Source organism: Lathyrus oleraceus, chromosome 2 (assembly GCF_024323335.1).
Source record: "Lathyrus oleraceus cultivar Zhongwan6 chromosome 2, CAAS_Psat_ZW6_1.0, whole genome shotgun sequence".
NCBI classification, from domain to species: Eukaryota; Viridiplantae; Streptophyta; class Magnoliopsida; order Fabales; family Fabaceae; genus Lathyrus; species Lathyrus oleraceus.
In genome coordinates this window covers 172,995,031-173,067,119 of record NC_066580.1, presented here as the reverse complement: position 1 = coordinate 173,067,119, position 72,089 = coordinate 172,995,031, and the positions used below count along the sequence as shown (strand labels likewise).

The 72,089-nt window shown below is 36.0% G+C and overlaps 2 protein-coding genes and 1 pseudogene across 2 annotated transcripts; 2 read left to right on the top strand and 1 right to left on the bottom strand.

The window, feature by feature from the left end:
- The first annotated feature begins 29,577 nt into the window (after positions 1-29,577).
- LOC127122481 (uncharacterized) lies at positions 29,578-31,779 on the top strand. Its single transcript, XM_051052806.1, has 3 exons — positions 29,578-30,190; positions 30,365-30,850; positions 31,160-31,779. The coding sequence occupies exons 1-3, from the start codon at positions 29,578-29,580 to the stop codon at positions 31,777-31,779; spliced, it is 1,719 nt and encodes a 572-aa protein (XP_050908763.1).
- A 5,231-nt stretch (positions 31,780-37,010) lies between these two features.
- Positions 37,011-37,764, bottom strand: LOC127122480 (uncharacterized). The gene is made up of 4 exons (XM_051052805.1): positions 37,594-37,764; positions 37,474-37,497; positions 37,373-37,375; positions 37,011-37,205 (listed from the first exon to the last, which is right to left on the bottom strand). The coding sequence occupies exons 1-4, from the start codon at positions 37,762-37,764 to the stop codon at positions 37,011-37,013; spliced, it is 393 nt and encodes a 130-aa protein (XP_050908762.1).
- An 8,570-nt stretch (positions 37,765-46,334) lies between these two features.
- Positions 46,335-46,880, top strand: LOC127118711 (gibberellin-regulated protein 12-like; annotated as a pseudogene).
- The last annotated feature ends 25,209 nt before the right edge of the window (positions 46,881-72,089 follow it).

The window sequence follows — 72,089 nt, the reverse complement described above, 5'->3', positions numbered from 1 at the left end:
TCCAAACGTACACTTGTTTGGGTTCAGCCTCAGTTTGAACTTGACCAACCTGTCAAATAACTTCTGCAAATTTACCAGGTGCTCCTCTTCTGTCTGCGACTTCGCAATCATATCATCCACATACACTTCAATCTCTTTATGCATCATGTCATGAAAGAGAGTCGTCATCGCCCTCTGATAGGTAGCACCGGCATTCTTCAGCCCAAACGGCATCACCTTATAGCAGAACGTGCCCCAAGGTGTAATGAATGTCGTCTTTTCCATGTCCTCTGGCGCCATCTTAATCTGATTATAGCCCGAGAAACCATCCATGAAAGAGAATACCGAGGATTGAGCCGTGTTATCAACCAATACATCAATGTGAGGTAATGGGAAATCATCTTTCGGACTCGCCCTGTTCAAATCCCGGTAATCGACACACATCCTGACTTTGCCATCCTTCTTCGGCACCGGAACGATGTTGGCTACCCACGGCGGGTATGTTGTTACTGACAAGAACCCAGCATCGAACTGCTTCTGAACCTCTTCCTTGATCTTCACTGCCATATCAGGACTCGTTCTACGAAGCTTCTGCTTGACCGAAGGACAATCATCTCTGAGAGGTAGTCTGTGAACCACAATATCAGTATTCAGCCCAGGCATATCTTGATAAGACCAGGCAAATATCTCCATGTACTCTCTCAGCATCTCAATCAACCTGCTCTTGACCTCAGGTTTCAAAGCAGCCCCAATTTTGATCTCCCTTCTGGCGTCCTCAGTACCAAGATTCACAATCTCCAATTCCTCCTGATGAGGTTGGATGACCCTTTCCTCCTGCTTCAACAATCTAGCCAATTCTTTCGGGAGTTCACTGTCTTCATCACTCTCCTCTTCGGCTTGGTAGATGGGATTGTCGAAATCATACTGAGCCATAACAGATTTGTTCATAGCGGATGCCATAAGATCATTTCTGCATGTTGATGCTTTATTTTAGAAAAAGAGTTCAAGAAAGTCACAAAAACAAAAACATTGCCATTTTTATTTTATTTTTTTTGAAAAATGAAAAACAAAATAGAAAGACAGGGATCACAAAATTGTTTGCAAAACGTCCTTTATTAATGATAAACAATGAAAACATGTGGCCCTACAATGAACCACTACGTCTTGGGCAGAACGTAGGGTTTTGTGCAGAATGAAAAAACAAAAGAAAATTACTCTGTCTGAAGAGTAACTTGGACCATATCCTCGGCAGTCCAGTTGCTGATCACTTCCCCTGGCGCACTCGGGCGGACCCAGCAGTCGAGATCACAATCGCTGTCGACATCTTCACCCTCAGTAGCAAAGACATCACCATGATTCATCAGCCCAGCGCTGGTGAAGGTACTTGGACCTGCTGCCCCCTGCTCTGCTCGGAGAGGCTCATAACCGATGCCAAACTTATCTTCTTTGACAGGCAAGTCCACCATCTTGCCCCAGCCCTCAGCTCTACCAGAGTCCACAACCTCCTTAGCTTGCTTGTAAGAAGTGATCGAAGCACCTGGCTTCTTCTGCTCAGCGTAGGCCACCTTCTCAATAGCCACCGTCTCGAACGCCTGGCACAGAGTTTCGTGGATCTCGCCATCCACCTCGACATATTTAAATGAGGACAAATGACTCACCAAGATGTCCTCTTCACCGCACACGGTCACAATCTGACCGTTCCAGACATATTTGAGCTTCTGGTGGAGAGTCGATGAGACTGCTCCTGCTGCATGGATCCATGGACGTCCCAGAAGACAACTGTAAGCAGGCTGGATGTCCATGACATAGAAGACAATGTCAAACTCCTCCGGACCTATCCTTATAGGCAGAGTGATTTCACCAAAGACAGAACGCTTGGATCCATCAAAAGCACGAACAACTAGGTCACTCGGCGTCAGCACAACCCCTTCAACCGATATCTTCTTCAGGATTTGCTTCGGCAGCACGTTCAGCAAAGATCCGGTGTCCACCAAGACATGAGATAGTACAGCCCCCTTGCATTCCATGGTGATGTGCAAGGCTTTGTTGTGATTCCGCCCTTCAGGCGTTAAATCAAGATCTGTGAACCCCACGCCGTGTCGGGTAGTCACATTAGCAATTACACCTTCAAGTTGATTGACCGAAATCTCCTGAGGTACATACGCCATATTTAACATCTTCAGCAAGGCGTCTCTATGTGCCTCAGAGCACAACAGCAGGGAAAGGATAGAGATTTTGGAGGGAGTTTGATTGAGCTGATCTACAATCTTGTAGTCACTCTTCTTTATTATCCTCATGAATTCCTCCACGTCCTTTTCAAACGAGCCACCAGGCACATTTGTTTGAGCAGGAACGTCATCAACAACGGCCTGTTTGCCCTTAGCTTTAACAGATGCCTCAGTATTGGCATCCCTCAATTGTTGAGGCGCAAACAGCCTACCGCTACGGGTAAAGCCTCCGGGTCCACCCACATTGTCCACAGCAGGACTCGCAACGACCGGAGCTTTACTAGCAGGTGCATAAATTGTCACGGGCGCTTGATTCGAAGGCTTGACCCTGTTCTCAGCTCTCCTGTTGCTTCGATAGGCATTATCATACCTCCAAGGCACAGCATTATTGTCCACGGCCCTTCTAACCGGAGCGACGATTGTTGTTGGAGTGTTGGCAGCAACTGGTGCGGATATGGTAACCGGATTACTACTGGTTGTAGGCGCACGCCCTTCAGATGGCTTGAAAAAGATGGTGACAGTAGACACTGCCCCATGATCTCTGTCATCGGCCCTACCAAACTGAACATGGCCCTGATCCATCAAACCCTGGATACCAACCCTCAGTAGATCACAACCGTTCTCGGCCTCCGCACAGCCCACACAGTCTCTGTCACAGCCCGGATGAACACCACTATTCAGCAGACGGTCTTTAACTACCAGCAAAGAAGTCTGAATCTCTTCAACACTGATCACCAAATCCTCGGATTCAGCCCCTTCAATATAATTTACCCTATGAGCACCATGCGCGGGCATAGGGTTGTTCACAACATTCGGCACAGGGGAGAAATTGATCGTCTTAGAATCGATCAGATCTTGGACTTTATGCTGGAAAGCCCGACATTTCTCGATATTATGTCCTGGTGCTCCAGAATGGAAATCGCACCGAACATTTGCATCGTACCCAGGTGGCAAAACGGTTGGTGGAGCCATGGTTCTCAACTCCACGAAACCCAATCTGAGCAACTCAGGTAGAAGCTCAGCATATGACATAGGTAGCGGGTCAAACCTTCTATCCGGTTGCAGCCTCTGCCTCGGCTGATACGGACGTTGTTGCTGTTGTTGTTGTTGTCTTGGTTGTTGAGGAGGTGGACGTTGTTGCGGTGCAGGGATGGTCACTGCAGCAACCTGTCTATATTGATGCTGATTTCTGTTCGGCCCCCGGCGATGCTGAACAGCACTGGTTTCACCTTCTCTACGGCGAGGTGCCCCAGAGAAAGGTTTCTTTGATGAAGAGGAACCCGCATCATTGATCTTCCCGGCCTTGATCAAGCTCTCGGTTCTTTCACCGCAGATTACAACATCAGAGAAGCTTCCGAATGGGCAACTCCCCATTCGGTCCATGAACACTCCCTGCAGTGTGCCAATGAACATATCAGTCAACTCCCTCTCCAGCATAGGGGGTTGAACTCTGGCAGCAAGCTCACGCCACCTCTGGGCGTATTCTTTGAAGCTTTCATTATTCTTCTGGCACAGACTCTGCAGCTGAGTCCGGCTCGGTGCCATGTCCATGTTGTGTTTGTATTGTCTGAGAAAAGCTCTCCCAGATCCCTCCAGCATCGGATAGAGTCTCGTTTGAGTTCCATGTACCAATCTAAAGATGCCCCAGATAGGCTATCTTGAAAGAAGTACATCCACATCTTCTCGTCATCTGTATATGCCGAGATCTTCCGATAATAAGCCTGCACGTGGGTGCGAGGGCAAGAAGTACCGTTGTACTTGTCAAAGGTGGGCGCTTTGAATTTGTGGGGAATCCTCAGACCTTCCACTAACCCCATATTCGTGACATCGAACCCCAGAGAGTTCTGGCATTCCATCGCCCTTATCTTTTCAGCCAGGGCATCGACCTTACGATCCCTATCTTCATTTCTAGCAACATCACCATCGTCTTCTCCCATCATTGTGAACATGTCCTCTTGTCTATCAACAAAAGGAGCTGGATGACGCGCCGGAGCCCTGGTAGCTCTGGCATTAACCTCTGCAGCAAGAGGCTGACCATCAACCCTTATACCCCTGAGTTCTTCTCCCGTGGCGTAACCATAACCAGGAGCAGCAGCGACGTTGGCATTTTCGAAACCAGGTGGAGCAACAGGTGAACCATGGTTAGACGCCTGAATAACCGTTTCCTGTCTCTGAACCAGAGCACGGAGCTCCTCCTGACCCTGAGCAACCCCTTGCATCATTGTCAAAAATTGGGCCATGTTCGCCCTCATCTCAGCCATCTCAGCCTGAACCTGATCCATGCTTCTTCGCTGATTGAGTCTTGTAGAATACCGGTGAGGTCGCTGATCAGCTATCCTGCCTGACACAGGAACCAGAGTGAGAAGTCCGAACCAGAACACCTGTTATGCAACATGTTATGATTATGATGTTAATGCATATGATGCACATGATAATGATCATTTCTCAGGCCTTCAAAGAGTCTGATTCATCTTCGAAAAAAGCAATCTGCAGCAACGGCACAGTATACCAGAGCAATGAGTACCGAGTGAAACCAACAATTTCATCTGTAAATGAGCACCTGGATCTATCAGTGAACAGACTCCGGAATGTACCTGGGAAATGATATGCATGCAGAGATCATTTTTTTTTTTTTTTTCAAATTTTTTATTGATTCTTTTTTTTTGTTGATTGCGTTTCTTTTGAAAAATAAACATGCTATGATGCACATGATGCAGACACGACTGGCAAGCTGTGCATCTCTGAACACAGGATCGAAGCTTCGGCTCGAACTCTGATCACAATCATCTGAAACCCAAAGTCAACTGGTCAACTGTCATCTGAGCCCAATCTGAGGAACCGAGTCACCAACGGAGCAACCTTAAATTCAGCCCAGGGGTTCGAAATAAACGGAACCCTCTGATAAATATCTCGGCCCGGGGAATCCTGAAATAAACGGATCCCCACTGATAAATCACGGACAGCACTCCGGCGTCTCGGCAATAACTGACCATAAATCCGACTTATAAACAGGACTCTGAATCACAGATCAAAAAGTCACCATCTGAACATGCATCTGAAAGAATCACCCTCCCCTCACAGGTAAATTCTAAACAGGTCATCCTAAGGCGGATAATAGTCTCGACAATCGAGCAGAGATACTCAATGGGTTTGCCCTTTCGGGTGTGCCATTGCAGCTCTCCTGAGATCGTCTAAACCAAAGATCCGGGAAATGATCGGTCACCAGAGTCAATAGTTCAGATGAAGTAACTCAACCAAAGTGGAGTACCCCACAGAGGAAAGCACTATCAAATGAACCTCGTCTGGCTCGTGGTATGTCACGTTGCAACAATATGCTGATCCAGCAAATGAGGAACATGAGACCACACTAGTCCTAGGTGTATACTCGGGCCTGGGTTTTAGCCCCACTCAGAACACCCACCCCAAACAGAGGAACCACCTGCACAGAGAACAACTCAATGATAGTATGATGCATGCAAACATAAATGCAAATAATAAATGCAAACAATAAATGAAATGAATGCAATAAACAACAGCAGATAGCAACCAAAGCCCTAACCTAGAGAGCGCTAGGAGAGACTCGCTTAGGGAAGAAGGACCAGCACAGGTCAACTTCTCTAGTATCCCCAGCAGAGTCGCCAGCTGTCGCATTACGCGAAAAAACCGGCGGGAAAAGAAAGAAACAACAGAGCCGCCACCGTGCGTTATTTATCCCAAAAGAGGGAAAGGAAACGCTCGAAGTAAACCTGGAAAAGACATGGTCTCGCGACCAAAGAGAATGGGATCGGGAGTCGGTTATGCGGAGGGAAGGTATTAGCACCCCTACGCATCCGTCGTACTCGACGGGATCCACGCACTAAAGGAAGGGAAAAAGGTTGCTAAAACACTGCTCACACAATCATCTACACAGGCTGAAAGAGACACAAGAAACAAACAAGACTGACTCGGCAGGATATCGCATCCTGGGCCTACTTAGTCTATCAAGCATAGACATCAGAGTCGAAGTAGTTCGGACTGGGGAAACGACACATGCTCGCTAGGATGTCGCATCCTATGCATACGTATCTCCTTTGGACGAAGGAGAATCAGAGCATCCGTAGCTCGGCTAACACGCACACAAACAAACACGGGAAAAGGCAAACGTGGAGCCTGAACGCCAATCACTGGACTTACATCAGCATCCGAACCAAAACACACGCCAAAAAGGCAAACGAGGAGCCTGAATGCCAATCACTGGACTTACATCAGCATCCGAACCAAAAACACGCACTGGAACCCGAACGCCACTAGATGGACTTACATCAGCTTCCAAGCACACAACAACACAAAACGAAGACACAGGCAGAAGAAAGGTCTCGATTGCAACTAGGGCAAGAGAAAGGGGAGGTCTCAATCGCAACGAGGGCGAGAGAAAAGCATTAGTGTTAGTTGTTAGTCAAACTCGACAAGACATCGCATCTCGTGCCTACGTATCTCATCTGGACATGAGAATCAGAGTTGCCGTAGTTCGGCTAAACTATTCCTGTTGGTTTGTGTTTTTTAAGTGGACAACGTCACTACACAATCTACCTGATGCTCGACCTTTGGAGACTTACTCACCTGTAGTAGAAGGAGTTGACGTATCCTTAAGAGAGGATAATGTTTGTTTGTGTTTTAGGAAAGCTCAAGCAAGAAAGGAAGTCCTATACGAAGGAACCGTGCTACCTTAATTGTCATGCAAACGAGACTACACGGAGTCTAGCAAACCTAGGGGATACAATCACACCACACAAACATATACAGCATGAAATAAACACACCAACAAGGGGCTCAAACATCAGGGCTAGGCTTTAGTCGAGGGGTCATATCAACCTCAACAAACAAGCCTCTGTATCGGGGTCAGGTTAGCTCTTAACCTTGCCATTGAGGGGCTAAGGTGAAGCTAGATGAAAGGTGATGAGGGGTGTGCCTCATTGCTTCTATCTCAAGTCAGAGAGATCATCAGACAAGGGAGCGTGGGTCCAGAATGGGGGGACCCTTCTACGCTCAGGACATAGACTCGACTGTACAATGTACAAGATCTTGGGCTTGGATCTCAACGCTACAACCATGTAATGGGAGCAAGGAGAAGACTCACAGAATAGTGGGGGATAGATTGCTTATCCCTACCTTCCACCAATTGCCTCAAATGAGGACTTTCCCTGCTTAGGACAAATATAAACATACACAAGCATTGCCTCTTAAGGAGGACTTCAGACAGTTTGCCCGGCCCGGTAACAGCCGGGTCTCCAGACTACATGAAGAAGAAAGTTCTATACCTCAATGCCAATTGCTTATAAGCAAAGCAATGCAAGTTCTTAAGAGAACTGAGCAACTAAGTGTACCTGTGCAAAAGTCAAACAGAATCAGCATCCCATTCATAATCAGACAACAATATAATGATCAATTAACAATCAACCAATGATGTGCATAGCACAAGTCCATGTGGACCAACATCCTACAAAACAGCCACATTAGTTTACAAGTATCAAGCAAAACATCCCAAATGTGAGACAATTTCCTTAATCCTTAACTTCTTAACCTGAAAAGCCACAATCACATTCAAATGTAAGTAACATGACCACTAGGACTAGCCTAGGGTCCAAAAGAAGGAAAAATCCTAAAACAGCAACCAATTCATGATCAAAGTCAAACTATTTCAATAACAAAGGGATCCCAATTGGTCCCATATCCAAACTATGTACACATTTTATTCTATACACCATGTAAGACAAAAGAAGCAAATGTAAACCACATATGAGCAACCAGCAAGATCACATCACAAAAAATATCAAAACAGCATGGAAAATTCCACAAAAATTATATCCTAAACAGAGGACATTCAACAAGCTACATGTCAATTTTTAAGCCATTTGGACTAGTGGAACTATGGGAATTAATTCAACATGTCTAAGCATGCAAAAACACAACCAAATGAAGCTACAAAATATACATTAACTTCAATTCAATGGTAAACAGTGACATTACATGGGAAATTAGTAGGACCAAAGCCAAATGAAAGCTACACATGTCAGGAACTATTCTACCAAATTTCATGGTCATATCATTCATCATGCTCATTCTATGCACAAAATAAGGCAAACTAGTTCAAAGGAAGCCCTAAGCCTACAAACAGAATTATTGCATTCAAATCCACATCAACACAATCCCAAAAATTCTCAAACAATTTACATATAAACAGGACCTAATCTAGGTATGGCACACCAAATTTCAGCTTAATTGGGCAAATGGAACCATGTCAATGAAAATCAACAAAAACAGGCACAATTATAGGCTCCAAATCACAACCTCAACACGTGCTTCCACTTTAAAAATTCATAATTCAATGAAAACAAAAAAGAAATGGATGAGACCAAAACAGGGAGGTCCTATCATGTGTCTACTACAAGCATATCAAATTTCATGAATTTCCAATACACTATGAGCATTTTACAATGATTCTACCAACCTAGGTCATATGAGCATGTACAAATGAACATCAGAAAAGAAGAATCATGATCAATTCGAAAACACAAGGAAAAATTCCCCAAAAATTACCAGGGGATCCTAACATGTTAATGATCAACCATACCAAATTTCACACAATTCTAACAAGGATAAGTCATGCTAAAAAATCCATCAAATTGGCATCAAGAGGTGTGACACCAATTGTCACACCTAAGTTTGAAAAATTGTAACTCAATGATCAAGTATCATAAATTCAAGATATTTACATGGAAAAAAACCTCAGCCAGTCAAGATTCAACACAAAAATTTTCAGCTATTTATCATACAAAATGAGGATTTCATGATCAAATCATTCAAAGGTATCAAATTATGTACATGTGGAATAAACCCTAGGTCAAAAGCAAAAAAAGTCCAAGCACAACTTTGACCAATAGGTCAAAAATCATCTACAGTCAAAGGCAAAGTCAACAAAATTATTTTTGCATTTTTGTGATTTTTCTATAATTTTCTATGATTTTTTTGAACATGTTATGTATTTTTTTAAGATTTTTGATGAATTAATTGGAATTAATTAAATTAAATTATAAATGGCAAAACAGTAATTAAAGGCGGGGGCGGGAAACGCCTAAATTGAATTTTCAAACCAGTTTTCAGATCAAACGCGTACTTTCATCATCTTCTCAACACAAATTTCCAGAAAATTCAACAATGGCTCAAGAACACGAAATTCACGAATCCTAACCAAAACTAACAAACTTATAGTCGTTGGAACCGTTGCAACCTGTAGAGCATGAATCCTAACTCCAATTAACCTAAAACTTCCTAAATCTCAAGAATCGTTGAACTTAGGGTTCTAGATCTAAACTTCGAGTTAAGATTTCTAAGCCTACGATTGATCATTTTCGATTCCGAAACCAGCACGATGCTCTACGCAACAAGGCCTACACCACGCACACAACAATTCAATGAAACGGACGAATCGAATTCGGGACGAACCTGCTATGGCAGCGGTGTAATCGATGGAAATGGCGCGCGATTTGCATAAACAGTAATAGTACCAGCTATAGGAACGATGATGTGATGCTCAGTTTCAATTGCTTCCACTCCTATTGTCCACAATTCCAATTTGCCATGGATGAGGTGAGGTTGGACAGTCACGATTTTGTGATCTTTGCAATCCAAATGCCACAAACAGTTGTTGTTGATGATGCTATGAATCCAATGCACCTAAAATCGTGCGAATTGGTGAAGGAATGAAAGAGATTTGGTCAATTTTGCAATGATGAGTTCTTGGTGATTCTTGGAGAAGATTTGTGATTTTGATCTGAAAATTTTGTGAATGGAAGATTCTGTTATGTTTATGCAATAATTAGGCTTTTATATGGTAGCTTTAATCATGATTAACAAGCCCTTAATCCAAATTGGCATTGTTAAGCTAATATGCAATTTTCCTCAATTTGGCCAAAAATGCCCTTTTCTTATAACAGTCCAAATTGCAGCTCAAATATGGTTTCAACATGTCCAAAATACCACTTGTAATGTGTAGAAACAATTCCCACCTCAATTGGATGCCTATTGTGCAATTTCACCATTTGATGGAAAAAGTCCAATTTGTACACTTTCATTTTTCGAGCCAAAACTCAAATTATGAGGCCTAGCCATGAAATGAGGATTCAAACACACTCCAAATGTCATTCCTGAGGTGTTACAAAAGGTCCCATTCCAAAATTCCAAATATTTTGACACTTGGACGATTTTGCCCCTGGTCCAATTCAGTTGTCCAGTTGAAAAGTGACTTTTTGCCTTGGCCATTTTTGGAAAAATCTAATGATGCACCCTTGAAATACATGTCAAATGGAGTTTGTGCATATAAAGAACTTGCAATTTGGACAAACCATGTGGTAGTTATGGCCTCCTGATTACGGGTCTTTTCTGAAATTCACTGAGCCATATTTTGCAAACCACACATTGGATTTTCAAGTTCTTGGACTTTTTGGAATGGTGAGAACAAGATCTTCAACTTCCATGTTGGACAAAATTCCATTTGAAGCTTGTATGATGAAGTTATTCTGAGGAGAAAAAGTTTCCATTTTGGGCAGCTGAAATTACAGGTCATCTGCTATTTTTGGAAACTTTCTGTCTGAGCTCAATTCCTTCAACCTTGGTCTTTGAAATGCCAAATGAAGTTTATATAGACATGAATGAGGCCTTTCAAAGCATTTCCCACCTTCCAATCCATAAAATCGGGCACAGTTGACCACAGTTGACCACAGTTGACTTTCTAGGGTTTCTGGTTGACTGAACAATGACTGGTGACTTCTGAGCATCCAATCTTTGGCCAAACCACTTCAAAATGATCCTTGGACCATATGAGCTTGAAAAATCAACCCTGGGGCTTTGTCTCAATGCAAATGGCACTTGCTTGCTTGATTGATTGATGCTCCTGATCAGTTAGTCCTGATTCATCAACTGAGCTTGCACTTGGGCACATGGACAATGCAATGTTATGCAGTGGACATTGTTAATGCTATGACCTAATATGCAATGAATATTCACAATGGTAGGGTGCAAATTTGAGGTGCTACAATCATCTTTCGGACTAGCTTTATTCAAGTCTCTATAGTCCACACACATTCGGACTTTTCCATCTTTCTTAGGCACGGGCACAATATTGGCCACCCATTGAGGATATGTAGAAGTCACCAGAAACCCCGCATCAATTTTCTTCTGAACTTCCTCCTTGATCTTCACCGCCATATCAGGATGCGTTCTTCTGAGCTTCTGCTTCACAGGCACGCACTCAGGCTTCAAAGGCAGGAAATGTTGCACAATATCTGTATCTAGACCAGGCATGTCTTCATATGACCAGGCAAAGACATCAACATATTCTCGTAGCAACTCGATCAGTCCCTTCTTCACGGATTCTTCCAGGAGTGCCCCAATCTTCACTTCTCGCACACAGTCTTCTGACCCCAAGTTGACTGTTTCCAGATTCTCAAGATGCGGCTGAATGATCTTCTCTTCATGCTCAAGTAGACAGGTAATCTCGTCAGGAATCTCTTCAACGTCATCTTCTTCCGCCTCAAATACAGGGAATTCAAAGTTGGGAGATGGTGTGGGATCATTATGTTCAATGGGTTTATCAACCTGCATAATGGTTTTGGATACGAAAAGATTTTAGAATTCAAACAAAGTAAATCATTATGCAGATGAAAAGATTGATTTTATTCTTATTTTTAGGGTTTTATGTGATCACCATTTTCATGCAAAAAAGCAAAAAGGGAAAATAATTGGAAAAACAAACATTTAACATGAATTTATTGAATGAAAATATCATTGTATTTATGTGCCAACAATGTCATCACTTCTCCTTTTGGCATGGGAGAAGGGTTTTTAAACACAATGATCATTACTTTGACTTATGGATAACTGTCGGAATATCCACAGCGATCCAATTATTGCAAGTCCCTCCAGGGATGATGAAATTGCCAGAATCCTCTTCGTCTTCTTCCAGAATGGCGGCAACCTCTTCATCTTGACCAGCATGGACGAAACCTCCACTTTTGAACAGCCCTTGCTTGTTGAAGACCCCAGAAGAATAGCCTATGCCAGTCTGGGATTTATTGTCTTCCAACTCAATCATTTGCCCCAAACCAGCAGTTGCGCCATGTTCAATGGACAACTTTGCATCTTTATAGGAAGCAAATGAATGAGTTTCCTTCTTAATAGGTTCAGCAATGGATAAAGCTTGGAAGGGAGTTCCGACTTCATCTACAGCATCTATATAAGAGAAGGAAGACAAATGGCTAACCATGAGAGCCTTTTCTCCCCCTACCACTACCAATTTCTTATTCTTCATAAACTTTAATTTCTGGTGTAGGGTGGATGTCACGGCGCCAGCCTCGTGAATCCATGGTCTGCCTAGGAGACAGCTATACGATGGGTGAATGTCCATAACCTGGAAGGTAATCTGGAAATCACTTGGTCCGATTTTAACTGGGAGATCAACCTCACCAATCACAGTTTTGCGAGACCCATCGAAAGCCTTCACAACTACTCCACTCTGCCTCATGGGAGGCCCCTGATATGATAACTCCGCAAGAGTGGATTTTGGCAATACATTCAATGATGACCCAGTGTCCACCAGCACATTGGACATGGCGTCATCTTTGCAACTTATAGATATGTGTAATGCCAAGTTGTGGTCTTTTCCCTTCTCAGGGAGATCAGCATCACAAAAACTTAAGTTGTTACAAGCGGTGATGTTTGCAACAATACTGTCAAATTGCTCTATCGTGACGTCGTGATCTACGTACGCCACATCCAACACCTTATGCAAAGCTTCTCGATGTGGTTCTGAATTCGTCAACAATGATAAAACAGAGATTTTGGATGGCGTTTGTAGAAGCTGATCTACCACGTTGTACTCACTTCTCTTGATGAGCCTCATCATCTCATCACAGTCTTCTTTTGCATTGCCACTCGGGCCAGCAGAAGCAGGAGTTCTCAACGTAGAGGTGGGTTTAACAGCAAGTGCCAGATTCGGAGTGCTCACAGCATTCCCAATTGGGCTTTCAGCATAATCAGCATTGTCGTTTCTTCGAGCGTCGGCCTGCGGTTTCAACGGGGCCGAAAAAACACGCCCGTTGTGGGTCAAGCCACTAACGTTAGCAATATTAACAACATATGAAGAGGGCAGGGGCACCTCTTTCCCATTTTCCACTGCTACAGCATTATAGCGATATGGGACGACCTTCTCAGAAGAGTATGGTATAGGGCCGGCCAGCTTAATAGTTAGAGCAGGAGAAATCTTCTGCTTGCTACCATCATACTTGATGACAACAGGCTCAGGTATCCGGAATACCGGAGAAATTACGTTGACTTCGACAGCATCTTCATCAACATTTCTGTTTTGAAGGATCTCAATGACTCCCTCATCTAGCATTTCCTAAACATCCTTGCGCACCTGACGACAACCTCTCTAATTGACAAAACAGACTTGACATCTATCGTGATTGTGTTCATAATGGCTATAATCACACAGCAAACGATGCATCTCAACCAGCGATTGTCGAATATGACTGACGTATTTGACCTTGTACTTTCCAGGACAGCCCTGGACCATATTGACAGATTTCCCATGCTCGGGCAATGGGTTCTTCTTCACATTCGGACCTACGTCCTCGAAAAACAAAATCCCGCTTCTTACAAGGTCTTGCACCTTGGTCTTCAAGGGGTAACAATTCTCCACGTCATGTCCGGGAGCACAGGAATGATATACACAGTGAAGCTCAGGCTTGTACCACCACTAGGGGTTAGCAGGTACAGCGGGAGGGTCTCGTGGAGTGATTAACTTTCTATCAATCAACGACGGATAGAGTTCAGCATAAGTTATCGGAATTGGACCAAAGGTGACCCTCTTCCTCTCATAGTTGGTGCTGGCATTGTTATTATTGTGAGGTTGGTAGGCCTGTTGTTGTGGACGCTGCTGTTGTTGCTGATGTTGCTGAGACTGTTGTTGTTGATAATGTTGAGCTTCTCTGAAAACAGGTGCTATGTGAGCCACCTGATGCTGGTTGTTAACGGGGCGGGCAATCTTCCTCTTCACAGAGGGTCTTCTCTTGATATGGGAAGACACGACATGTGCCTCTCCCTCCTTCTTCTTCGCAAAGCTTCCATATCTCTTTGCTGAAGAGCCTTCATCTCTAGTTAAACGTCCTTCACGGACCCCCTCTTCCAGCCTCATTCCCATATTCACCATCTCGGTGAAGTTTGAAGGAGCACTAGCTATCATCTTCTCATAGTAAAATGAACTCAAGGTCTTCAAAAAGATCTTGGTCATCTCTTTCTCCTCAAGGGGTGGCACTATCTGAGCTTCCAACTCGCGCCACCTCTGGGCGTATTCTTTGAAGGTCTCTTTATCTTTCTGGGACATTGCTCTCAGCTGGTCCCTATCAGGAGCCATATCCACATTGTATTTATATTGCTTGATGAAGGCCTCGCCAAGATCGTTGAAAGAGCGGATGTTCAAACTTTCCAGACCCATGTACCACCGGAGAGCGGCACCGGACAGACTGTCCTGGAAATAGTGGATGAGCAATTGGTCATTGTCAGTTTGCGTTGACATCTTGCGAGCATACATCACAAGATGGCTGAGAGGGCATGCGTTTCCCTTATACTTCTCAAAGTCAGGCACTTTGAATTTAATAGGGATCTTCACGTTGGGCACAAGGCACAACTCAGCAGCACTTTTACCAAAGAGGTCCTTCCCCTCAAAGTTTTCAGTTCCTTGCGAAGCTCAAGGAATTGATCTTTCATATCATCCATCTTCTCATAAACATCTGGACCTTCAGATGGTTCAGAATGGTAGATGGTATCTTCAACCCTTGGTAATGTGTGCACAACGGGAGGTGGCACTGAAAGGACCGGGCTAGATGCCGGCAAAGAAGAAAGAGTAAGAGCAAAACCTTCTGGCATAAAATTGGCGGGCATTCCCCACGGGAACCCGGCCGGCATGGATGGCGCAAAGTGGGTTGTTGCAGCAGGCACAGTAGAAGTTACGATCTCATAAATGACCGTCCTCTAGGGAGGAGTTGAGGGTGTTGGAGAAGACTGGCTCTGGGCATCCATGAATGACTCCATCAGGGCAGTCAATCTGGCTACTTCTTCCTCCAGCTCGCGGTTCTCTTGTTCCAAATAATCCATCAGTCTTGAAGAGTTGGCTCTGGTGTAGTACCGGTGAGTCAGCATGTCTTCAAAATAAATGAAGAACACAGAGTTAGACCATAGGACAAGAAGCCTGGAACAAAACCTGCTTATGCACATGATGCATGCAATGTTTGTGCATATGATTTATTTTTATTTATCAGAGGAACTTTTTAGAGTTCTATTTGCAAATATTTAGAAATATTAAACATTTGTCACATATGGAAATATAATATCAATAATATTTGGAAATACTTTTACATCAAAGAAGTACAACATGGGTAACCAAATATAATACAAGAGAGAAGGAAAATGATCATCCTATGGATCCTTAGAAACAATCATCTAAAGCTCGAGAGACTGGAAGATAAGATGCACGAAGCCTCTTCACCTCCTCCTCATAGGCTGCCTCCATATCTGCCTTCTCCTTGGCGAGTCGATCGTACTTCCTTTTCCAAAATTTGGAAGACTGAGGAAGCAGAGAAGTCCACGCATCATTAGGATAATCAATAACCTGATGCTCGAGGAACTCTATCAAAGCATCCTTCTCCTTAATCTGCTGAAGCAACTCTTCTCTTTCACGGATCCAAGCACGTGAACGGTCTTCATCTCTCAACTCCTCTACTCCTTGGTCAGGGAGGGTTGAAGGCCCAACCACAACCAAAGGCGTAGGTCTCGGATACTCGTAAGGCATAAGGTATTCGGCAACTCTCCTTCTAACCCAAGAAGTATAAGGTTCCAAAGCATTACAATTCTTCGGTCCCAACTCCTTCCTTCCTTTCCTATGGATCTTGCGCCAAGCGCGGACCATCCTACCTTTCAAGCCTTGGGGATCTTTACCCTCCTGAAAGAACACACCCTCTAACAGAATGTTATTGGGTTTATCCTTTAGGGGGAACCCAAGCTGACGGCGTGCCAAGATAGGGTTGTAGTTAGTCCCACCACATGTACCAAGAAGAGGCACATTGGAGAATTCACCACAAGAGTCAATAATCTGCACACCATCATACACACGGTTGTACCAAAAGATATCATCATTAGTGAGAGACATAAGTCCCGTGGACCACCGTAGACATCCTTTGTTTTCCTTGAAGGCGACCGTTTGCGGAAAGTGAGAAATAAACCACTTGTACAACAGAGGAAAACAACACACAATGGTACCACCACCATTTGCATTCCTCATATGCAAATAAAAGTAAGTATCACCCAACAGAGTCGGCACGGGATTAAGAGTAGAGAAAATCCTAATAGCGTTCACATCCACAAACTTGTCGATGTTGGGGAACAATACCAACCTATAGATGAGAAGTACAAATATGGCCTCAAAGGCATCCTCACTCATGGCCTTCCCATACATAATAGCTTGAGCAATGAGGAACTCAAAAGGGAGACCTTGAATTCCACCTTTGGTAGTCATATGAGCACCAACCAGAGATTCATCTATATGCAACATGTCAGCTATCTCTTGAGAAGTAGGAATACTCTCTAAGCCACTGAATGGCAACTGGTCTAGAATAGGTATACCCACAAGATAGGCATACTCCTCAAGTGTAGGCAAAAGCTGGAAATCCGGAAAAGTGAAGCAACGGTACAAGGGATCATAAAACTGCACCAATACACTCATCAATCCTTCGTCCATTTGAGTAGTCAGAAGAGAAAGAAGCTTCCCAAAACGAGCTTTGAAACCCAAGGGATCTAGTACATAGGATGTCAAATTTCTTAGCTCTTTCAAGTCGGGCTGTCTGAAACTATACTTCTTTGTATTCCTTCTTTGTCTTTCCATGTCTGAAAATTTGCAAATAGACCTCTTTACGTTCCTTGAAAATTTCCTTATTATTGATGATATGGATGCAAATGGGTGCATGAATTCATGAATGCAACAATCACACTCAAGGATCAAGCAAAGCACACCAAACAAAGGTCATGGGATGAATCATGTCATCCTTAATATCAATCATCCATTTTGGTGGATTATGGTTTACACCTTATCGACACCCAAGTTCCATTTATATTAAGGATGCATGAACGGATCAACCATGAATCAAGGGTTTGTTGAAACTCACGAGCATGGAGTCTCGGTTAAGAACCACCCAAAGGGAGTGTACTAGGGTTTAACCTACCAAACATGTTCTACAAGAGGTTCCCATAGTCATCATCCCATCTTTCGGATATTATCGGAGAAACGACTACTCGTATTCCAAAAATATTCTCAAGAGAGACCCTTATGAGTGTAGTATCGCGTAACAATCGTATCAAATCATACACTTGAACGACTTTCGCACTACATCCTAAGAATAGGCCAAGATGGGCTTGGTAAACTAAGGTCCTTGGCTTCTAAGGTCTATATTGGAAAGAGTAATGTCTAACCACAACTACTTGTGTGACATTATTGATCCCAACATGACCTCCACCAAGTGAATGGACTTGCAAGTCAACTTGCTAAGGAATAACTCCACACAAGTCAACAAGACTATGGCATTCTCCTATCCTAAGTGCACTCGAGCTCGGGTATAGAACTCATCTCACAAAGATCACCAAGCATACAAGGAATTAATATTCAAGCAATTCAATCATTACATACAATATAGTAATCCCAAATTGCACAAAAAAATATATCACAAAACAATATACAATACAATACAACAAACTATGAAAAGTAGGCAAAACCCACTAGGCAAATGATGTCCCTAGCAGAGTCGCCACTTTTCTGTAGCGGGGTATTCGTTACCATTATAGATATTGACTAAATCCAAGGTAAACCATAAAAGTCGAGTCGCCACCGCACTTCTATTTATCCAAAGGAATGGTTAGAAAGCGAACAAAAACCTAAAAGTTTTATCGAATCAAAAACTAGTAAAAATGTCAGAGATCTGGGTAAGGGGTTGGTTATGCAATGGGAAGGTTTTAAGCACCCAAAACATCCTAGGTACTCCTAGGGAGCCCTTTTCACATTTGTTATAAGGTTGGTATTTTGTGAAAATTTATTTGTGCAAACATGATTGAAGAGATGAGAAGAGAATATACAAGTTATTTACATTTTGTGTTTGGATGGATAAACTCATTGCCTACGTACCATCTTAAAAAAGATTAGGATCAAAACCTCGTAGTTCGGGGTAAAAATCTCAAAATGAGTTGGTGAATTGATTGGTCCAAAAACCTTAAGGTCTTTTGTTATCCAAAGGAGAAAACTCAACCTAAAACCACAAATCCACCATGTGAGGATAGCTTCAACATGCTAGTGAGGGGTTAACCCTATAACAAGCATGGAAGACTCATTGTCCATCACTAAGGATACAGGTGAGTATTACTTCTACCTCAAGGATAACTCAAACCTAATAGCTAAAGGTTATGAAAAATTTGATCAAGAAGGTGACCATTGAAACCACAAAAAAGGCATTTGAATGGGTTATATTCACCAATGAAAAGTATGTACAAAATATGGTCAAAGTTGATTTAAGGATTCAATTCAAAATGAGTGTTATGAAAAGAGTTTGAAAATCAAACGCATAAGGCTTAGGTTTCTAATGTTTGAAAACAAATGTTAAATGTTTGCACAAAAGTTTTGGCTTGGGTTAGAGTGGAGGGAAGAAGAAGAATGGCTAAAGTCCTAGACATACAAGAGATAAGGGATAAGAGAACAAGACCACAAATGAAGTTTCTCTCTTGAGATCATATCGATGATCCAAGTAGCTCCCATCCTTTGGAATATGCAAGCAAAATAATAGTAAGCTCAAGCAATCAACAATCAATTTAGCTTTGGGAGAGTTCCTCAATGGCTCTTAGATTTCTCTCTCTTGGAAGCTCATGGCAATGGTTCCTCACTTAGGCTCAATGTTGGAATCCCTAACACAAGAACACACACATTAAAAAGTTCCATCAAACAATCAAGAATGAAAAGAAGGAGTTTCAAAGATTGGTCCTTTCAAAGTTTTCTTCAACATTTGTAGCATTCTAAAGGCCCAATGTCTAGTTGCTCTTTGACTTTTATAGCACTCTAAAGGCTCAATGCCTAGTTGCTCTTTGACTCCATATTTGCATAGGGAAAGTCCTAAAGTCTAAGTCCATTTGTCCATTTCTTTGCATTTGATCCACAACAAACAAAACAAAAGCACAAGCACAATAGTATATACACAAATATGGGCTCAAGTGAGCAAAAGGCAAATTGCATTAACATAAACATGTGCTCAAATGAGCAAAGGGCAAAAGCAAATGGATAATATGTACAAGAATAGTAAATTGCATAAATGTAAAATGCAAGAATTAAATGTTAATAGTTAATGGTTAGTGTTAGTATTAGTGTGTCATAAGGCAAATTTAGCGCTATGTTAAGCAATCATAATTGGACTTATGTAGAAGTCACAACTATCTGAGGTCGGTCAATAATAATGTAGGCAACAAACACAAGTTAGGAGTCTTGATTAGTGAACCAAGTTCCAATAACTTGCCATGCCAAAAAGAAGATGAGAAATGATCTTGTATTGGTTTAAGCCCTTTACATGATTTAGAAAGCAACCTATCCTTAATGCAAAGCCATTCACTTGATCATTTGATCAAGATGAATTAGATTTGAATCAAGGAAGGTTAAACCTCCCTAATCAATGCTAACTTATCAACCTTTAACTCATTGATCAAAAAGAAAAGAAGAAGAAGAAGAAGAATGAAGATGGATAATGGACATGAAGAACATAAAGTGCATTAAGTAAAATGGAATGTACCAATCCATAAATGTTGACCAAAGATAGGGAAGATCAAGGTCAAACTCTCAAAATAAAAAATGAGATGAAGATTGGAAGTCAAGAAATAAACAAAATATTTTTGGCATTTTTAATATTTAAAATAAACTTGAATTAAAATATTAAAGAAAGATCAAACTTCAAAATCACTTCAAATCAACTTTAAAAAGTCCAAGTGAATTATCCCAAGTTCAACATGGTCAAACAAAGTTTGACGAAAAAATTCAGCATTTTTAAAAGTCAGAAACTATTTTTTATCAATTAAAAATGAAGAAAAAAATAACCTAATTGAACTAAAATCTCAAATAAATCTCAAATTAATTAATAAATTGATGAGAATATTTTTCATTGATCCATCATCATTCAAAGAGGCTAAGAAAATATTTTTGTATTTTTTGAATATCAAAAACTATTTAAAATGAATTAAAAATAATAAGAAAAGAGAAAATTCACAAAAAATATCAAATGATAAAATAAAAAATATTAAAAATCATTTTTAAAAACTCGAATTAAAAAGAGAAATAAGGCAATTGGTCCCATATTTTTTGGAATTAAAATGAGAGAGTTATGAATTTTTGAAAGAAAATTGAATTAAAGAAAATAAAATCAGAAATAAGAAAATAGCAAAAATCAGGAAGCGTTGGATGACTTCATTAGTTGACGTGGCAACATCCAATGGATCAGGAGCGCGCGCGTACCATATTCATTAGTCAACTGAGAAACATATTGAATTAAAAGAAGTCATAACATTCAAGCGTGGAGATTAGATCTGGAGATTGCATCCAAAGGCTTACATTCAATCTGGCAATGAGACGGTGACCAGCGCCACCGTCTTCTCCGGTGAACTCCGGCGAAGGTCAAAAAATGCAGAGATTCAAATGCTCACTAAAATGGACGATCCAAGCACCGTTCGAAAGGTGAAGTGATGTACATCACTCCTATATCACTCACTTCCACTCTAGATTCCTATTAAGAGAGAAATCAGAGATGGAAGTTTGGTGATGTTCAACCGAACTTGCTCGATTTCAACAATTAAGCATACAATAATGATGCCTCTATAGAGAGGACTTTAGACAACACAATATCAAGGCCAATGGATCAAAGAACAAAGAGATTTAGAGCAAAAACCAGTCGATCCAAACCTTTGGATTATGAAGATTTGAGTCCCTTTCCTTGGTTCCTTTTGCAAAACAGAACTTTAATGGATCAAATGATGAAGGTTTAGGAACTTTAGATCTGAGAATTCAACCAAATGCAATTGAATTTCAGATCTGAATTTTTGAAGCAAAATGAACTTAGTTCCTTTGGTATGGTTAGGGATTCACTCTTGCAGCATTTCAGGCGCCTTCAGGTTGGAGAATTATGAAGCATAGCACATATATTTATAGCTGGAAAGAGCTGAGTGCATGAGTTTACTCGTGTGGATGGCAAATGGATTTTTCATTGCATGGGCTTGTGTAATCATGTGGAAGGCCCAATGAAGATTGGAATGACCTGCTGAGTTCATGTGAATTGCAAATGGATGTGTACAAGAAGTGTAAATAGCTCATGCATGGCAATTTTAATTGAATTTCACAAAATGCACTTAATCTTCATGCCTTCGAAAATGGTGCTTCCAAACTCCAAATGCCACCTCATGAGTAATGGTTAGAGAGCTTGTTGCATAAGGAACAAATGATATGTTGATTAAAATTTCAATTGGGCCTTGGAAATTAGTGAATTTTGAGTTTAAAGTGTAGGGCGCAAAACATGCATATGTGAAGTTTCCAAATTTGGCCAATGTTCAAGCCCTTCTGTCTCCGTGATACAAGCTCCAAATGATACAACCTTCAACATGAAAGTTGTATATCTTTTCAAGAAAATCAATTTGGACTTAAATGTTGCATCATTTAGATTTTTAATGAAGAAGTTATGGGCACTTGAAGTTGGATTTTTTTTCATTTCAATGCATTTGGCCCAAAGTGACCTATAATGTTTTGCATTATCACATGTATTTATTTTGAGTTTTTGAAATTTTGCTGAACATAACATTTTAATTAGACACAATAAGCTTTCCAATGAATTTGGTTCCACCTCAAAATCATAAAAAATGAATGAGTTATGTTCTTGGGAAGTTGACCCAAAATTAGGGTTTCAGTCAAAATGACCTATAATGTCTTGGAATGGATGATGACCTTACAAGCTTCAAATACAATTTTGATGAACATGAAAATTGTTCATATTGTCCTTAAGAACATTTTTTCTCTTGGGATCATATCCATTTGACCAACACATAAAACGTTAGGTCCCAGTGCATTTCAAAATAGAGAGATGAATTGACTGATCAACTTCTCAAGTCTATAACTCATATCTTGGTGAATTGATGATTTAGGGAACTCAAATAAGTTCAAATATGCATGGAATAGTGGATTAAAGAACTTCCCTTGATGGTATTTGACCATGGGCTGAGGTTGCTTCATGAGCAAGGCATTATTGATGATCAGATGAATTCGGGTTTCCTTGGGAGACAAACCTCAAACCCCTTGACTTGCTTTGATCAAAATGATGAATTGAGATGATAGGGAGGCATATTTGAGGGATGAGAACTTTGGGAATCATTACCATGCTTGCTTTCATCTCCTCTTGACCTTTTTCCTTGCACAAAGGATCTCCTAGAAGCCTTTAGACCTTGTGATTGCTCAAGCTACAAACAAGAAATGTTAGTGACATATTTTTGTGCTTTTGGTTAGTAAATAAAATGAGAAAATCAATGATATACAATTCAATCATGCTTGGTGATCTCAAACCACTCGCAAGAGGTCCGAACTAAAGGCAAAGGGAACCAAGATGCTTATGATCCTTGAGGCTTTGCAGATGCAATGTTATGATGCCATGAGGGATCTTAGGGCCAAAATTGGGGTCTTACATGTGGATACCGTGCACTCCTGAGATTAAGATTAAAGGTGGATGCCTCGCCTATCTTAGCTCTCGCCATCATCCAAATTTATCTATTCTGTTTTCTCTCAAACACTCATTCAAATCTTCCTCAATCGCTCATCAAATGCTTGATCCAACATCAAGCCATTTTCATAACAAAACTCAAAAATACCTAATTCCTATTTAAACACTTTTTCAATAAGATGGAAATGGAACATGGTGGGTACCACACACTCCTGAGGTTAAGATTCGAGGTGGATTCCTCGCCTATCTTAGCTCTCGCCATCATTTAAAATTGTCATTGTGGTTTCTTCAAACCCTTTCTCAATCAATTTCAAAACACTTATTTCTTATTAAACACTTTTGCAAGTAAGATGGAAATGGAACGTGGTGGATACCACGCACTCCTGAGACTAGGATTCGAGATGGATATCTCGCCCATCCAAGTTCTCGCCATTACTCAAAACACATCAAACCAATCAATTTCTTTTCTCGCCGCCGTGCGATTGACTCTTAAACCTTTTCTTGTCGTCGTGCGATTGACCCTTCAAACCTTTTCTCAAACGAAAGGTACTTTGTTTCAAAACAATGCAAGGCAATGTTTCTCCACCTGTTTTGGGTAGTCCAACAATGTTTTCGTCGATTTGACACAAAGTAGCTTTCGCTAAAATCGACCAACAAACAAACATTTTTCTACCCAGAACTACGTAAGCCTTGATTTCTCTGTTGAGATACGTAGGAGCAGGATTTGTAAATCTTGTCAGGCCCACTAATAAAAAACTTAGGTTTAGTCCTTCGTTGAAAATCCAAAAACATTCACCTCTATTTTATTCTTTCTTTCCCACCTAGTAACTTAAAGCTTGACATTTCAAACTAACGCGCACAACTGACCTAACGGTTCCCGTTGAGTATAACGGACGTGAGAGGTGCTAATACCTTCCCCTTGCATAATCAACTCTCGAACCCTGATTTGGTTGCGACGGCCATAATCATTGTCGTTTTGTCTTGGGTTTTATCGATATTTCCCCTTTCCTTTTTAGGAATAAATAAAGTTCGGTGGCGACTCTGTTCAGTCCATCATTGTGAGCATGCGATTACACTTTGCTTAAGTCGTATTCCCATTTTTCCGAGGCACGACAGACCCCGAGAGTGATGAAGGAATATTTCTGGGCTACTCAACAAACAGCAAAGCTTTTAGAGTTTTTAATTCCAGAACAAAAGTTATGATGGAATCTATCAATGTTGTTGTTGATGATCAAGAGACTGATGTCACAGACGATGTTGAAACATTTTTGAATGATGCCCCAGCTGATATCTTGGACAAAAGTAATGAGAGTGAGTCCACTCAAGCTGAACCTGAAGCTGATAAAGTTAATAAGGGACCCTCTATCAGAATTCAGAAGGATCATCCTAAAGATCTCATTATAGGAGACCCAAATAAAGGGGTCACCACTAGATCAAGGGAAGTGATCTCACATGCCTGTTTTGTATCCAAGATTGAGCCTAAGAATGTCAAAGAAGCCTTAACTGATGAATTCTGGATCAATGTCATGCAGGAAGAGTTAGGCCAATTCAAGAGAAATGAAGTGTGGGAATTGGTTCCAAGACCTGAAGGAATAAATGTTATTGGAGCAAAGTGGGTTTACAAGAATAAATTTGATGAAAAAGGTGTGGTTACAAAAAATAAAGCAAAATTGGTAGCACAAGGATACACTCAAGTTGAAGGAGTTGACTTTGATGAAACATTTGCTTCTGTAGCTCGCCTGGAGTCCATTAGATTACTGCTAGGAATGGCTTGTATTCTGAAGTTTAAACTGTTCCAAGTGGATGTGAAAAGTGCCTTCTTAAATGGCTACTTAAATTAGGAAGTGTATGTTGAACAACCTAAAGGGTTCACAAACCCAAATCTTCCAAAGCATGTGTATAAGTTGAGGAAAGCCCTCTATGGGTTGAAACAAGCTCCTAGAGCTTGGTATGAGAGACTCACAGTGTTTCTCATTGACAATGGATACAGAAAAGGAGGCATTGATAAGACTTTATTTGTCAAAGATGAAGGAGGAAAGCTCATGGTGGCTCAAATATATGTGGATGATATTGTGTTTGGTGGGATGTCAAGTAAGATGGTTCAACATTTTGTTGAGAAAATGCAGTCTGAATTTGAAATGAGCCTTGTTGGAGAACTAACCTATTTTCTTGGCCTGCAAGTCAAGCAGATAGAAGATTCTATATTTTTATCTCAAAGTAAATATGCCAAAAATATTGTTAAGAAGTTTGACATGGAGAATGCAAGCCACAAGAGGACTCCTGCTCTTACTCATCTGAAAGTGTCTAAAGATGAAAATGGTGTCAGTGTGGATCAAAGTCTCTACAGAAGCATGATAGGGAGTCTGCTATATCTCACAGCAAGCAGACCTGACATTGCTTTTGTTGTAGGTGTATGTGCTAGATATCAATCTGAACCAAATGTGAGTCACATAAACCAAGTGAAAAGGATCCTGAAATATGTCAATGGCACTAGTGACTATGGGATGTTATACACTAATGGATCTGAATTTGTGTTGTCTGGATATTGTAATGCTGATTGGGCTGAAAGTGCTGATGATAAGAAAAGCACATCAGGAGGATGCTTCTTCTTGGGGAAAAATTTAATATCATGGTTTAGTAAGAAGAAAAATTATGTGTCTCTGTCTACTGCTGAAGCTGAACACATAACAGCTGGAAGTAGTTGTTCTCAATTGGTATGGATGAAACAAATGCTGACTGAATACAATGTCACGCAAGATGTCATAACATTGTACTTTGACAACCTGAGTGCTATAAACATTTCTAAGAATCCTATTCATCACAGCAGGACAAAACATATTGATATTCGTAACCATTTTATTAGAGAACTCGTGGAGGATAAGATTGTAACCTTAGAGCATGTTGCTACTGAGATGCAGTTAGCTGATATTTTTACAAAGGCATTGGATGCAAATCAGTTTGAAGTCCTGAGAGGAAAATTAGGGCTTTGCATTTATGAAGACTTGTAGCTATTAATATGGAGTGGGAAAAGTAAGCAAAGTAGTGTCTATGTGGCTAAAATAAAGCGCCCCCATTATGGTAAATCATCACCTAGTTTTGGAAATACCATTTATTACCTTTTCACACGCAACCTCACTACCTACTCCAACTCTTCCAACTCCCTGCTTCTTCCTCACACTCCTATGCTAGGACAACTACAATTTTTCCACAGAAATGTCAAGATGTCACAACATCAAACTACATCTGATTCAAAAACTACGAAGTCTACTCACAAGGTTAGCACTTCTTCCACGGACATTCACGATGATGGGATTTTGGATGTGGTTCCTCTATCAGTTATTCCCTGTGAAGCCCTTGATTTAAACCATCCCATGGATGCCTCAGCTTCTGCATGCCCCAATCAAGGTAACATCTCTAGTATCCCTTCTGGCTCAACTCATGCCACTAGTTCTAAGGAAGATATACACCACATTGATCGTGTCATAAGGAACCTAGTCACTAGAATCCTTAATGAAGGACATTATGTGAAGGGAGTCTCTACTCCCCTGTCTAAAATGTACCCCTCTTCTAAGGTTGCACAACATAGTAAGAAGAATAACGATTCCTCCAGTTCTGAGAAGGACATGGTTGCTGAAGGTTTGTCCTCTCTAGGGAAAACTGTGTTTGGTAAAGGAAAATATGTGGCATCTAAAACTGCCAATGCTTCCCATTCCGAGAAGTATGATGTTGCAAACGATGTGATTGACCTAGAGGATGATAGGTCTGATGAGCAAGAGGATAGCTTACTTCATCACTTAAAGCCAAGTGTGGCTAAGCGTATGAAGACTCGAAAAGGAAGATTTGTGGCTGAAATGATGTCAGCTAAAACAGCTAAGAAGACTGCTGGTGTTGGTCCTTCCAAATCTTGGAGCAAGGTTGAAATGAAGAAGAGGAAGGTTAGAGAAGTCTCTGAGTCTGAAGAAGATGTTGAGGAAGATGTCCCTAACATCTCTCCTGCGAAGAAGACTACTGTGAGGAAGTCCTCTGTGAAAGTTGTTGTTGTGCATTTGGATAATATCTCTTTCCATCTTGAAGATGGAGCTGCCAAATGGAAATTTGTAATTCAAAGAAGGGTGGCTGTGGAAAGGGAGTTAGGAAAGGATGTTGTTGAAGCCAAAGAGGTCATGGACCTAATAAAGACTGTTGGGTTGATGAAGACTGTGGCTGGGTTCTCTCGGTGCTATGAGGGTTTGGTTAAGGAATTCATTGTCAACATTCATGAGGATATTGCTGATAAGAACAACAAGGAATTTTGCAAAGTCTTTGTGAGAGGTAAGTGTATCACATTCTCTCCCACTGTCATTAAAAATTTTCTGGGAAGAAGAGTTGAGGGTGCAGGTAAATTGGAAGCTACAGACAATGAGGTCTATAGAGAAATTACAGCAAGGTAGGTGAAAGGGTGGCCTATTAAAAAACATCTTTCTAATGGGAAGTTAACTGTCAAGTATGTAATATTGCATAAAATAGGAGTTGCAAATTGGGTGCCTACCAACCTTATTTCCACAATTGCTAATACACTTGGAAGATTTATTTTTGCTGTTGGAACCAAAATGAATTTTGACTTTGGTAGATTTATGTTTGAACAAATTATCAAGCATGTATCTACTAATGCAGTTAAGCTGCCTATTGCCTTTCCCTCTATGATTTATGGGATTATCCTGAGTCAACACCCTGGGATTCTGAGTTCTAATGACTTACCAAGTAGAAGAAAACCTGTTCTGTCAGTGCACTATAAACTATTTGAAGGCAGTCATGTCGAAGACATTGTCATGACATCTGCTATGAAAAAGCCAACCTCAAAAGTTGGAACTATTGATGAGCTGAAGGAGACTTGTAAAGAGCTGGGTGAAGGGATAAGGGTAGCAACAGCTAGGAAAGAATCATTGGAAGCCCTGATTGCAAGCTTGGAGTGAGCTGAAGCTGAGAATATTGAACATGCTAAGGAAGTTGAAGCCCACACCTCTAGTGAGAGGTCTGCAACTAATGATGAGACAAATGGCAATTCTGTTTCTGATGTTGATGAAGCTGCAAGCTCAAGCTCCTCTGATTAGCTCCTTTGAGTTTGGCCCCATTGATGTGATGATTTTTGTTGTTGTTTTGATGGATTTTCTTGATTTTGGCAATTATGTTTTGCTGTATTCATGTTTTGTTGGTTTGCATCTCAGCTTGCTTACAGTTGAATATGTACTTGGTTTTGTAACCCTTAACTTTTGACCTTTTGATTTATGACTGAATAGACATTTATTTTGTCTTTTTGGTCTCTTTTGGCTAAAAATGGGGAGAAGTAGTTATAGCTATAGATGATGTTGGATGTTTGATACAAAGAGGGATAAGAGGGGGAAGTGTTCTGTCTGTGTGAAGTAGATTGGTGTGGACTACCTGAAGGCAGGGCCGGTTCTTTTCCTGTGCAGTAGCACATGGCCTCACTTTTTGTGGGGCCTCAAATTAACTATTATTAGTGAATATAAAAAATTAATAAATAAAAATATTTTTGTATCACATATAATAAATAAAATATTAAATGCTGAAAAATAGGATATTTGGAAACCAAAAGTATTTTTCTCCTTTCTCACACGTTCTCACTTCTCTCTCCTCTTAAACTTTATTCTCTTCTCTCTTTCTCTGTTAGAGCTGTTTCAAACCAGAAAAAAAAATCTTATTTTTCCTTTTCAATCCTCTCTTTTATCAGGTTAGTTTATTCAATTAGTTACTTTCCATTTATTTTTATGGTGATTATTTGATTTTGAAGGTAGAAAAAAATAGTAATTTTAGATTTATTTTAAATTTTAGGGTGAAATCCTATTTTAGTTCTTGTATCAATATTGATTTTAGATTTTAGATTTTAGATTTTAGGGTGGAAATGAGGGTAACTTGTGTTCTTTATAAAATTATAATATATAAATAAATAAAATTTTAGGGTGAAATGGGATACTAATACTAGTATATTGTATATACTACTCAGTAGTATCAAAATTCAAAATAAGAATACTGTTGATGTTGGTGACGATTTTTATACCTACTTTTTCTCATAAGACCAAATTGCAATTTGGAATCTTTCAAAGTAAAATTAGTATGTACTAGTATTGATATATTTTATGATTAATTTATAATTTATTTAATTAAATGTAATTTAGTTTCTTACTATTAATTTATAATTTGCTTTTAATTTATAATTATTAATTTTTTATAGTATTATATTAGAGAAGAACACATCATAATAAAATATAATTGAATATTAATTAAAGTCTTTTCTCCATGATTTAATTATTAATATTTTTTGATGATTAATTTATAATTTCTTTTATTTAATGTAATTGAATTTTTTTGTTATTGATGTAGGAACACAATTTCACAACAGGATAATTAGTAGATCATCGACGGACACAAAAGACATTGTGAGAAATTTCAGGTTTTTCTTCTTATGCCTCCTAAGATGCCTCCTAAGAATAGAAAATTTGAATGTGGAAATGATAAACATAAGAAAAAGAAAAAAAATTGAAGAGTTAATTCAATCTCAAGTAGGAGCTCTTGATAAATTTTTAATCAAAGAATCACAAGTTTCAAATGAAAGTCGTTATGTTGATAATATTGATAGTTTGCCTATTGAAAATGATAATCTTGATAGTGTGCCCATTGAAAATGATAATCTTAATAGTGTGCCCATTGAAAATGATAATCTTGATAGTGTGCCAATTGTTGATGAAGTTAATAATGATGATGATGTCGATGATGATGATGATGATAATATTGATTATGATATATTTGATCCAAGAAATTGGGATCGTCTTCAACCTAAACTGATTGATTTATTAGTTGTGAAAGGTCCTACAAGAGATAATTCTATTGTGAAGGGTCCTAAAGATAGTTTGAATAGACGTTTTATGAATCATTTGTATACTAGAGCTTTAGCAAATGGAGAGGTGTGTGATAGAGATTGGCTTGTTTATTCGAAAGAGCTTGATAGAGTATTTTGTTTTTGTTGTAAAGTTTTTAAAAATGGGATTGTTAGGGGAAAATTAGCAAATGAGGGTTATAGTGATTGGGTACATGTTGGTGAAAGAATTAAAGAGCACGAGTTAGGCATGGAACATGTTAAAAATATGACTACTTGATATGAGTATCGCAAAAGGCTTCAAAAATTTCAAACTATTGATAAAACAACTCAAAAATTAATTGAGAAAGAAAAAGATCACTGGAAAAATGTTTTAAAAAGAGTTATTTCAATAGTGAAATTTCTTGCTAAACATAATTTAGTCTTTCGTGGTTCTAAGGAGAAATTGTACGAAGATAACAATGGAAACTTTTTGGGTTTGATTAAAACGTTAGCTGAATTTGACCAAATCATCCAAGAACATGTTAGACGTGTTACAACTCAAAAAGTTCATATTCATTATCTTGGGCATAATATACAGAATGAGTTGATTTCATTGCTTGGTTCTGCGATTAAAATTGAAATCATTAGAAAAATCGAACATGCAAAGTATTTTTCAGCGATACTTAATTGTACTCCTGATGTTAGTCACCAAGAGCCGATGTCTTTGATAATAAGATATGTGGATATTTCTTCAGCTTCTGTTAGTATTGAGGAATCATTTTTAGGATTTTTGAATGTGAATGATACAAGTGGTCATGGGATTTTTGATGTTTTACAAAATGAATTAAAAGAACTTGGTCTCGGCCTATTTGACGTGAGAGAGCAAGGTTATGATAATGGGTCCAATATGAAAGGAAAACACCAAGGTGTGCAAAAGAGATTTTTAGACATAAATCCGAGAGCCTTTTATACTCCTTGTGGTTGTCATAGTCTTAATTTGGCATTGTGTGATATGGCTAACTCTTGTATTAAAGCTAGGAATTTTTTTGGAGTTGTTCAACGCATTTATACAATTTTTGCCAATTCTACTAAGAGATGAAATTTTTTGAAAGATAATGTAAAAGGGTTGACTCCAAAATCATTGTCATCCACTCGTTGGGAGAGTCGTGTAGAAAGTGTCAAAGTTATAAGAACTCAAATGTTAGAATTTACATAAGCTTTGCTTGAAGTGTCAGAAAATGATCTTGATCCTAAAATACAAAATGAAGCTAAATCCTTAGCAACAAATGAGCTTGGTGATTTTGAGTTTTTGATGACTATAATTATTTGGTTTGAAATATTATCTGCAATTAATTTTGTTAGCAAGCTTTTACAGGAAAAGGATATGCTTATTGATGTTGCTATGCAAAAAAATAAGGGGTTGATTTCGTATTTTGAGGGATATAGAGAAACATGTTTTTATAAGGTATTGATTAACGCTAAGGAAATTGCGGTGGAATTGAATATTGCCCCAATATTTCCTCAAAGGCGTATAATTAAAAGAAAAAGGCAATTTGATGAGAATTTGAATATCCCATCAGTCGAGCTATCAAAAGAAGAATCATTCAGGGTTAATTATTTTCTTTACCTTGTTGATCAAGTTGTTGTTTCTCTTAATAAGAGGTTTGAGCAATACCAAGAGTATGAAAGTATTTTTGGTTTCTTGTTTACTTCTCACAAGTTACAATCATTAGATGATGCAACTTTGAAGTCTTGTTGTACTAACTTTGAGCAGGCATTGAAACATAACGAGCAACCTGATATTAAAGAAAAGAGAAGAAAAAGCATAAGAGGAGCGAATAAACAAAGGAAATGAGTGTTGCTCTGTCATGAATTGTATGACTATCATGGCTATGAAAGACAACCGTCATGAATACATAAAAAAAAGGATCATTACCACGCTTAAGAGATGAAAAGAAGCCCAACATCAATCATGACGCATGTCATCTTTCCAGAATCTGAATTTTGAAGAGATGACAGGAAACCTATCATCAGTCGTGACATCTATCATCCTCCCAGATTTTAATTTTTGTTTCTTCATTCTTTTATTTCAGTTATTTTTCCTTGGTCTTTCTTGCGGTGTTTGCACACCATTAGTGCACTTAACTACTATTTAGTGAGAAAATAAGCCTATAATACACGGTAACATATGGAAAAAAAGATCCAAGCATCTGTGTACTAGAATCACTTTTAATTTCGTTATTTACGTAAGTTTGAAGTTTTGCTTTATTGTTGCTATTATTATTCTGTTGTGTTAAAGTTGTATTTATTATTGTATTGGATCAAAAGTCTCCCTTGGAGCATCCTTTATTTCAAGCATATTCACTGCATTCCAAGATTTATTTTACTTCTTTTACAACGTATGCTTTGTATGTCTATGTCGTCTTATCGTTAGCAATTTTTAAGTAGTTTAGTTTAGGGTCTGAGACATGAGGGTTGTCATACTGACATACCTCATGCAAGTTGTATAAATATCAATTGTAATGAGAATAATGTTTTGTTTTAGAAAGAAAGTTGTTCACTATGAAAGTATGAAGGCATAGATAGATTGTTTATTCGCCGAAAGGGCATAAACGATATATGACTTAGAAATTCAAATAATTGGTTTTGAGATTATGAAAGTCTTTAAGTTAATTAAGAAATTACTTTTCTTGTATAAAGGATCTTAAATCTTTTAAAGCATTCTGCGAAGTAGATGGATTATGAGGTTAAAGACAGTTGACGCATAGATGAAAGTGGATGTTATTACTAGTTTTAATATTTTTTACAAAAATCATAATTCTTGTTACAATCGATACGACAAGTTGTATGAGCGAAATAGAGGGACAAGAATTATAATCTTGAACTCTCATTTTTAGTATTAAGAAAATCAAATATTATTGTTTCATGCAAACAAATTAATTATCCCATAGCCTTGTATAAACATAGATATGATAGAACATTGTTCTCTGAAGACAAAAATTGTAGCATAGGCTTCCGTCGTATCAGATGTCACATTAGCAAACTATTGTTTGCTTTATAGATAGACATATATATTTTGTAGAGATGTCTCTTTTGCAAAAAGATAACATTCTTTACATGTATAAATTTAACAATAAATTGATTTTTTTAGAGTGATTTTTTTCAACAAAAATTTTTATAATAAGGCCAATTTGTTTTGACTATTTAAAAAAATATTTTTATAATGGAACATAGTTTTGTGTGTAAAAAGAATTTATAAAGAAATTTTTCATAAAAATTCTATTTGAATAGTTATTTTTAAAATGTTATTTTATATATTTCATTATTTTATTAAAACATCTTTTGGATATCAAAATTTATAAAAATTATTTAATTTTGAAGGTATTTCAAATAGTTTTTCATAAAAATCATTTTTGAGATACAAAAAATTAGAATTTCGACTATATTTTGATCTTCAATAATTTATGTTTATGTTATATGATGTTAAAATTAGTTTTTCAATTTAGAAAAAAAATATGAAAACAATTGTAATATTTTGAAAAACTATTTTATAAAATTCACTTTTAAAAATAAAAATAAAAAATCTATAGTTTAAAGCTAAAACAAATATGCTCACAATAAAATTAATTTAATAGATAAATTTTGATATATTGTCATGTCAACAAACTGGAAATTTTATAGAATGTCATGTAGCAAATTTGACCTTAATAGATAGGTATTTCTTTGTTTTTTCTCACATAATTAGAATCACCTTTTAACGGTGAATAAGTTGGATGTTGCAGATTTGAACCCGCAAGTTAGAACTCACACCCATACATTTGATTTGATTTTCCTGCACAACTAATAATTAAGTCGGCTTACGATAAATAGCTACTCCTAATTTAGTTTTTTTTTTTTAATTTAGAGCATTAATTTAACACATTTTTAATAAAACAGATAGGAATACCTAGAGTAGAGTAAGAAAAACTTAGGAAATTTGGAATATGGAGAACAAAATATTTTTTAAAAACATTTAATTAGAATATGAAACCAACCTTTAAGTTTAAAATTTAAACAAAGATTGAATAAGTTTGGTAAGAATGCATCCGCAGCCAAAAAGTTTTTTTTTTTCTATACATGTATAAATTTAAAATAATTTTGGATGAAATTTTTTATTCATTTTTAGGAGAATTTTTCAACAATAATTTTCAATATAATATGGTCAATTTAATAGAGAATAATATAAAAATAGAAAATGTGAATAGGATGACAAATTTATTTTAATGATTATGATTTAAAAGTTCCATATAAAGAACACCTTACTTAATTTTTCTATTATGCTTAATATTTAAAAATTCTATGAAAATAGATTCTTATAAAAAATTATTTTTATTTTATAATTAAATTGTTATTATAATATATTTGTTATAAACACATTAAATATTTATAAACACATTAAATATTTAGTTAGGATATGAACATTAATTATAATTAAAATTTATTTGATAATTTTATTTAAAATAAAAATTACCTAAACTTTAAATATTTTTCAAGACTAAAAGAAAAACACCAAAATAAAACTTCTAAAACATAATATTAGTTTTAAAATAATAAGATGTATAAATTGTATTTTATATTCATACCTAACTATATATTAAATATATTAATGAAAAATATTTTAACAATAATTTAATCATCAAATAAAATAATGTTTGGTAAGAATCTCACTTTAAGATATTTTTAAATATTAAAGTAATAGAAATAATTGATAAGAATCTCCATATATATATTGCATTACGGTTTTTTTAATATAAAGTTAATTCTAATTACGGTTTTTTAATTAATTTATTGCATTACATACTTCTAAAATTAAGAGCTTTTAATGCTATTGTGCTATCTTATGCATTTATATAACCCGTGGCCCAGTAGATCGTTTATACAAGAGTAAGAGTGATTAACTCTAACTGAAATACCAATCAACATTACTGTGTCTAAACTTTTTTGTGTAACTCTTCTATTATTTGTTACGACTTTTTTTTGACAAAAGATGTATACGTGAGTAATTATGTCTCTCTCTTTTAACTATTATATATTTTGCCGTGTCCATCAACATAATATATAACAAATTGATTTTTTTTTTAATTTTATATTGTTCCTTAAATTCATACTAATATATTTTCTTTTATAATGAAATCTTTATATAGGCTGGTGGGGAAGGATCACTTCAGCATGAAGGTACTATTTAGAATTAGTATTTCCTTTTTTAAAAAATTGTTGTAATTATAGGAAAGGGATGTGAAGTAAATCAATTCATTTACTATTATTAATCACAATTCAAATCTTAATTTTGTTCAGATTGTAAAGCTGCATGTGACGTTCGTTGTTCTGATATTCAATATAAGAACGCATGTTTAACATTCTGCAATCTATGTTGTGCAAAACGTTTGTGTGTTAAAACTAAGGAAGGAGGACCCAAATGCCCTTAATAACATAGATCCTAGTCAATACATTTATGTTTTATTTGTTTTCGGTAAAAACTATGTCTCATCAGTGAGTAACTGCATAGACTAATTTCTTATGCGGGAATTATGTGTTATTTGTTTATTAATAAAAGTTTTATTTCTATTGTTATGTTCAAGTTAATTCATAAACTTTATACATTTTCTTGTGGAATCAAAAAGCTCATTCCATAAAAAGACATGAGAATGGCGTTCTTAACCCAACAGTTTGATATTTTTATCTAATATTATCGGTCAACCTGGAACTCCAAGAATTTTAGAATTGAAATAATTAGAAATAGAATTTCGTTGCCCTCATAGTTAGCTTTTATATTAGCACTCTAGAGTTTCTACTTTATTTAAATGTGAACAGTGTCCTTAGATATTTTTATGTGAGAAAATGAGCTTACAAATAATGAAATAAACAACTTTTATTTATAATCTAATTTATAATAAGTTTACAATTATAAACTAATTTATAATCATTTTTTATTTGTAAATTAATTTATAATCAGTTTACAGTTATAAATTGTTATAAATGTCATATGTAACACCCTAAACCCCTAATTTATTATTTAAAATATCAATCTATAATTTAAGATGTCACTTCGAGAATCAACATATAAAACTTTCAAAGACTTATAACAACATGCAGCAGAAATTAATATAATAACAACTTCAAATTTAACTTCTCAAATGTGAAAGCTTATGCACAAGAATTCTATTTATAGAACCACTTGTGTTGGTTGCAAGCTAAAAAACACACTTAAGTGCATCATACCTTATGTTGTACTGTACTTCACTTAAGTGCATGGTACCTTACCGTATTTCGTATTCCAATTAAGCGCACTGTACCTTATGATATTATACAATCACTACAACAAAAATGGGTTTAGGCAACAACGAAAAACCGCCCCTTAAAGGTATAAAACCGTTGCTTAATGCTTTAGGGGACGGTTTATCAAGCGTGGAATAAACAGTCGTTGCTTATTCCATTAGAGCGCGGTTTTTTTATTTCTACCCACGGATTCTGAACACCATCGCCTAAAATATCAAAGTCCACGGTTTTAGGTAAACTTTTAAGCTGCAGTTTTCAAGTAGCAACGTAAAATAACTGTCCCCAAAACATGTGAAAAGGCAACGGTTGTTAATAACCAACAGATGTAAACCGTAGCTTAATCTATAATTTCATTTACACAACACACATAACCGCGCCTAAAACAAAGGAATATACTACGGTTTTTGATAAGCAACGCATAAAAAACGATGTCTATAGATTGAAAAACAAATCACATTTATATATAACGTTAGACTTTGAAAGATATAGTTAGTATAGAATTTCCCTGTTGTGCACTTTAGACTTTGAAAGATATAATTAGTATAGAATTTTTCTGTTCATTTATATGGTGATACATTTGTGATCATATACCTTCATATTAAATAGACTATTTTTCAATATTATTAGAAGAAGCACATTTATAAATTGAAAACATATATAAATATGAAGTATTAATAAGATGAAGTGTAATCAACTCTTTGAAATGCAAAAAATACAAATATTTTCAAAATAAATACAAATATTTTCAAAACATAATCGTCAATATTTAAATCAATGGCGGTCTTTATCATATTCATTGTGTTGAGGTTCATGAGAATCATCTTGAATATTATCATATTGAAGATCATTATCATCTTGATCATATTGAAGATCATCATCATCTTGATTATATTGAAGATCATCATCATCTTGATCATATTGAAGATCATCATCTTGTTCATCTTGAGGATCATCTTTGTTTCTAACCTATAAATATGAAGAATTTCGTTTATATATTATTCAAAAACAAAGTTACAATAATCAAAGCGGCATATGCAAGACTTCAAATGACTCAACATCCATGCAATAATGATTCAATTCAAACAATTGATAGTTATATATTACTCACTATGAAATTTATACGTGAATTTTACCATCTAAACCAATATACAATGATAATTTTTAAAAAACATAATGAAAATGTGCATGGTAACATATGTTCACAATGTTCAACCTAGCTAGCATGAATATATACTAACTTAATGAGTAACTTATAAAACTAACACCGCATATTTAAAAAATTAAACAACTATAAAATAATAACTCAACACTTAATAAAATAAATGTTGATTTTTATTAATGTCAAGTATAGTACCTTTTGATGAATAGGAGCATATGTTGATGTCGATGAACGTGGTGTTGGAATATTATCATTGTGTAAAGCTTCTCTCATCTTATCATCTACTTCCTCTTCACTTAAATGTGGATTTTGTTGCATATACATGCTTTTCAAAAGTGCCTCCATTGCTCCCATCTTTTGCGCCATGTCAGAAATCTTACCATCATATTGCATTTTCATTAAAGAAATTTCTTCATTTTTTTTCAACAATGATGGTGTGACAGTTCTTCCATAACATCTCACTCTACCGGGCTTTTCAATTCCAAACAATTATTGAAATGCTTGTGTTCCAGCTTCAACTGAGTTTTCAATAGATTCTTGAAGTTTATCCTAATATTTTAAATTATTAGTTTTGAACAAAATAAAAAACCACATGTGTACTTATAATGAATATTATAATTTAACTTATAATAGCAAATTGGGTTTCCCCATCCACTTGTTTTCCCTTGCGACTTTTTCGAGTTTCAATAAACATTTCAGCTTGAGTGACTTCTTCTCCATCCTTTTTTGCTCGCTACATGATTATTCATATATTAAAAAAAATACTACTTAATAAGAGATTGAAAAAACAATGTATTCTATTGATAATCACACACAAATATCATACCAATTTTGCACGGATTCTAGCAAAATTTGTTGGTCCTACACGATGCATAAACTTTTGCTTGCTCCTATTACCTGCATTCTTTTTACTAATATCCTACAATATATAAAATAGTTCACTGAGTAGAATCAATGTTACATGCAAAGAAATTGAATTAGTTCATTGAATAGTAAGTATTTAATAAAGATAGTATGAAAATATGCAAAATAATGTCTAAGCAGAAATTATGCTAATATGGGGCTGCAATTGTGTTTCATTATGTCTATATTGTCTTTACTACTAAACATAATTAGAAATTGTCTAACTAGAAAATATGTTAAATATGCAAAGAAATTTAACTGTGTTTCATACTGTTCGAAACTATGCACATAAGAAAACGCCATGCATCTTATTCCATATTAGTTGAAATGAAGCAAAACTTTATCCAACAAGTATATACACACACATGGATATTAATCAGTACATCAATGTTAATTATAGATAGTGTATGATTTTCAAATCATTTTGCTTAAAAAGAAGAAAATAATGGAGCAACCAACCAACCAAAAGATGAAAATTGATATGTTATGATATTGTATAACTATGGTGCATCTTTGATTTACCCTTTTTGTTTTTCCATTCTAATATTTTAATTGAACATTTTTCTTACTATATTGAATGCAAAATAAATAACTTACCTGAACATGATTATCTTTCCAATACACTAACAATTTCTTGAAATGATATTCAGATATACTTTTTGGACGGTTCTTTAATCTTTCCTTCATACTAGAGTACTTTAGGAAATGATCTCTCTTGATAGAGTATTTGTGTCATCTCCAAGCATCATTTATTCGAGAAAATACTGCTTTTTTTCCTCTCTCAGAAATGTTGAACTTCGTCTGCAAAAATAAAACAATATTTGTCATCAATTGTAGATAAATATTTGATCATTTAAAAAATATGAAATTTTACTTTTCATACATTAATATATTTCCAAATACGATCATTATGACACTTAGGATCTGCTTCATCTTTAAGCAATTCTTTGAAATTTGTATAGATCAATGGACAAAAATCTACATTCTTCGCTATAGTTCCAAGGAAATAACCTAAGTCAGAAACAGTTTGGTCATCAGGTCATCACGTGATTTTCCATGTTTGGTCTTTCTTTCCTCCAGTTTGATATTGAAATTCCTTGCCAATTCAAAGCTTGATTTGACTTGCGGTAGCTCAAAATTGGAAGCACCCATTTGACCCTTCACGTGACATTTCATATTTTTCTTGTTGTTTTCTTCCTTTCTCATTTGTTCTGCAAAATATTTAAACAATTTTTTTTTTAGAGAAACAAAGAAATAAATAAGAATGCCCATCAAACCATAAAAAGGTATCTATGGAGAAAATGTGAAAATTAAGAAACAAATCAAGAAATAATAAGGTTAGATCATAAAATAGAAATTTACTATCATAACACAGTATTGTCAAAATCAGAATCATCTTCATAATTTGGACAATAGATCTACCACTGTTGGCCATGGCACCTATAATCCCCTTATAATAGATCTACCATTGTTTGCTAATAATAATAATATGTTTACATCTTTTGTGAGGTTATTTGCTAATAGTAATAAAATGTAATATAATATATTTCCTCCTGGACTTTCTCCTCGAGTTCCAAATTCCTCTCATATCTTAACATATATTTGACATGAATAAATAATTTTTGTTTACTATTAAAATAATGAAAAAATTATTACTCTCAAGAGTAGTGCAACATGTCTGATCAACAGGAAATCAAATTAAACTACACTTTATTATTAATTGTATCGGCAATTAGTGTTAACAGTACCTGCTTAAGGAATCCTCATAAAAATATATATGCATTGTTCCAAACTGCTAGTTTATTTTATTATTTTAATTCCAGATTTAGTTATTTAATTAGTACAGTAGATGTTTGTTTCATGAATTACTCTCCACAGTTTTCAATTCATTAAGTTAAATGGTTGCTATCAATAATCAAGGACATATATTCTAATAATTGGTTAAAATAACTGTATATTTTTGGTTGATTAGATATAACAGTGTACAATAATATTATATTCTTCCTAGTTTCTTCTATTTTGAAAAGTATGTCCCTCTGTTAAGTTATTCTTGTACCAAAAGGTTACTATAATATGAGTTACTAAAAACCAAAAACTTAAAGCAATTGATGTTATGATTTGAAACAACTTTCACGCTAAGCCTATGAAAGCAAATACAATCTCACTAAAGTATTATAACGCCCTTATATAATAAACCCCAATAACCATATGACATCCTTACAGAATAACTTTTGTAACAAAAAATATTTAAAGTAATATTTTTCAATTTAGATTTGGAGAAATAGGAAGGTTAGAGTTTTAGGATAATTTAAGTATTTTAGTAATTTTAGGAAGAATGAGACTCACCCTTGGAGACAAATATGGCAGATAATTTGAGGCGGTGGTCCAGCTCGAGCGATTTCTAATTTCATAAACAGTAAGGAAAAAACGAAGGTATTCAAAACAGAGAAGTAAATGAAAAAGGTGAACAACAAAAGATTTTGGTGGTAAGAGGTATTTATGAGAAATAGAATGAGAATGAGAAACTTACTCTTGAGAAGTGTTTGTAACAAATGATGCAACAATACATCGAAGGTGAGTTGCAACAGAAAACGTCTGGTGGCCGGCGTGAGAGTATGTGAGTTGTAAAGAAAATCTTTCTTTGAGTAGAAAGAAAGAAGAAAAGACAGAACGTTCTGTAGAGAGAAAGAAGAAACGGCAGAAAGTTATGTAGAGAGAAAGAAGAAAATATAATTTAGGGTTCAATTGTAATGAATCAGCTTTTAGGAAATTATAAGAAAAAAATGCGAACATTAAATTATAAATAATTTTTCAAAGAAAAATGTGCAAATGAAATGAAAGTGGCCTAGTGGTAATACATGTTTTCTTTAAAAGAAAGGACTTGAGTTTGACTCCTTGATTGCTATGTTTTAATAAATTTACCCTTTTCCATTTAAATATAACATAATAAATTAATATAAGTATATTTAACCATTTTAGTTGCACACTTCGGTTCTAAACTTTTGTTTCATTTTTTAAAAAATGTTGTTTTATTTTATTTTTATATTTTAAGAAAAATAACTGAAGTTCAAAATAATAACAATAGGCCATGCTTTTTAGTTGTTGTTTTTAAATAAGAAACAACCACATATCTTAACCGTGGCATAAAAGGAATAAACTACGGTTATGTTATATCTACGATTTCATAAGCATCGCTTATAGTAAATAGACGACGTTTATGTTATGCCCGCATTTTTCGAACCGTAGCATAAAGTAAATAAGGGACGGTTTTTCACGCTTTGCCAAGAAACTCGTCCACGCATAAAAAAATGCGGTCTATGATACCTTTAGGTGACGGTTTTTCAATCGTTGCTTATTCTTCGGTTGCCTAAAGTATAAAATGTTGTAGTGAATTCACCTAAGTGCAACATACCTTACATCGTTATGTAATTATCTTAAGTACACCGCACCTTAAGGTGTTATATGATACAGTTAACCGTATTATTACTTACGGTGTTTCGTAATTCTCTTGAGTACATCGTAACTTACGGTGTTTCATATTTCACTCTCTCATTAATTTGTCCTTATGTGTGTGACCCAATAGGTTCTTCTGACGTTGACAATTATAATAAATTATATATTTAACATAATAAACAATGAGCAGTATCTAGTAACACATCACTTCTACCCAAGTCACGAGAATTTCATGTGATATGACTAAACCTTTCGTGATAATATTTGTGTAAAATTACCTATTTTAACCTCGTGTTTATATTCAACACAAGACATAGAATGTGTCACCCTTGTCTAGTTTAATATTGGTCCCTATAGACATTTATCATGTTATGCAAGACGAAAAAATTCCACCTAGGTCATTCATGTGCCTCTGCATGACTTTTAGAATACCCATTAACTGTCTTTATGATCATCCAGTTACTAACAATATTTGATCAGCAATAAGGTACTTAACTTCACATATAGTGTCCATAGTGGTTTCAGGTCGAAGGGTGGTATACACCATTATCACCATGAGAATAACTTATGACACTTTATATAATATTCTATGTACTATTCTCATAGTAGGTCAACCGACTATAAATATTACTCATAATATTCATACCTATGTCCACGATCTATGAGATGTGATCATCAGACTATTCACATCATAGGGACTTAATGTTATCCCACTTAATAATAAATATTAACTATGGATACTTTAATAATAATATCCCTTTCTTAATTGAGATCTCATGATTAAGTCACACTTAATGTTTCATTAAATAAACTAGTTATTCTATGGACTTTATTATTTTTGAAAATAAACATAATAAATAAATGTCTTTTAATTATTAATAAATAATTAGATACAAGTACTAAGTCCTAATAAAAATATTGGCCTCTAGGGCTGACACTAATACAGAGTAAGTCAGGTATACCTTAAACAGATCGACTTTCCCAAAAGTTAGCTCATTATCGATGCTTAAATAAAACTATCCTGTCATAACTACATTATGATTTGTTTTCTTTTGTGATATGAAATGTCATAAAGTCATCGTTCGTGTTTATGGAAAGAAAAAAATTGAGAGCAGAGGTTTATAGTCAAGTCTATTGTTGAATACATATCTTGGAGGGAGACTCTAATGGGTTTTTACAAACCATATGGGTTGAACTTGTACTAGATTAATTGAATTTAGGTTGAATTGATCATGCACTCCGGTATGAGTATCTACATCTTTCTTTCATGAAATTTTCTTTGAAAATCATTGGCTTTATTTAAATTTTTTCAACACAGTCCATATTCCATAAGGACAAGCAATGGTTCAAGTGTGAGGACGTTTGATCTAACTATTAAAGAAAAGAGAACAAAAAGCATAAGAGGAGCAAACAAATAAAGGAAATGAGTGTTGGTCCGTCATAAACAGTATGACTGTCATGGCTATGAAAGACAACTGTCATGAATACATAAAAAAAGGATCATTACCACGCTTAAGAGATGACAGGAAGCCCAACATTCATCATGACGCATGTCATCTTCCCAGAATCAGAATTTTGAAGAGATGACAGGAAACCTATCATCAGTCGTGAAATCTGTCATCCTCCTAGATTTTAATTTTTATTTCTTCATTCTCCTATTTCAGTTACTTTTCCTTGGTCTTTCTTGCGATGTTTGCACACCATTAGTGCCCTTAACTACTATTTAGTGAGAAAATAAGCCTATAAATACACGGTAACATATGGAAAAAAGATCCAAGCATCTTTGTACTAGAATCACTTTTAATTTTGTTATTTATGCAAGTTTGAAGTTTTCCTTTATGGTTGCTATTATTATTTTTTTGTGTTAAAGTTGTATTTATTGTTGTACTGGATCAAAAGTCTCCCTTGGAACATCCTTTATTTCAGACATATTCACTGCATTCCAAGATTTATTTTACTACTTTTACAACGTATGCTTTGTTTGTCTATGTCGTCTTATCATTAGAAATGTTTGAGTAGTTTAGTTTAGGGTCTGGCACATGAGGGTTACCATACTGCATACCTCATGCAAGTTGTATAAATATCAATTGTAATGAGAATAATATTTTGTTTTAAATTTTTTGTTTTAAAAAAAAAGTTATTCACTATGAAAGTATGAAGGCATAGATATTGTTTATTCTCTGAAACGGCATAAACGATATATGACTTAGAAATTCAAGTAATTGGTTTTGAGATTATGAAAGTCTTTAAGTTAATTAAGAAATTACTTTTCTTCTATAAAGGACCTTAAATCTTTTAAATCATTCTGCGAAGTAGATGGATTGTGAGGTTAAAGACAGTTGACGCACCGATGAAAGTGGATGTTACCACTAGTTTTAATATTTTTTACAATTATTCTTGTTAGAATCAATACGACAATTTGTATGAGCGAAATAGAGGGACAAGAATTATAATCTTGAACTCTCATTTTTATTATTAAGAAAATCAAATATTATTGTTTCGTGCAAACAAATTGATTATCGCATAGCCTTATATAAACACAGATATGATAGAACATTATTCTCTGAAAACGAAAACCTTTTTTGTAGCATAGACTTGCGCCGTATCAGATGTCACATTAGCAAACTATTGTTTTCTTTATAGATAGATATAGAATTTTTGTAAAGATGGCTAGTTCGCAAAAAGGTAACATTCTTTACATGTATAAATTTAACAATAATTTGATTTCTTTTTAGAGTGATTTTTCAACAACAATTTTTATAATAAGGCCGGTTTGTTTTGACTATTTAAAAAAAATATTTTTATAATGTAACATAATTTTGTGTAAAAAGAATTTATAAAGAAATCTTTCATAAAAACTTTAAATAAAATTTTTATTTCAATAGTTATTTTTAAAATGTTATTTAATATATTTCATTATTTTATTAAAATTTCTTTTGGATATCAAATTTTTTTTAAAAAATTTAACTTTGAACGTATTTCAAATAGCTTTTCATAAAAAACATTTTTGACATGCAAAAAATTGGAACTTCGACTATATTTTGATCTTCAATAATTCATGTTTATGTTATATGATGTCAAAATTAGTTTTTCAATTTAGAAAAAAATATTTGAAAACAATTGTAATATTTTGAAAAACAGTTTTATAAAATTCTTTTTAAAAAAAAAATCCATGGTTTAAAGCTAAAGCAAACATGCTCACAATATAATCAATTTAATAGAGAAATTTTGATACATTGTCACGTCATCAAACTGGGAAATTTTATAGAATGTCATGTAACAAATTTGAGTTTAATAGATAGGTACTTCTTTGTTTTTTCTGACATAATTGGAATCACCTTGTAACGGTGAATAAGTTAGATGTTGCATATTTGAACCCGCAAGTTTGAACTCACACTCATACATTTGACGTCCCTACACAACTAATAATTGAGTCGGCTTACGAGAAATAGCTACTTCTTATTTAATTCTTTTTTTTAATTTAGAGCATTAATTTAACACATTTTTAATAAAACATATATGAATACCTAGGGTAGAGTCTAAGAAAAAAATAGGGAACATGGAATATGGAGAACAAAATATTTTTCAAAAACATTTAATTATAATATGAGAGCAACCTTTAAGTTTAAAATTTAAACAAAAAATGAATAAGTTTTGGTAAGAATGCATCCGCAGCTAAAAGTATTTTTTTCTAAACATGTATAAAAATTTAAAATAATTTTGGATGAAATTTTTTATACATTTTTAGGAAAAAATTTCAACAATAATTTTCATGATAATATGGTCAATTTAATAGAGAATAATACAAAAATAGGAAATTTTGATAGGATGACAAATTTATTTAACCATTATAATTTAAAAGTTCCATATTAAGAAAATCTTACTTAATTTTTCTATTATGCTTAATATTTAAAAATTCTATGAAAATTGATTCTTATAAAAAATATTTTTATTTTATAATTAAATTGTTATTAAAATATATTTATTATAAACACATTAAATATTTAGTTAGGATATGAACATTGATTATAATTAAAATTTATTTGATAATTTTATTTAAAATAAAAATTACCTAAACTTTAAATATTTTTCAAGACTAAAAGAAAAATACCAAAACAAAACTTCTAAAAAATAATATTAGTTTTAAAATAATAAGATGTATAAATTGTATTTTATATTCATACCTAACTATATATTAGATATATTTATGACAAATATTTTAACAATAATTTAATTATCAAATAAAATAATTTTTGGTAAGAATCTCACTTTAAGATATTTTTAAATATTAAAGTAATAGAAATAATTGATAAGAATCTCCATATATATATTATATATATATATATTATATAATATATATATATATATATATATATATATATATATATATATATATATATATATAAAGTTAATTCTAATTAAGGTTTTTTTAATTAATTTATTGCATTACATACTTCTAAAATTAAGAGCTTTTAATGCTATTGTGGTATCTTATGCATCTATATAACCCCTGGCCCAGCAGATGGTTTATACAAGAGTGAGAGTGATTAACTTTAGGAGAAATACCAATCAACATTACTATGTCTCAACATTTTTGTGTAACTCTTTTACTATTTGTTATGGCTTTTCTGACAAAAGATGTATACGTGAGTAATTATGTCTCTCTCTTTTAACTATTATATATTTTTCTGTGTCCATCAACATAATATATAACAAATTGAATTTTTTTTTATTTTATATTGTTCCTTAAATTATTACTAATATATTGTCTTTTATAATGAAATCTGTATATAGGCCGGTGGGGAAGGATCACTTCGTGCTGAAGGTACGATTTAGAACAAGTATTTCCTTTTTAAAAAATTGTTGCATTTATGGGAAAGGGATGTGAAGTAAATCAATTCATTTACTATTATTAATTGCAATTCAAATCTTTATTTTGATCAGATTGTAAAGCTGCATGTGACGATCATTGTTGAGATACTCAATATAAGAAGGCATGTTTAACATTCTGCAACCTATGTTGTGCAAAATATTTGTGTGTTCCATCTGGAACATATGGAAACAAGGAAGAATATCCATGTTATAATAATTGGAAAACTAAGGAAGGAGGACCCAAGTGCCCTTAATAACATAGATCCTAGTCAATACATTTATGTTTTATTTGTTTTCGGTAAAAACTATGTCTCATCAGTGTATAACTGCATAAACTAATTTCTTATGCGGGAATCATGTGTTATTTGTTTATTAATAAAAGTTTTATTTCTATTGTTATGTTCAAGTTAATTCATAAGCTTTATACATTTTCTTGTGGAATCAAAAAGCTCATTCCATAAGAAGACATGAGAATGGCGTTCTTAACCCAACAATTTGATATTTTTATCTAATATTATCGGTCAACCTGGAACTCCAAGAATTTTAGAATTGAAATAATTAAAAATAGAATTTTGTGGCCCTCATAGTTAGCTTTTATATTAGCACTCTAGAGTTTCTACTTTATTTAAATGTCAACAGTGTCCTTAGATATTTTTATGTGACAAAATGAGCTTACAAATGATGAAATAAACAACTTTTATTTATAGCCTAATTTATAATTGTAAGACCCCAATTTTGTCCCTAAGATATCTCATGGCATCATATCATTGCATCTTGCATCTTACCTCAAGGATCATAGCATCTTGGCTCCTAACCTTTGGGTGGGAACACTTGTGAGTTGCCTTGAGATCACCAAGCATGCTTGAATTGTATATTATTTCTTTTCTTCTTTTTTCTACTAACCAAAAACACAAAAATATGTCACTAACATCTTTTGTTTTGTAGCTTGAGCAATCATAAGATCTGAGGCTCCTAGGAGACCCTATGCTCAAAGATATGGTCAGGTGAAAGTGAAAGCAAGCATGACAATGGTTCACAAAGATCTCAATCATCATATATGCATCCCAAGTATCTCAATGTGTCAATTTGATCAAAGCAAACCAAAGGGCTTGAGGATTGTTTCCCAAAGAAACCCTAATTCAACTGTGCATTGACTATGCCTTGCTCATGAAGCAACCTCAACCCATGATCAAATATAATCAAGGGAAGTTCTTTAATTCATAATTTCATGCATATTTGAGCTTATTTGAGTGTCCTCAATCATCAATTCATTAAGATTTGAAGTTTGGACTTGAGAAGTTGATTAGTCAATTCATCTGACTATTTTGAAATATACTGAGACCTAACTTTTAATGTGTGTGTCAAAGAAAGATGACCCAAGAGCAAAAGTTTTCTTAAGAACCATATGAACAACTTTCATGTTCATCAAAAATTGATTTGAAGCTTGGAAGGTCATCATCCATTTCAAAACATTATAGGTCACGGTGACTGAAACCCTAATTTTGGGTTAACTTTCCAAGGACCTAACTCACTCATTTTTTATGATTTTGAGGTGGGATCAAATGCATTGTAAATTTTAAGATTTCTAATTCATTGGTTATGTTGAAAAAAAATTCATAATCCTAAAAGAAATACATGTGATAATGCAAAACATTATAGGTCACTTTGGACCAAAGGCATTGAAATGTGAAAAAGTCCAACTTCAAGTGCCCATAACTTTCTCATCAAAAATCCAAATGATGCAAAATATGAGTCCAAATTTATTGTCTTTAAATTATATACAACTTTAATGTTGAAGGTTTTGTCATTTGGGGCTTGCATCATTGAAACAGAAGGGCTTGAATTTGGCCCATTTTGGAGATTTTCACATGCACATGTTTTGCACCTTGAACTTTATGAACAATTTTCACTAATTTCCCAATTCCAAATGAAGTTTTGTTCAACATAACAATTGATCCTCATGTCAAGACCTTTCCAACCATTACCCACAAGGCCATGTTTTATTTTTGGAAGAGGCATTTTCGAAGAGGGGAATATTTTGGGGCATTTATGGAAACCACTTGAAAACTGATTGCACACTCCAAATCAATTGCATTTGCACGTCCATTTCATCTTGTTATGACCTCAGCTTGCCAAACCAATCAGATTTGGGCCCTCCATGCGCCTGTACAGGCCCATGCATGGAGGCCCTTATCATTCATGCACACGAAAATTCACCTTGCTTGCCTTGCCATTTGCTATAAATAAGCATGCTCAGCTCCATTATTCTTCAACCTGAAGGCGCCTGATATGCTGCACAATTGAATCCATAACCATACCTAAAGGAATTTCTCATTTTCATTTCAATTTTCAGATCTGATTTTCAACTTCATTGGTTGATTATCAGACTTAAAATTCCTTGGCCTTGCTTCCTCTTCACCTCAAGAGTACACTGCAATCAATAGCTGTGAAGACTTGTGCTCCATAGATCTACATTTCAGAGGTGGATGCTCAAACTTTTTTTCTTCGAAACACACTGATTATTGCTTGTTTCTTGTATTTGTTGGTTTGGCTGAAGTCCTCTCATCAGAGGCAATTGAATAGTGTGCTTAATTTTGAAAATCCATTGAGTTCAAGTTGAACACCATTATTTTCCATCTCTGATTTCTCTTCCCATGGAGATCTAGATTGAAAACAAATGGTACAGGGGTGATGTACATCACCCAAGCTTTCCAATGATATGAGGATCGCCTATTTTTATTAAGTTTCCATGTCTGCAACTCTCGCCAGAATATGCATAGCTCGTCGGAGAAGACGGTGGTGTACACCACCGTCCCAACGCCAGATCAAATATGAGCCATTGGATTTGTTTCCCAGATCTAATTTCCACCTTTCCTTGTTATGACTTTATTTAATTCTTTATGTTTCTCATTGACTTTGGACTATGGTACGCGCGCATCCCATTGCCATCAGATCCTCCAGGTCAATTAATGAGATCTCATCCAACGCACGTGGTTTTTCCTATTTTCTGATTTAATCCATTTTATTTCTTTTATTTCATTTTGTTTCAAAAAATCATAACTCTTTCATTTTAATTCCAAAAAATATGGGACCAATTGCATTATTTCCCTTTTAATTTCTAGTTTCTAAAAATGATTTTTAATATTTTTTATTTTGTCATTTGATATTTTTCATGAATTTTCTCTTTTCTGGTTATTTTTAATTCATTTTAAATAGTTTTCAATATTCAAAAAATGCAAAAATATTTTCCTAACCTCTTTGAATGATGATGGATCTATGAAAAATATTCTCATTAATTTATTAATTGATTTGAGATTTATTTGAGATTTTAGTTCAATTAGGTTATTTTTTATTCATTTTTAATTGTTTAAAAATAGTTTCTAGTTTCTAAAAATGCTGAAATTTTTTGTCAAACTTTGTTTGACCTTGTTGAACTTAGGATGATCCATTTGGACTTTTCAAAGTTGATTTGAAATGGATTTGAAGTTTGACCTTTAATTGTTTATTTTAATTCAAGTATTATTTTAATTTTGAAAAATACCAAAAATATTCTATTTGTTTCTTGACTTCTAAGTTTCATTTTGCTTCTGTGTACTAGTGTTTGACCTTGATTCCATCTATCTTTGGTCAATGTATTTTGATTACTTCATTTGAATTTCCATTAATGTACATTCTTATTCATCTTCTTCATATTTTTCTTTTTGATCAATGAGTTAAAGATTGGTGGTTAGCCTTGATATATGGGAGGTTTAACCTTCCTTGATTCAAATCTAATTCATCTTGATCAAAGATCAAGTGAATGGCTTTGCGTTAAGGATAGGTTGCTTCTTAATCAAGCAAAAAACCTAAATCAATACAAGATCATTCTTTTTTTCTTTTTGCATGGCAATTTGTAGGAGCTTGGCTTACTAGTCAAGGTCTCTAAATTGTGTTTGTTGCCTATATTTTTATTGACCGGCCTCAGATAGGTGTGACTAATACATTAGTCCACTTACGATTGCTTAACATAGCGCTAAATTGCCTTATGGCACACTAACTCTAACTATTGACCATTAACTTTTAAATCTTGCACTTTACATTAATGCAAATTTAATATTCTTGTACATATTATTCATTTACTTTTGCCCTTTGCTCACTTGAGCACATGTTTATGTTAATTCAATTTGCATTTTGATCATTTGAGCACATAATTGTGTAGATATTATTATGCTTGTGTTTTGTTTGGATTATTGTGAACCAAATGCAAATGGACAAAAGGACTTAGATTCTAGGACATTCCCTATGCAAAAATGGAGTCAAAGAGCAACTAGACTTCATGCCTTTAGAGTGCTATAAATGTCAAAGAGCAACTAGGCATCATGCCTTTAGAATGCTTAATGTTGAAGACTTTGAAAGGACCTAATCTCTAAACTCACTCTTGTCCATTTTTTGTTTACATTGTGGAACTTCTTGATGTGTGTTCTTGTGCTAGGGATTCCAACTTGAGCGTAATTGAAGAACCATTGTCATGAGCATCCAAAGTGAGAGATATAAAAGCCATTGGAGGATTCCTATGAGCTTTGTTTGATTGTGTGCTTGATTGCTTGAGTATTTGCTTATGTGCTTACTTATTCCAAAGGATGGGAGCTACTTGGATCATCACTATGATCTCAAGAAGGGAACTCCATTTGTGGTTTTATTTCTCCTTGTTCACCTCTTATATGTTTAGGACTTAGTCATTCTTCTTCTTCCCTCCACTCTAACCCAAGCCAAAACTTTTGTGCAAACATTAACATTTGTTTTCAAAATTAGAAACCTAAGCATTATGCTTTTGATTTTCAAACTTTCTTTTCATAACACTTATTTTGAATTGAATCCTAAGTCAACTTTGACCACATTTTGTAAATACTTTTCATTGGTAAATATAACTCATTCAAATGTTTTTTTTTTGTGGTTTCAATGACCACTTCTTGCCAAAGCTTTTTCATAACCCTTAGCTATTAGGTTTGAGTTATCCTTGAGGTTGATATAATACTCACCTATATCCTTAGTGATGGACAATGAGTCTTCCATGCTTAGTATTGGGTTAACCCCTCACTAGCATGTTGAAGTTATCCTCACATGGTGGATTTGTGGTTTTAGGTTGAGTTTTCTCCCTTGGATAATGTAGTGGGGTATTCGTTACCGTTAGAGATATTGACTAAATCCAAGGTAAACCATACAAGTCGAGTCGCCACCGCACTTCTATTTATCCAAAGGAATGGTTAGAAAGCGAACAAAAACCTAAAAGTTTTATCGAATCAAAAACTAGTAAAAATGTCAGAGATCTGGGTAAGGGGGTTGGTTATGCAATGGGAAGGTTTTAAGCACCCAAAACATCTTAGGTACTCCTAGGGAGCCCTTTTCATACTTGTTGTAAGGTTGGTATTTTGTGAAAATTTATTTGTGCAAACATGATTGAAGAGATGAGAAGAGAATATACAAGTTTATTTACATTTTTGTGTTTGGATGGATAAACCCATTGCCTACGTACCATCTTAAAAAATATTAGGATCAAAACCTCGTAGTTCGGGGTAAAAATCTCAAAATGAGTTGGTGAATTGATTGATCCAAAAGCCCTAAGGTCTTTTGTTATCCAAGGGAGAAAACTCAACCTAAAACCACAAATCCACCATGTGAGGATAGCTTTAACATGCTAGTGAGGGGTTAACCCTATAATAAGCATGGAAGACTCATTGTCCATCACTAAGGATATAGGTGAGTATTACATCTACCTCAAGGATAACTCAAACCTAATAGCTAAAGGTTATGAAAAATTTGATTGAGAAAGTGGCCATTGAAACCACAAAAAAGGCATTTGAATGGGTTATATTTACAAATGAAAAGTATGTACAAAATATGGTCAAAGTTGACTTAGAAGTTCAATTCAAAATAAGTGTTATGAAAAGAAAGTTTGAAAATCAAAAGCATAAGGCTTAGGTTTCTAATGTTTGAAAACAAATGTTAAATGTTTGCACAAAAGTTTTGGCTTGGGTTAGAGTGGGGGGAAGAAGAAGAATGGCTAAAGTCCTAGACATACAAGAGATAAGGAATAAGAAACAAGACCATAAATGGAGTTCCTCTCTTGAGATCATATTGATGATCCAAGTAGCTCCCATCCTTTGGAATATGCAAGCAAAATAATAGTAAGCTCAAGCAACAATCACACAAGTCTCTTAAGAGATCCTCAATGCATCTTGTATCCTTCACTTTGGGTGAACATGGCAATGGTTCTTCAATTTGAGCTCTCATAGAATTCCCTAGCACAAGAGCACACACATCAAAAGTTTTATGAAACAAATCAAGAATGGACAAGAGTGAGTTTAGAGGTTTGGTCCTTCTAATCCATCTTCAACATTAAGATCCTTTTACTCCAATTTGCATAGGGAAAGTCCTAGAAACTAAGTTCATTTGTCCACTTCTTTGCATTTGGTCCACAACAATCAAAACAAAACACAAGCACAATAATATATACATAATTATGTGCTCAAGTGAGCAAAAGGCAAATTGCATTAACATAAACATGTGCTCAAGTGAGCAAAGGAAAAAGCAAATGAATAATATGTACAAGAATAGTAAATTGCATAAAAGTAAATAGCAAGAATTAAATGTTAATAGTCAATGATTAATGTTAGTAGTTAGTGTGCCATAAGGCAAATTTAGCGCTATGTTAAGCAATCGTAATTGGACTTATGTAGAAGTCACAACTATCTGAGGCCGGTCAATAATAATGTAGGCAACAAACACAAGTTAGAAGTCTTGATTAGTGAACCAAGTTCCAACAACTTGCCATGCCAAAAAGAAGATGAGAAATGAACTTGTATTGGTTTAAGCCCTTTGCATGATTTAGAGAGCAACGTATCCTTAATGCAAAGCCATTCACTTGATCATTTGATCAAGATGAATTAGATTTGAATCAAGGAAGATTAAACCCCCCTAATCAATGCTAACTTATCAACCTTTAACTCATTGATCAAAAAAGAAGAAAAGAAGAAGAAGAAGATGGATAATGGACATGAAGAACATAAAGTGCATTAAGTAAAATGGAATGTACCAATCCATAAATGTTGACCAAAGATAGGGAAGATCAAGATCAAACCCTCAAAATCAGAAATGAGATGAAGATTGGAAGTCAAGAAATAAATAAAATATTTTTGGCATTTTTAATATTTAAAATAAACTCGAATTAAAATATTAAAGAAAGATCAAACTTCAAAATCACTTCAAATCAACTTTAAAAAGTCCAAGTGAATTATCCCAAGTTCAACATGGTCAAACAAAGTTTGACAAAAAATTTCAGCATTTTTAAAAGTCAGAAACTATTTTTTATCAATTAAAAATGAAGAAAAAATAACCTAATTGAACTAAAATCTCAAATAAATCTCAAATCAATTAATAAATTGATGAGAATATTTTTCATTGATCCATCATCATTCAAAGAGGCTAAGAAAATATTTTTGTATTTTTTGAATATCAAAAACTATTTAAAATGAATTAAAAATATTCAAAAAAGAGAAAATTCACAAAAAATATCAAATGATAAAATAAAAAATACTAAAAATCATTTTTAAAAACTAGAATTAAAAAGAGAAATAATGCAATTGGTCACATATTTTTTGGAATTAAAATGAGAGAGTTATGAATTTTTGAAATAAAATGGAATAAAGAATATAAATCAGAAATAAGAAAATAGCAAAAATCAGGAAGCGTTGGATGACTTCTTTAATTGACGTGACAACATCCAATGGATCAGGAGCGCGCGCGTACCATAGTTATTAGTCAACTGAGAAACATATTGAATTAAAAGAAGTCATAACATTCAAGCGTGGAGATTAGATCTGGAGATTGCATCCAAAGGCTCACATTCAATCTGGCAATGAGATGGTGACCAGCGCCACCGTCTTCTCCGGTGAGCTCCGGCGAAGGTCAAAAAATGCAGAGATTCAAATGCTCACTAAAATGGACGATCCAGGCACCGTTCGAAAGGTGAAGTGATGTACATCACTCCTATATCACTCACTTCCACTCTAGATTCCTATTAAGAGAGAAATCAGATATGGAAGTTTGGTGATGTTCAACTGAACTTGCTCGATTTCAACAATTAAGCATACAATAATGATGCCTCTATAGAGAGGACTTCAGACAACACAATATCAAGGCCAATGGATCAAAGAACAAAGAGATTCGAAGCAAAAACCAGTTGATCCAAACCTTTGGATTATGAAGATTTGAGTCCCTTTCCTTGGTTCCTTTTGCAAAACAGAACTTCAATGGATCAAATGATGAAGGTTTAGGAACTTTAGATCTGAAAATTCAACCAAATGCAATTGAATTTCAGATCTGAATTTTTGAAGAAAAAAATGAACTTAGTCCCTTTGGTATGGTTAGGGATTCACTCTTGCAGCATTTTAGGCGCCTTCAGGTTGGAGAATTATGAAGCATAACACATGTATTTATAGCTGGAAAGGGCTGAGTGCATGAGTTTACTCATGTGCATGGCAAATGGATTTTTCATTGCATGGGCTTGTGTGATCATGTGGAAGGCCCAATGAAGATTGGAATGACCTGCTGAGTTCATGTGAATTGCAAATGGACGTGTACAAGAAGTGTAAACAGCCCATGCATGGCAATTTGAATTGAATTTCACAAAATGCACTTAATCTTCATGCCTTCTAAAATGGTGCTTCCAAACTCCAAATGTCACCTCATGAGTAATGGTTAGAGAGCTTGTTGCATAAGAAACAAATGATATGTTGATCAAAATTTCAATTGGGCCTTGGAAATTAGTGAATTTTGAGTTTAAAGTGTAGGGTTTAAAACATGCATATGTGAAGTTTCCAAATTTAGCCAATGTTCAAGCCCCTCTGTCTCAATGATGCAGGCTCCAAATGATAAAAACTTCAACATGAAAGTTGTAGATATTTTCAATACAATCAATTTGGACTTAAATTTTGCATCATTTGGAGTTTTAATGAAGAAGTTATGGGCACTTGAAGTTGGACTTATTTTCATTTCAATGCATTTGGCCCAAAGTGACCTTTAATGTTTTGCATTATCACATGTATTTATTTTGAGATTTTGAAATTTTACTAAACATAACATTTTAATTATACACAATAATATTTACAATGCATTTTGTTCCACCTCAAAATCATAAAAAATGAATGAGTTATGTTCTTGGGAAGTTGACCCAAAATTAGGGTTTCAGTCAAAATGACCTATAATGTCTTGGAATGGATGATGACCTTCCAAGCTTCAAATCCAATTTTGATGAACATGAAAGTTGTTCATATTGTCCTTAAGAACATATTTGCTCTTGGGATCATCTCCATTTGACCAACACATAAAAAGGTAGGTCTCAGTGCATTTCAAAATAGACAGATGAATTGACTGATCAACTTCTCAAGTCTATAACTCATATCTTGATGAATTGATGATTGAGGGCACTAAAATAAGTTCAAATATGCATGGAATAATGGATTAAAGAACTTCCCTTGATGGTATTTGACCATGGGCTGAGGTTGCTTCATGAGCAAGTCATTATTGATGATCAGATGAATTAGGGTTTCCTTGGGAGACAAACCTCAAACCCCTCGACTTGCTTTGATCAAAATGATGAATTGAGATGCTAGGGAGGCATATTTTATGGATAAGAGATTTGGGAACCATTACCATTCTTGCTTTCATCTCCTCTTGACATTTTTCCTTGCACAAAGGATCTCCTAGAAGCCTTTAGACCTTGTGATTGCTCAAGCTACAAACAAGAAATGTTAGTGACATATTTTTGGTGCTTTTGGTTAATAAATAAAATGAGGAAAGCAATGATATAAAATTCAAGCATGCTTGGTGATCTCAAACCACTCACAAGAGGTCCCACCCAAAGGCAAATGGAACCAAGATGCTCATGATCCTTGAGGCTTTGTAAATGTAATGTTATGATGCCATGAGGGATCTTAGGGCCAAAATTGGGGTCTTACAGATAACAAAAGACCTTAAGGCTTTTAGACCAATCAATTCACCAACTTGTTTTGAGATTTTTACCCCGAACTACGAGGTTTTGATCCTAATATTTTTTTAAGATTGTACGTAGGCAGTGGGTTTATCCATTCAAACACAAAATTGTAAATAATTTGTATATTCTTCTCTCATATCCCCAATCATGTTTGCAAAAATAATTTTTCACAAATACCAACCTACCTTACAACAAATTGTGAAAAGGGCTCCCTAGGAGTACCTAAGATGTTTTGGGTGCTTAAAACCTTCCCATTGCATAACCAACCCCCTTACCCCGATCTCTGACATTTTTATTAGTTTTTGATTTGATACAACTTCTCGGTTTTTGTTCGCTTTCTAACCTTTCCTTTGGATAAATAGCAGTTCGGCGCCGACAAGATTTGTATGATTTACTTTTAATTTAGTCAATAAATCTAAAGGTAACGAATACCCTGCTACAATAATAAGTTTACAATTATAAACTAATTTATAATCATTTTTTATTTGTAAATTAATTTATAATCAGTTTACAATTATAAATTGTTATAACTGTCATATGTAACACCCTAAACCCCTAATTTATTATTTAAAATATCACTCTATAATTTAAGATGTCACTTCGAGAATCAACATATAAAACATTCAAAGACATATAACAACATGCAGCAGAAATTAATATAATAACAACTTCAAATTTAACTTCTCAAATGTGAAAGCTTCTACGCAAGACTTCTATTTTTAGAACCACTTGTATTGGTTGCAAGCTAAAAAACACACTTAAGTGCATCATGCCTTATGTTGTACTGTATTTCACTAGAGTGCATGGTACCTTACCGTATTCTGTATTCCAATTAAGCGCAATTAACGTTACGGTATTATACAATTCACCTAAGTGAACCATACCTTACATCGTTATGTAATTATCTTAAGTACACCGCACCTTAAGGTGTTCTATGATACAGGTAATCGTATTATTACTTACGGTGTTTCGTAATTCTCTTGAGTACATCGTAACTTACGGTGTTTCATATTTCACTCTCTCATTAATTTGTCCTTATGTGTGTGACCCAATAGGTTCTTGTGACGTTGACAATTAATTTAAATTATATATTTAACATAATAAACAATGAGCTGTATCTAACAACACATCACTTCTACCCAAGTCATGTATTTTTCATGTGATATGACTAAACCTTTCGTGATAATATTTGTGTAAAATAACCTATTTTTCCCCCGTGTTTATATTGAACACAAGACATAGAATGTGTCACCCTTGTCTAGTTTAATATTGATCCCTATAGACATTTATCATGTTATGCAAGATGAAAAAATTCCATCTAGGTCACTTATGTCCCTCTGCATGACTTTTAGAATACTCATTAACTGTCTTTATGATCATCTAGTTACTAACAACATTTGTTCAGCAATAAAGTACTTAACTTCACATATAGTGTCCATAGTGGTTTCAGGTTGAAGGGTGGTTGGTATACACCATTATCACCATGAGAATAACTTATGACACTTTACATAATATTCTATGTATTATTCTCATAGTAGGTCAACCGACTATAAATATTACTCATAATATTCATACCTATGTCCATGATCTATGAGATGTGATCATCAGACTATTCACATGATAGGGACTTAATGTTATCCCACTTAATAATAAATGTTAACTATGGATACTTTAATAATAATATCTCTTTGATAATTGAGATCTCATGATTAAGTCACACTTAATGTTTCATTAAATAAACTAGTTATTCTAGGGACTTTATTATTTTTAAAAATAAACATAATAAAGAAATATCTTTTAATTATTAATAAATAATTGGATACAAGTACTAATTCCTAATAAAAATATTGGTCTCTAGGGTTGACACCAATACAGAGTAAGTCAGGTGTACCTTAAACAGATCGACTTTTCCAAAAGTTAGCTCATTATCGATGCTTAAATAAAACTCTCATGTCATAACTACATTATGATTTGTTTTCTTATGTGATATGAAATGTCATAAAGTGACCGTTCGTGTTTACCGAAAGACAAAAAAACTGAGTGTCGCATTACGCGAAAAACCGGCGGGAAACAAGAACAACAGAGCCGCCACCGTGCGTTATTTATCCCAGAAGAGGGAAAGGAAACGCTCAGAGTAAACCTGGAAAAAGCATGGTCTCGCGACCAAAGAGAATGGGATCGGGAGTCGGTTATGCGAAGGGAAGGTATTAGCACCCCTACGCATCCGTCGTACTCGACGGGATCCACGCACAATAGGAAGGAAAATGGTTGCTAAAACATTGCTCACACAATCATCTACACAGGCTGAAAGAGACACAAGAAACAAACAAGACGGACTCGGCAGGATATCGCATCCTGAGCCTACTTAGTCTATCAAGCATAGACATCAGAGTCTAAGTAGTTCGGACTGGGGAAACGACACATGCTCGCTAGGATATCGCATCCTATGCATACGTATCTCCTTTGGACGAAGGAGAATCAGAGCATCCGTAGCTCGGCTAACACGCACACAAGCAAACACAGGCAAAGGCAAACATGGAGCCTGAATGCCAATCACTGGACTTACATCAGCATCCGAACCAAAACACACGCACAAGGAGGCAAACGTGGAGCCTGAATGCCAATCACTGGGCTTACATCAGCATCCGAACCAAACAAACGCACACTGGAACCCGAACGCCACTCGATGGACTTACATCAGCTTCCAAGCACACAACAACACAAAACAAAGACACAGGCGCCCGGAGAGATCTGCTCATCTCCTGCCTACGTACCTCATCTGGTATGAGGATCAGGGCGACGTAGTTCCCCTACGAAGGGACACAGGACTAGCCTAACCAGATGACAGAGGGAAACACAACTAGGGAGACTACGACTCGAGCCTAGCTGTTATCATGCAAGATTGTCCCTAAGTCAAGGTTTCTAGCTAACTGGCACAGGGAGCCAACCTATCCTATTCACAAGCAATAGCAAATCAATCACAAACAGCACACACTATATGCACACAAGTGAGGCTCAAACAAGGGTAAGACTGCAAGAGCAAGTCATCTGTACAGAGGTGGTGTTAGCTCTTAACCTTGCCATTGAGGGGCTAAGGTGAAGCTGATGAAAGGAGAGTGAAGATAAGACTTCACAGCTCTTATCCCCGGTCAGGGAGAGCTTAAGACAAAGGAGTGTGGGTTCAGAAAGGAGGAACCCTTCTACACTCAAGACTCTGACACAACTGTACATTGTACAAGATCTTGGGTTTGTGTCCCAATGCATCAACACAGTGGTGTGAGCAGAGGGACGACTCAACAGAATATCGGGAGATAGATTGCATATCTCTTTGATCCACCAATTGCCTTAATCAAGGTCTTTACCTGCTTGGCACAAAAATAAACAAGCACAAACATCGCCTCTTAAGGAGGACTTCAGACAGGTGCCTGGCCAAGTAACAGGCCAGGTCTTCCAGACTACATGGAGACAAGAATGTTATACCTCAGTGCAAATTGCTTATCAAGCAAAGCAAAGCCATATTAGCAACTAATGTACCTGAAATCAGTCAAATATCATCAGTATACCAATCACATAACTAAACAGCAAATGGTTCACAATTAACTATACACAGACAAACACAAGCCAATGCACCAAAGTGCAAGTCAACTCAAAGGATCCAAACATCCTACAAAACAAAACAAGTTAGTGTACAATGTCAAATGATATCTCAATCAAAAGTGAATCCACCTCCTTAAGGTATTTTGCCTCTTAACCTGAAAATCACATTCAAACATGAGATACAAGACCACTAGGACAAGCCTAGGGTCAAAAAGAAGGAAAAAAGTCAAAACAGCAAGTGAAACATGATCAACATCATCATTAATCACATACAAAGAGAATCCAATTGGTCTCACATCTAAACCATACACCAAATTAATTTCATGCACAATTTAAGTCAAGCTAGGCAATTATGAGTCATGTAGGAGCAAACAGAAAGATTACACTCAATCAAATACCTAAACAGCTCAATAAATTCCACAAAAATTCCAGCCTAAACAGGACACGTCCAATGAACTACATATCAATTTTCATGCCATTTGGACAACAGGAAGTAGGTCAATGAAAATCATAAAGTCAGCAGACATCCAAACAAGTCAACACATGGTAGCAAAATGATCATCAACTTCAATCAAATGCCAAACAGTGAAAACAATTAAGAAATTAATGGGACCAAAGCCAAACTACACCTAAACATGTTATGAATCACTCCATCAAATTTCACATTCATATGATATAGTATGAGCATTTCATGAGACATGGAAGTCAAGTAGTCAAGCAAAGACCAAAAAATGCTAAACAGCAATCAAAAATCTCAATTAAATGGAAAATGAATCAACAATTCATGCAAAAATTCATGGTGAAACTAGACATATACAAGACACAGCATGCAAAATTTGAGATCAATTGGAAAAGCCTAGGCATGTCAAATAAATCCATGAAATTGACCTAACCTAGTGTGACACAAATTGTCACACTCAACTTACACACATCATAACTTGCAAACCAGAGATCCAAAATTCACAAACTATACATCAAAATAACCAGCAAGGAGTCAAGAATTAGCATGTGAAATTTCATTCAATTTGGACAATGTATGAGTATTTCATGTTAAAAATGGTGAAACATACAAAAAATGCACACATGATAAAGATCCCTAGACCAAGTCAAAAAATCTCCAAGCACAACTTGAGTTATCATACCTATAAAATTCTAGACAAAATTATGAAGCTAACAAAAAAAGTCTCACTAATTTTGGATTAAAAATGGATTTAATGTGATTTTTAGAAGTTTTGTAATATTTATTGAAATATTTATTTGATGAATTAATGAATTAAATTACAGCAGGGGCAGTTCCGTAAATATTCAACGCCAAGCCAAAACGCACTGTAGCGTTTTAATGTGTTGTCGCGCGGGGATTGGCCGGATGTGGAGGGAAACACCATTTCGAAATTGGCACGGCCTTGAACGGATCTACAACAGAAAATTTCCAGATTTTGCTCACGTTCACCACGCGTTCATCGCTTCTTCAACGCCAGCTTCGGTTACGAACTTTTTTCAACGAAATTACACAAGCGATATACCGTTGGAAAGGTCTAAACACGTACATTCCAAATATGACTATGAAATCGTCCAGAAACTCATATACAAAGCGAATCGAACGAATGAAGTTTGTGCATCTAAACTTTAATCTATGATTTCTCGCTCAATACTTAATTAAAATCAAAACTACAAGCAATACAGTACTCTACAATGAAAGATCTACAAATGCCCTATCTCAATTTGGCAAACGGTTAGATTCGAAATCCAACCTTGTGAGTATGCAGTCGCGGAATTTGTGCTTGTTTTGCTTCAATTCACGAAAACAGATGAGGTATGGTGATTAGTAAGATGATTGGCACAGCTTTGGTAGCTCAACAATACTCCAAATGCTTGAACCCTCGATTTGCCATTGATGAACGATCTTGGACAGTTGGAGTTTTTGATGGATTTGAGCTCTAATTTGCTTCAACAGTACTTGATCAACACCTGCAAATGAGAACTACACCACGAATTTGCAAGAACAATGGTGAAATATTGATGAATTTGGAAAAAAAAGTGAAAGTTCAAAGTGAAAAAAGTGAGAGAATTGAGAGAGTTTTTTGTGATTTTCTGTTTGGATCTTGAAGAATGATTAGTGCTTAGTGATTACAGTTACAATTAACATTATATACTAATCCATTAATCCAAAATTAATCATGATTAAGCATAATGGAAAGATTAGTGTTAAGTGTATTTTTCAAGTGTGTGGCCAAAATGCCCTTCATGATGCAGCTCATTTTTCTGTCCAAGCTTGGTTCCAACAGGTTACAAATGACATTTAGAAAGTGTTGCAAAAAGCCTCATTTCAAAATTCCAAGTATTTCTCAAATTGGACCATTTGCCCTTGGATTTTAATTAGTGCACTTGAAAATTGACCTTTTTATGTGAAGGCTTTTGGCAAAATGTGATGATGGATTATGAAAGTACACATCAAATGTGATTTGCTCAAAGAAAAACCATCCAATTTGGCCATGCCATGTGAAAGTTATGCCACTTTGATTTTGGGCATTTTTGGAAAATGACTGGACCATATCTTGCCAACCACACATGGGAATTTCAAGTTCTTGGACTTTTTGGAATGGTGAGATCAAGATATTTAACTTTTATGTAGGAAAAAATTCCATTTGAAGCTTGTATGATGAAATAATTTTGAGGAGAAAAAGTTTCCATTTTGGGCAGCTGAAATTATAGGTCACCTGCCATTTTAGGAAACTTCTTGTCTGACCTCCAATTCTTCAACCTTGGTCTTTGATATGTCAAATGAGACTTATATGGACATGAATGAAGCCTTTCCAACCATCTCCCACCTTCCAATCCATAAAATCAGGCACAGTTGACCACAGTTGACTTTCTATGGTTCCAGCTGAAATTCAGCTTGACCGATGACTTCTGAGCATCCGATCTTTGGCCAAACCACTTCACAATGATCCTTAGACCATATGAACTTGATAAATCAACCATAGGGATTTGTCTCAATGAAAATAGCACATGCTTGCTTGTTTGACTGATTCTCCTGACCAGTTTGACCTAGTTGGTCTGAATGGCTTGCACTTGGGCAAATGGACAATGCAATGTTATGCAGTGGACCATGTTATGTTAATGACCTAATATGAAATGAATGTACAAAAGGTAGGGTGCAAATTTGAGGTGCTACAGCTGCCCTTATTCAATCAACTGGGAACCCGAAGGGATGAGAGCAACGACTGTCAGTCTTTCAGGGTAAACAGGGATTGAATACCAAGAACCGTAGAAATTTGCACACTGCTGGGATTTGTCTTCTTTTTTTCGTTAGAGGTACAACCACATCCCGACATCGACACACGATGAATGGGGACAGAAATCTCAACTAGATGCTGTAAGACCCCAATTTTGGCCCTAAGATCCCTCATGGCCCATATCATATCATATCATGGCCTCAAGGATCTTTGCATGCCCTAGCTTCCCTCCTAGTGGGTAGGTTGCCTTGTGAGTTGGTTCTTGATCACCAAGCATGTTTTGCATTTGTATATCTTTGCTTTTCATATGTCTACTAACCAAAAAGTACAAAAATATTGTCATCTAACCATGTTACTTGCAGCTGAAGCAATCATCAGCCAATTAGGTCAAAATCAGTCAAAGTCAGTCATTGCAGTGGATGGTGGCCATTCTTGCAGAATTTGGGCACCATGATCAATCATCAAGAGTTCATATGACTTATGACATCATTTGGAATCAAGATATCAAAGAATTAGGGTTTGGAATTCATCAGAAAGTGCTTCAGTCATCCAAAACCCTAGAAAGTCAAACTTGGTCAACTGTGGATTTAATCAGTGATTTGATGATGGGATTTGGTTTGAGAGGTCTCATTCATGCCTATATAAGCTTCATATATCATGTCAAGCAGCCACAATTAGAAACAGAAAAACCCTTTATTCTCTCACTTTCTCATTTTGCTCATTGAACTTTTTTCTGAAAATTGCCAAAGCACACGATTCCTGTTGGTTTGTTCCATCATTTTCCAACTATTTGGCAGCCTTTGCAAGTGGTATTTCTCCACTGTAACGGCAATTTCCAGTTTTGCTTCATCAAAGTTCATCCATGGCCAATTTCGATTTGAGCGTTTTCAAGGGTTGCTGAACCAAAGTATCTTAACCATCCATCATTACAAGCTTGGCTGGACATCTGTTTGAGCTTATATCACCAAAACAACAACTGTTTCACTAATTTCTTCAAAAGCAAGTAAGATTTCGATTCCTTCTTTTTTCAAAATCATGGTATGCAATGTGTAGATCTCTTTACCCTGATCATTATGAGCTTTGAATGGTTGAAAATGGTTAAGTATTTAGCAAGTTATGTTGAAATGAATGTTGATGTTCAAACTTGTTTTTGCATGTTACTTGATGGATAGCTCGATTTAGTGAAAACCATGGTTAGATTTGGACTGTATGTTGTTTGCTGATCATGATAGTATGTTCAATTGCTATTTCTGGGCATTTTGATTTTTTTCGATTGAATGAAGAAGATGAAGCCTTACTGTTGCGTGAAACCCTAAAACATTTTCCAGATTTTCATTTTCAAATGCGTTTGGCTGTTGTGGTATCGTGTTTTGCATGGAATACCACTGTTTTATTGCCATGAGCGAATGATTGCTTGCCACGCCTGTGAGCTTAAGCGCACCGTTTCATTAAGTTGATCCGTTATTTACCAATTTGCCATTGTGTCCAATTAATCCAATTAAATCATATTTGTTTTCAATGTTTATTTCATTTTGATGCATCAATTTACAAAAATCATAACTCATTCATTTCAAATCCAAATTTCATGGGAATTTTTGCATTGTGTTCATCTTGATCTCTACTTTTTTATCATGATTTTTCCTGATTTTTTGGATGATTGAATTTTAATGGTATTAGGGTTTTGATCATGTGCTCATATTTTGTACCCTTTGCCAAAACCTTTGTGAAATGATGATGCATTATCCAATGGCCCTGAAATTTTTTGTGCTTAAACTAGACTCATTCATGGTGATTTTGATGTAGAATTTATGAATTTATCTTATCTGGTTTGTGAGTTATGAATTTTTGAATTAGGGTGTGACAATTTGTGTCACACCATTGATGTGCAACTTCATGATTTTTGATACCATGCTTCCTGACCTCAAATTGATGTGAATTTTTGCATGAACCTACTCTTGTATGTCTAGTTCACATGTGATTTTTCTTGGAATTATTTGTGGCATTTCCTAATTGTTTGGGATTTTCTCCCCTGTTTGACCAAAATGTTGACTTGTGTGATACATGTTCCCATTTCATTTGTGAAATTCTCATACTTAATTGAATGAACATGAAATTTTACATGTGATTAGTAAACATCTTAAGCTTTGTCATGGTGTTGATCCCATTCATTTATCATATGTTATCACTGACTTGTGATTTTTTGAAGTTGATGTATGTTTGGTTGACTTCTTTGAGCATGCTTAAACTTGCTTTGACTTTCTGATTTTCATTGACTATCTTCCCATGATCCAAATGAGCTGAAATTTTATATGCATGTCATGTTATGGATTATGATTGATCATGATTTATTTGATGATTTTTGGAATTGATTATGATTGGTTTTGAGCTAAGTCTTGCTGTTGACTTCCATGAGCTTTCATTTGCCATGCTTTGACTTCCTTTGCTTATGAAATCATGATGATGAATGATATGAATGTGGAACCAATTGAGTTTGTTTCTTAAATGTTTGAACTTGATTTTGGTTGAATTTCATTTGCTGTTTTGACTTTCTCATCCCTTTTTGACCCTAGGCTTGTCCTAGTGGTCCTGGTACTTATGTTTGAGTTCATGGTTTCAGGATAAGCAACAAATGCTTCAAAGAGATCATACAATTTGATTGAGCTTGATTGTTTATCATGAGCTAACCTCTTTGTTTTGTAGGTGGCTTGACTCATATGATTTGAGTCTTGTGCTTTGCACATTTGTCTGTTTGTTTTGACTGTTGGTTTCTACCTCCTTTTGCTTTAACTTTTGAGTTGTGTACTGATTCTTTTTGACTATTTCAGGTACCATTAGTTGCTTAGTTATTTGAACTTGCTTTTCTTTGCTTTATAGCAATTTGCATTGAGGTATAATCCCTTTTCTTCATGTAGTCTGGAAGACCTGGCCTGTTACTTGGCCAGGCAACTGTCTGAAGTCCTCCTTAAGAGGCAATGCTTGTGTGTGTTTATATTTGTCCCAAGCAGGAAAAGTCCTTTAAATAAGGCAATTGGTAGATCAAAGAGATAAGCAACCTATCTCCTACTATTCTGTGAGTCTTCTCCTTGCTCCCATTACATGGTTGTAGCATTGAGATCCAAACCCAAGATCTATTGAGTCAATAATCTGTGGAGAGAGTTCCTACTTTCTGAACTCCCACACCTTCTGATATTCAAAAGCTCTCCCTGATCAGGGATAAGAGCAATGAGGCACACCCCTCATCTCCTTTCATCTGCTTCACCTTAGCCCCTTAATGGCAAGGTTAAGAGCACCTGTGACCCTATTCCAGTTGGCTTCAATGCCTAACCCTTTTGTATGAGCCTCCTTGTTTGGTTATAGTGTGTGCTGTTTGACTTCATTGATTGATTGTTGCTTCATATGCACATGTTTGCTTGTATGCTTTATGCATTTATCATCATTAATTGCTCATTAATGCATAACCATCTCATTTGTCTTCGTGACATTATCATTGTTGTTTACCCATTGAGGACAATTGTAAGACCATTCCATTGGCCATTGTTCCTAGGATATGGAAGTGAGTATAAGACCATTTCGTTGGCCACTCATTTTATCTTTGCTTAATGCACTTGTTTGATTGTATGTGAGGATGCAATTATAAGTCCCTGTAAGTTGGCATTTGCTTTCCTATGATCACATGTTGCTTTGTTTGATTGTACGTGAGGATGCAATTATAAGTCCCTGTAAGTTGGCATTTGCTCTCCTATGATCATATTTTGCTTTGTTTGTTTGTATGTGAGGATACAATTGTAAGTCCGTGTAATTTGGCATTTGTATTCCTATGATCATATGTTGGAGGTTAGAGTAAGCCCAGATAGATTGGCATCTGACATCCAAATGTGTTTTTGTTGTTGGAGATTGGTATAATCCCAGTGATTGGCATCCGATATCCACTTTTGTTTTCTTTGTCTGAGGAGATTAGTGTAAGACCATTGAGTGGCCTCTGATATCCCGTTCTGTTTTAGGAGATTGGTATAAGCCCAGTGATTGGCATCCGATATCCGCTTTTGTTGACTTTCTTCTTTGTTTGTTTGTTATTATCCATTGCCCATTCCAAAGGACACACTTGAATCATCTTCTATATGATTTCAAGAGGTGAACCTTCTAAGAAGTTTTACTTTCCATCTTCATCCATTCATCCTCATTATGTCCTAAACCTTTTCACACATTACTTTTCAAACTTGACATAGATATTGTGCAAACATCTTCATGCTTTCAAATTAAAAACCTGGACCCCAAGTCCTTGACTTTTTTCAAACTCCATTTCATAATACTTCTTTCAAATCAATCTTAATCATACTTTGACCCCATTTTCATAATCACAATCAATTAACTTCACTCATTCAATTGTTTTGGCTGTGTCCATTGTTAATCTTTTCATACATGAGCTATAGGTTTGATTTATCTTAGTTGGTTGATGTCAATCTCACCTATTTGTCCTTAGTTGATTGAATTGTAAGTCTTCCTTGCTTATTATAGGGTTAACCCCTCACTAGCAAGTTGAAGCTGTTCTCACATGGTGGACTTGTTGTTTGTATAAGGTTGAGTTTTCTCCCGTGGATAACGTAAGACCTTAGGGCTTGTGTTTAAAATTGAATCCACCAACTTTTGGAAATCTTTTAGCCGAACTACGGCGTTTTGATCCTTACCTTTGATGGAAGGTACGTAGGCAATGGGTTCATCCGTTCGAACACAAAAATAATAAAATTGTACATTCTTTTCTCATCATCCCAATCATGTTTGCACAATACTTATGTCATAACAAATAACATTTTTTTTATACAACAAGTGTGAAAAGGGCTCCCTAGGAGTACCTAGGACGTAGTGGGTGCCTAACACCTTCCCATTGCGTAATTTACCCCTTACCCAGACTCTCTGATCTTTTTATTAGTTTTCTACGTGTAAAACTTCTTAGGCTTTTGTTCGCTTTTTAGCCAGTCCTTTGGATAAATAAAAGTGCGGTGGCGACTCGAAATTTCATTGTATGCTTTGCTTATGGTTTAATCGATAAATCATATAGCGACGAATACACCGCTACAGAAAAGTGGCGACTCCGCTGGGGAATAAAATCGATCCTTGGTGGTATTGCCTACTTTTCACCCTTGTTGTGCTATATTGTTATTTGTTATATGACATATTTTTGTACGATTTTGGGATCACTGTATTGATTGTAATGTTTGAATTGCTTGATATATAATTGCTGTGTGCTTTGGTGATCTGTGAGATGAGTTCTATACCCGAACTCGAGTGCACTCTAGGATGGCATAGTCTTGTTGACTGGTGTGGAGTATTCCTTAGCCAGTTGACTTGCGAGTCCATTCACTTGGTGGAGGTCATGTTGAATTAATAATGTCACACAAGTTATTTGTGGTTAGGCATTATTCTTTCAATCATGTTCCGCAGAAGCCAAGGACCTTAGTTTACCAAACCCATCTTGGCCTATTTTTAGGACCGTAGTGCGGAGGTCGTTCAGATGTAAGTTCTGATGCGATTGTTACCCGATACTACACTCATAAGAGTTTCTCTTGAGAATATTCTTGGAATACGAGTATTCGTTCCTCCGATAATATTCGAAAGATGGAACGATGGAATATCCTTTGATAGAACATGTCTGGCAGGTTTAAACCCTAGTACACTCCCTTTGGGTGGTTCTTAACCGAGACTCCATGCTCGTGACTCTCAACAAACCCGTGATTCGTGGTTGAGTCGTTCAAACATTGTTAATATCAATGGATCCCGGATCGGGTGTAAAACCTAAAATCCACCAAAGCGGCTGGTTGATATTAAGGATGTTTGAGCCGGTTCATGTACCGTTAATATCAATGGAACTTGGGTGTCGATAAGGTGAAAACCTAAATCCACCAAAATGGATGATTGATATTAGGGATACATAGAGCTTTCCCACGACCTTTGTTTGGTGTGCCTTGCTTGATCCTTGAGTGTGTTTGTTGCATTCATACATTCACGCATTCATCCGCATTCATGTCATCAGAAAAAAGAAATTTTCAAGGAACTTAAAGGGTTATTTGCAAAATTTTCAGACATGGAAAGACCAAAAAGGCATACAAAGAAGTACAGCTTCAAACAGCCCGATGTAAAAGAGTTAAGGAATCTGACATCGTATGTATTAGATCCCTTGGGTTTCAAAGCTCGCTATGGGAAGCTCCTACCTCTGCTCACCACTCAGGTTGATGAAGGTTTGATGAGTACCTTGGCTCAGTTCTATGACCCCTTGCATCACTGCTTCTTATTTCCGGACTTCCAGTTATTGCCAACTTTGGAGGAGTATTCTCATCTTATTGGGATTCCGATTCTGGATCAAGTGCCGTTCAGTGGCTTAGAGGATATTCCATCTGCTCGAGAGATTGCAAGCTTGCTGCATATAGATGAAGATCTGATTAGAGCTAATCTGACTACCAAAGGCGGAATTCAGGGTTTTCCTTCCGAGTTCCTCATTGCCCAAGCTACCTTTTATGGGAAGGCCATGAGTGAGGATGCCTTTGAGGCTCTATTTGTGCTGCTCATCTATGGATTAGTGTTGTTTCCCAACTTCGACAAATTCGTGGACATGAACGCCATTAGGATCTTCTCAGTTCTTAATCCAGTTCCGACTTTGTTGGGTGATGCTTATGTCTCTTTACACCTGAGGAATATGAAGAATGGAGGAGTTATTGTCTGCTGTTTACCCCTGCTGTACAAGTGGTTTATTTCGCACTTGCCGCAGACAGTTGCTTTCAAGGAGAACAAGGGATGTCTACGGTGGTCTCAGAGACTCATGTCTCTCACCAATGATGATATCACCTGGTATGATCGCGTGTATGATACCGTCCAGATCATTGATTATTGTGGTGAATTCCCTAATGTGCCTCTTCTTGGCACATGTGGTGGGATTACCTACAATCCTATTCTTGCACGTCGTCAGCTTGGGTTCCCCCTAAAGGATAAACCTAATAACATTCTGTTAGAAGGTGTGTTCTTCCAGGAGGGTAAAGATCCCCAAGGCCTGAAAGCCAGATTTGTCCGTGCATGGCGCAGTATTCACAAGAAGAGTAGGAACGAGTTGGGTCCAAAGAACTGCATTGCTTTGGAGCCATACACCTCTTGGGTCAGACAAAGAGCTGCCACCTACCTGATGCCATATGATCATCTGAGACCTACACCGTTGGATGTGGCTGGGCCTTCAACCCTCCCTACCCAACGTGTAGAGGAGTTGAGAGAAGAAGACCTTTCGCGTGCTTGGATCCGTGAAAGGGAGGAATTGCTGCAGCAGCTCAAGGAGAAGGATGCTATGATTGAATTTCTCGAGCACCGAGTGATCGACGATCCGAACGACACTTGGACTTCTCTGCTTCCTCAGTCATCCAAATTCTGGAAGAGGAGGTATGATCGACTTGCTAAAGAGAAAGCTGATATGGAGGCTGCCTATGAGAGAGAGATCAAGAAGTTGTGCACTTCTCGTCTTCCAGCATCCCGAGCTTCTAGGGATCCATAGGATGTCATTTACCTTTTCTCTTTGTAATGAATCAAAAATGCTGTATTTCTTTGTTTTGATATAATGAAATATTTTTCCATGAGCAATTAAAATATTTAAATATTCAAAATATTGCAAATAATACCCTAAGGGTTCCTTGACAACAAAGCATCTGCACAAGCATTTCATGCATCATTCTTGCATAAGCAGGTACCCCTTTTGTTTCTGGTCTTCTTGTCCTAACCTCTGTTCTTCATTTATTTTGAAGACAAGCTGACTCACCGGTATTATACGCGGGTCAATTCAGCAAGGGTCATGGAGCAACTTGAACAAGAGAACAGAGAATTGAAGGAAGAGGTCGCCAGACTTGGCGCTTTGATGGAGTAACTCCTCGCTGCTCAGAATCAACCTGCTCAACAGCCAGCAACTCCTGTTCAGAGGACGGTTATTTCTGAAGTCTCCACTTCAACGGTGCCAGTCAGCACCCATCAGCCTAATGTTATGCCTCCCGGTTTTCCTTGGGGGATGCCTCCAGGTTTTATGCCTGATCTGCCAGCTCCAACATTTGCACAAATGCCGGCATCTAGCCCGGTCCCTGTTCCCGCTCCTCCTGTCGTGCATACCATGCCCAGGGTAGACGACACCATCTATCACTCTGAGCCATCTGAGAGCTCAGACGTTCATGAAAAGATGGATGCCATGAACGACCAATTCCTTGAGCTGAGAAAGGAATTGAGGACCCTCCGTGGTAAAGATCTCTTCGGCAAGTCTGCAGCCGAACTCTGCTTAGTTCCCGGTGTCAAGATCATGATCAAATTCAAGGTCCCTGACTTTGAAAAGTACAAGGGGAACACCTGTCCACTTGCTCACCTGGTCATGTACGCCAGGAAGATGTCAACTCAGACTGATAATGATCAACTCCTGATCCATTATTTTCAAGATAGTCTGTCTGGTGTCGCGCTCAGATGGTACATGAGCCTGGACAGTGCCAACATCCGATCTTTCAACGACCTTGGCGAAGCTTTCGTCAAGCAATATAAGTACAATGTCGATATGGCGCCTGACCGTGATCAACTCAGGTCCATGTCGCAGA

Coding starts and splice junctions, on each gene's coding strand:
- LOC127122480 (XM_051052805.1), bottom strand. CDS start 37,764: ATGGCGCAAAAGATGGGAGCAATGGAGGCACTTTTGAAAAGCATGTAT. Junction 37,498..37,593: donor ATGCTCCTATTCATCAAAAG/GTACTATACTTG, acceptor ATGCGGTGTTAG/TTTTATAAGTTACTCATTAA.
- LOC127122481 (XM_051052806.1), top strand. CDS start 29,578: ATGATAAACATAAGAAAAAGAAAAAAAATTGAAGAGTTAATTCAATCT. Junction 30,191..30,364: donor AATTAAAGAGCACGAGTTAG/GCATGGAACATG, acceptor AACATAATTTAG/TCTTTCGTGGTTCTAAGGAG. Junction 30,851..31,159: donor TATGAAAGGAAAACACCAAG/GTGTGCAAAAGA, acceptor TTGAAGTGTCAG/AAAATGATCTTGATCCTAAA.